Here is a 72,089-nt window from a genome sequence, read left to right as displayed (position 1 = left end):
CAAAACCATCTATAATGTGATCTGATGCCCTCTTCTGCAGATAAAGCATTCATGTACAATAAACAAATAAATAAATAAATAAATAAATAAATAAATAAATAAATCTTTTTAAAAAAAAAGAAACAAACAAAACATCTCTTAAATGGTCTTTGCTCCCTTATGATTTTTACCTTAAATAGAATGAACTAAATGAAATAAGCATAAGACAATACAAGAGGCAATGGTTGCAGCTGTACCCTCTGATGATAATGGCATCGTTGTGTTAAAAAGCTTAGTGAAAGCAGCTTATAACCGAAAGTTTCTTTTCACCTTATAGTTGCATGTTATTGTCTTCTCAGGGAAAACACAGTGGGAAGAGCTTTAAGGAGTTGGTCCTATCGTATCCATGATCTAGAAGATAGAGTCATGAGTGAGTGGCAGCATTTGCTTAGCTCACTTTCTCTGCTTTTATCAAGATCAGGTTTTCTGGTACTAGGGTTTTCTCAGGAAACCCTTTCTCTTTGCTCTGAACCCCGTTTCTTCTACTTGCAAATTTCAATTAAGAGAAATGTGCAATCTCAGCCCTATTCCCTCATCCTATGAGTTAATCACCCACATAAGCAATTTTTTAATGTCATGCATTCCCTAGGAAGTTTTGTTTCTGGACTAATTTATAAATTGTTATGATAAAACTTGGAACAGCTCTGTTCTTTGTACTGTACACTTGGCAGAGTAGACTTTAAAATGTCTACAGCTTTCTATGCTTTGCTTTTTTCCCAAATTATAATGAAAATGGCCCAAATCAACCATGCAATAACCTGAGAGCTCTACTTTTTAGATGTCACTTCCCCAAAAATTCCTTAAATATGGTCTTGTTATAGCTCTGGAGAACGTACCCAATGTAGCCTCCTTTTTCACACTGTATGAGGGTGACCTTGTCACAACTTCCAACTAACTACTCTTCCTCTTCACCTGGTATCACAGCATCAACACTCCTTTTACTACTCACTTCTCTACTCAAATTATTTTCACAATTTATTTCACCTCCAAGAATTCAAAGCCGTCAGTAACACTCGTTTTTAACTCTTTTGAATTTTCGATAGAATTATGCTTTATTTGGGTGTTAGAGATTGAGCCCAGGGTCTCATCCAAGGTAGGCAAGCACTCAATCACTGAACTGCATCCTCATCTTAAAATAACTTTTACTGCTTTCTGCATTTGAATAAAACTTGAAAAGGATTTGTTTATACCTATGACAGCTTCACAGCCACCTCTACATTCCCACGTACTTATTGTTTGCAACAACTCTACTTTATGGTATCAGTTTTCTCTTAGACTAAGACATTTTCTTTGGTTCACAGCACAATACAGTAGATGTGTTAAGTTACTAATTAGATATCTATTTGGCTCATCATTGTAGAATATAAGATCAAGGGATTATATCTGGTTATGGCTTTCTTTGTGTCAGGGCTTTGTGAGGCAACAGTAAGAGTTAGACAGGCCCAGCAAATTTGACTTTTATAGTTCACCTGCTTCTGAAGTAGCCCATTAACACTTTGATCTATTAATCACATACAGAGATTAGCCTTTTCATACGTTCACAATGCAAATTATCAATTTTTGTCAGAACCCACCTCATTATATCTAATGGGGAGATTAAATTTTAACTTTAATTTATAGAGAACTCATATTCAAATCACTGTAATCTGGAATACTTTTATAGCTGAAGATACTTCTATTATGTTTTTCTAGATCCAAAATATTTTCATACTTTTCCAATGGATAAGACAATTATTCCTACCAAAATGTGCAATGAAAAACCCTATAGTTGTAGTTACCATGATACAATTACATTTGCAAGTTGTAAAGAATACACAAAATTATCTTTTAAAACCAACTGGCCTGTCAAGTTTCCATGCTTCCTTGATTTTACTAGGGAGCAAACATAGAACCAAAAAGATTCTTGAATGCTTCAATGCCTAAGGGAGTACATCAGTCTCTCGGGAACTAGAAGGGACATTGTGCCCCAAAAGACATAGACTCTACCCTGAAAAACCTATGATGCATGCCTCTCAAGGTAGCTTGGCCAAGGCAACACCATGTGTCCCAGGAATCACACACACACACACACACACACACACACACACACACACACACACACACATATACACACACACATGTACACAGTAAAGTCAGGTGATTTTACAGGATAATATGTTAGTTGTGTTGCAGAATTTCTAGGTTGTTTACGTAGTAGATGGATTAGTTTATATTCTCACCAGCACTGTTTATAAGCATCCACTTATTCATATTTCTCACCAATATTTTGACTGTGGTGAAGTTATGTTTAAATGAGTCAGCCATTAACTTAATAGCCAATTTTTAAAAAAGTGTTCCTGCCACTGTGTTACTGTATCAAGGCACTGTATCATATGAAAGACAGTGTAAAAAAAAAAGTAGAGCTCCTCGGCTCATGTCAACCAAGAAGAACAAAGCAAGACAGTAAGGCACTAAGGATGAGATAACCAACAAACAGAAATCCTTGGAAGCCTACTATTTATATATAGGACCTACCTTGTGCCACCTCCCCAAGACCCAATCATTAGTGATTACATCCACCAGTTTTAGAGGTCAAGTCTTTGATTCATGAGCCTTTGGGGAAATGCTTTATATCCAAACCATAAGATTACTCATAATTTTTTTTCAGATTAACATTTCTTACTAATATCTTCAGCCTTCAGTCTAGCCAAAACTGACCCTCAATGCCTTTACACTAGATTTTTGATGCCTGGAATACACTGTTCACTGTTAAAGCTACATTTTATTTCTCTCCTTTTTTTTTTTTTTTTTTTTTTTTTTTTTTTTTTTTTTTTTTTTTTTTTGGTACTATTTAGAATTCTGTGACTCATTAAGTTTGTTCTTTCAAAAATTTCAACATAGGTATAATATTCTGATTTCTCTCTTCCACTACCCTCCCACCTTTTCTTTTCCCATTCCTATCCTCCTTTCTACTAGCTTATTTCAAAGATGTACCCCCACATACACATAATTTATTTTGTTACCCACTGAATTAAACCAGTGTCATATGTGTGGCCATAAGTTGGAGGTTATATGGATTCACTACTGGGTAAATAACTGGTCAATAGTTACACAGATTTCAGAATTCACTTGTAGCCAATAGTTCAGCAATGAAAGGTTGAACCATGAGCCCATTTACTGCCCATACTTGCCTGTTTTTAGACCCATTCTTGTTGAGAATATGTACTGGAATTAGAGCAGGTATGATTACAATTGCTGTATCTTTTCCAGAAAATGATATTTCACAGTTCTTTTTTCTACAGTTCACCTTTGGCAGTCTTTCCATCTCTTCTTCTATAGTATTCTCTGAACTGTATATGGTATTATGTAAATCTCTATTCACAGCTAAGAAGTCAACTGTCACTTATTGTCAGCACTTTTATCTGCCTTGAGTCTCTATATTGTTGAATATTCACTGAAAAATGGAGATTGTCTGGATCAGACTAAGAACAGCATTTGTCTATGAGTATATGCATAAAACTTAGAGGTTGGTTTTACACAATGTCAACTTAACAAGGTAGTTAAATACTAACTTTAACTCTATGGTTTGCAAGTTTAAACAACATACAGATATGGCTTCCTTCTGAAGAATAGGCCTCAAATTCAATAAGAAAGTAATTGAAAACTTCCATGACAGTTAGGTCACTATTGCACAAGTGTGCATACCTTACATGTCAGTCACATATTACAATTCATAGGGTCCACAGAGGGTCAAATACTTTGATATCATTTCTCTTCAAGTAAATATAGAATCTGATAGCACTACAAAAGCCAGCCAGTTGGAGGAAACTTCCAGCTTGGTTCCAGATTGGGTTCTTTATACCTTGAAATCAACATTTATAGTGTCTTCACCACTAGGATCTCGTGTAAGTTTAGTGGGCAACTAAGAAGGTGGGAGGAGCCTGCATTATTAGGGGTTTCTAGAGCTTCTACAGTCAACAACTCCTAATTAGTTATTCCATACATGGTATTGGGATATTTATTCAATATGGGTAGAAGCTCCTATGGCCTCTAGCAGCATCATTATAGTGCCTTGATATTTCCACATTTTTAAGTACATACTTTTTTTAATGTTTTAAAAATTATTTATTAGTTCATTCTTGTTACATCTCAATAGTTATCCCATCCCTTGTATCCTCCCATTCTTCCCTCCCTCCCATTTTCCCCTTATTCCCCTCCCCTATGACTGTTCCTGAGGGGGATTTCCTCCCTCTGTATATGCTCATAGGGTATCAAGTCTCTTCTTGGTATCCTGCTATCCTTCCTCTGAGTGCCACCAGGTCTCCCCTTCCAGGAGACATGGTCAAATATGAGGCACCAGAGTTCGTATGAAAGTCATACCCCACATACTTTTTAACTGTGTTATAAGATATTAGGTTTAATTGTATAGATTTTGAGTTATATTATATTACATACCCTATGATTTTACATAGATTTATTTTTATTTTGTTGATCTTATCTCTGTGTTCCATTGTGTCCACCATTCTCCCATTTCCATCCTTAACTCTGTATACTCCCAGTGCCCCCACTCTACTATCATATTAGCTTCTACCATGTTTACTCCCTTAAGAGTTCTACCAAATGATCACATGGTGTCTTTCCTTCTACATGTACTCCAGGTTGAAGAAATAAAATTTAAGGGTTGAAGCTACAATGTCTAAGAAATAGAATCAACTCGTATATCCATCAACTAATGAATGGTTAATGAAAATGTGCTGCATATACACAATGTAATTTCACTTTAAGGAAGTGAAATTGCTTTAAGGAAAATTAAAAATAATCTGTATAGATAAAGGGGTAAAAGTGAAAAATATACTGAACCACATAAAAACAAATATCATCATTGCTACTCTTGAAATTTTTCCTACTCCTTTATAGTAGGTCTCAATAATATTAATATGCTACATTAAAATTAAGGCCATTTTATAGAAATAAGAATGGCCAGATTGTTGTTAGGTAGAATATATTGAAGTATTGATTTTGAACATATTAAAAATGAGCATAGGCATGTTCTAATATTTCTCAAAACATCATTATAGTTTCTTGACTCTTTTATAAATAGAAAGTAAAAGGGAAACGATTTTTAAAGGCCTACTTTGTGAACCATGAGAGAGCTAGCCTTTAGAAAGATGACTAGACTTTGACAGAGGCAATTTTTTATTTTTACCTCTCTGCCTCGGGTAATGGCATGATGCATAATCACCTTGCAAAGAAGCAGTTTCCCAACTTGCTTCCCGGGAAAAGTCAGTAGGCTTGATTCTCTAATCAGCTCTGCTCCTAAGAGGTTGACTAACCCGAGGCAATGAAGCTAACCCAACCATCCCTAACTGAGCCCTTAGAGAAAATATAGCAGTGGAACTCTCTTAAATTTCCATTGAAGTTATAAAGATTGGTGACAAAACTGTAGGATATGCTTGGCTCAGACAATGATTCTTTACAAACATAAAGTATCCTTATTATGTTTCAGTATGACTTCAAACTGATGAGAGGCTCAACTACTTAGTAGCACATCATATGATAACAAGAAATTTACGTGGCCTCCTTGAGGGGGAATTCTGCCACAAGTGCACAATATAAATTTTTCTCTAACTTAGTAACTTAATAAAGTTTTGATATACTCTTATCACAGAGGTTCCATTATTTATTTTTGTATTTGTGTGAAAATATGAAGATTAATATGCTAAATTTCAGCCTGGTATTTTCACAAAGACACTTCTCTCTGAGTGCCATGGTGCTTTACATGAAAAAAGCTTTGTCATGTCTTACTAAGTAAGATAAGTGGATAGATTTCAGATACTGGTATTTTGCCACCTGAACACATCTATCAGACTGAAATTAAGGGGAACATTGAGAGTATCAAATCTATGATTATAATAAACACTGCTTGCATTAAGTCTCTAGCCTAGCAGATAATAATGCTCAAGGGCAAAGAAATGAAGCAATTTCTGAAATGAGCAAGCTCCATCTCACCTCAGCACTTTCAGATTTCTGCAAATTCACTTTAAGACGCTGCAACGAACTATTCCAATAAAAGGGCAAGATTTCAATCATGCTATCACTCTACAGTTTATTTACCTCACTTTATTTTTTTCATAGTGCTAGTTACACCTGACTCTGTGTGTGCATCCAGGTGTGTGCTTATCTGTACACGTAAGCATGCTGCGTAAACATGTGAAATTATTAAAAGGGATATCTTTAATTATCTTTATTGTTTTGTCACTACTGATTTATACAGAACCCTGAAAATGTTTAATGAATGTTTGTCAAACAGATGACTGATATTTGTTATCTATTACAGTAACAAAATATGAAAATATAGCTAACATATTTTATTGTGTAAATGCACTTGCTGCACAAACATCAGGACCTGAACTCAAAGCTCTAGCACCCATGTAAAAAGCCAGCCAATAGTTCAAAACCTTGTATCTCAACACTGAGCAGTGAAGGCATGGCAATCCAACAGGAAAGTGGCCATTGGCCAGTCAGATAAATGAAACAGCAACCACTTCAGCTGGAGACTGTCTCAAACAAATAACGTGAAGAGCAAGAGAAGAAGACACTCAACATATTTTTTTCTGACCAAACAGAATTATTATATGCAATACAAAAATAATACTATATTAAATACTATGTTTCAAGAACTATACGACATCCTGGTCCAGCAATATGAATGGAAGTACAATCAGTCTAAATAAGGAAAATTATTATACGAGCTTTTTCCTGTTGGTTATTTGCATCCCAAATGTATCATCCTATCTCTTCCCCTCTTGGTCCTACCCTCCTTTATTCTTCCACCATTCCCCCCACCCCTCAGAAAGGGGGAAGATCCCTACCAGTCCACCCCAGCACAGCAAATTGCATCAGGACTGCACTCATCCTCTTCCTCTGTAGCCTAGCAAGGCAACCCTATCAGGGAGAAAGACCAAAATGTATGTAAGAAAGTCCACTTCAGAGGAAGCCCCTGACCCCTTACTAAGGGACCCACATGAAGACCATGCTACCCATTTGGTACATAGGTGTAGGGGACCTAGGTCCAGTCCATGTGTGGCTCTTGTTGGTGCTGCAGTCTCTGAAAGCCCCACCCCCAGGCCGAGATTAGTTGAATTTGGTGGTCTTCTTGTGGAGCTCCTGTGCCCTTCTGGTCCTTCTATCATTTCCCCAACTCTTCCACAAGGCTCCCTGTGCCCGGTCCATAGTTTGGCTGCGAGACTCAGGATCTGTTTTGATCTGCTGCTGAGTGGATCTTCTCAGAAGACAGCTATTCTAGGGCTCTTGTCTGCAAATGTAGCAGAGTGTCCTTAATTGTGTCAATGGTTGGGTCTCGGGTTTGCCTAGACATTGGTTGGATATTCCCTCAAAGATTGTTCTAGTTTATCTCTACCCATCTTGTAGGCAGGGTAAATTTTGGGTCAAAGTTTTTGTGGGTGGGTTGATGCTCCCCTCCTTCCACTAGGTGGCCTATCTAGTTAGAGGGTGGCCTCTTCAGTTTCCATGACCCTCTTCTACTAAAGGTCTCAGCTAGAGTCACCCCCTTATCCTCCCGGGAGCCTACCCTTTTGTAGGTCTCTAGCTTGTCTCGGAGAGGCCTTTGCCTATGGCTTACTTTCTCTCTCCAAGCACTTGTACCTCCCGCCCAGGTTCTCCTGAAATCTGATATCCAACCTAATATCCCTCCACACTCCCTCTCCTATCCTGTTCTCCAGCTTCATCCACTTTGATTTTTTATTGTATTTCTCCTTCTCAGTAAAAGTCAAGCACCCTCCCTTTGGCCTTCCTTGTTACGGAGCTTATTTGGGTCTGTGAATTGTAGTATGGTTATCATGGTTAATATCTTCTTATAAGTGAGTACATAACATGTGTGTCTTTTTGTGTCTGGGTTACCTCACTAAGGATGATCCTTTCCAGTTCCATGCTTTTTCCTGAACATTGCACGATTCCCTTACTTTTAATAGCCAAGTACTATCCAATTGTGTAAATATACCAAATTTTGTTTGTCTGTTGTTTCATTGAGAGACATCTGGGTTGGTTCCAGTTTCTAGCTATTATGAATAAATATACTATAAACATAATTGATCAAATGCCCTTGTTGTATGATGGAGCATTTTCTTTATGTACAAGCATATCATTTTTGTCTTTGGAATATTTTTAATTGAAAAATAAAATCATTCATATTACATCTCAATTGCTTTCCCATCCCATGCATCCTCCCATTCCTCGCTCCCTTCCCACTTTCACCCCATTTCCCTTCCCTATGACTGTGACTGATGGGGGCTTCCTCCCCTTGAATATGATGCTAGGGTATCAAGTTTCTTCTTGGTAGTCTGCTATCCTTTCTCCGAGTGCCATCAGGCCTCCCCCTCAAGAGGATATGGCCAAAAAAAGGGGCACCAGAGTTCATGTGAAAGTCAGTCCCCAGTCTCCACTTAACTGTGGAGAATATTCTGTCCCTTGGCTAGGTCTCGGTAGGGGTTTGATGATGACCGCACATATTGTCCTTGGTTGGTGTCATAGATTGAGCAGAACCCCTGGGCCCAGATCAGCCCATCATAGTGTTCTTTTTGTTGGTTTCTAGGACCTTCTGGATCCATCTATTTCCCTATCTCCTATATTTCTCCCACCTTAGTATGTTTTCACCACTATCCCATTTTCCTGGTAAGTGAAGACTTTCATGAGACATACCCCTTAGCCTAGTGTCCAGATATAAGTGAGTATATATTATTTGAGTCTCTCTGCTTCTTGGTTAGCTCACTCATTATGATCATTTCTAGTTCAATCCATTTGTCCACAGATTTTGGAGATTCCTTGTTTTTAATAGCTGAGTAGTATTCCATAGGGTAAATGTACCACAGTTTCTTTATCCATTCTTCTACTGAGGGACATTTAGGCTGTTTCCATGTTCTGGCTATTATGAATAAGGCTGCTATGAATATGGTTAGAATTAAACAGAGAATTCTCAACAGAGGAATATCAAATGGCTGTCTTTGGAATTTTTATATTATATATATATATATATATATTTTATATTATATTATATATATAATGTATATACACATCTAATCCAACTCTCCTCCCTCACTCCCTTGGGTCACCTTGTCATGTTTCTTTTCCAACTATGTATCTTCTTTCTGCTTTCCTTCTTGTTTTCTTATTACCCACTGAGTCCAGAAGTGAGATATGTGTGTATGCATATATATTCATATACACATGTGTGTATGTGTGTTGTGTAGCCATCTACTGAAGTGTCATGAGCCAACTAGAGATCACACTATGAAGAAAATTAACTCTTCCTCTTAAAACAGTTTCAGGTGTTGATATTTTTTTCAAATATTTCAATAGGTGACATAATTTTAAGATAATATTTGAAGTGCCAGCTTTACAAATACTTTTGTACTCTAGCTGAATAAGGTAGGTTATCTGGAAAAATATTTAAAACACGGTTTGGTCATGATACTGAACCAGTATTAATTCATAATTTTTGATATATTTAACTGTCAATTTTGACATTCTGAGGTTATGCATTTATAGCATACTTATTTTTCCTGTGTAAATTATGCATCAAGATTTGTATTTACATTCATTTGCCTTTTGAAAATTAGCACGTGGCCATGGTTCTGTGAAGCTATTTTGAAAGATGTGATTGATTTACCTGTGAAACTAAGATGTAGGAAGCTGGAGCATTAGCATTTCTTGATTATGCAAGTGATCAAAAGCTCAAAGGGTACTGAGTATAAATGGTTTGTATTTTGTAAGTACACGAATATCAACAGCCATATACTCCTGATGGTTATATTTTTTTGACAGCCTTTCCCTTACTTTCCAGTATGCTTTCATCAAACGTGACTTGAGTTAAACTATACTAATTTGCTCCTGAGTTCTTAGAAGAGAAAAAGCAAAGCAATATGTAAACTTACCAGAATTGTAACATCTGAGTAATTCATCTAGTAAAACATTTTGGATGTCTTTGACCATTGTAAGAGTTTTAGTTGCTGGGAATACTTTTCTTTTCCCACTCTATATTTGCTTTGTTTTTAACAAACTAAACAAGAGAATTTCATAGGTGTGTAATCTCCGAAAGAAAATTCATTTATATAATACATAAATATATATGCTAAAATGTAAAGTGATTTCTTGAAAAAGTTGTTTTCAATATAAATGAAACGACAATAGCACTGAAGTCTAACAATAGACAGGGCACTTTGTGAGTTCTTTAATAGGAGAGCTGGTGAACATGCTGAGTTAACCAAAGTCAAGGACATATCTGTATCTACTTCCTTTTATGAATTAATCCTTAGATGGAGTGCAAAGTAGTGCATCTTAAAGTAAAGCAGTGCCATTGTTAGCAATGGTAGCTCCTCCCCTTCTGGAAAGGCAAGTGCCAAGCTGGCAGAGGAATAAAATATCACTGCACCATAGAGGGCTAGACCCAGATTGGCTCCTATTGCTTACCCTTGTATTGTGCTGTCTGTGAAAGGAATCAGGAGTATGTTTCTTCTTGATTTACAACTAGCTACATTATAAATATTTTCTTTCACCTTAGTTTTAGATATCAAATTATGAGCTTTCTCTTTCACATCTTCCTTAATGGCATGTGTCTTGGTATTGAGAAAATGAACACAAATAAGGCTGTTATTACATTTTAGCAACTTTCATACACATAGCTAATTTTATAATTATGACTAAAAATAGAAATGCTATATGGTCTTTAAATATCAGGTTGTCCTCAGAGCTAGTTTTGTCATATACTTCCCTCTAACCTATCTACATGTTTTTTTGAACAAATTTTTTTCAAATTTTATTCAACAAGTATGCTCGAGAGACTAGGTACAAAAGTAGGATTTACACATGTCTTCCCACAGTAATGTGAGAAGTCACCATTGGTTGTAACTGGTGTTAATCAGTATTAAACCATTTATACAAGTCTTTCCTGTTTTTAACTTTAAAATGAGATAGAAATAGATACATCAAGTTGAAATAAATATTCTAAAACGTTCAAGATTCAACTCTAAGGGTGTGTGATAATTAAAAACACAGATTATATTTTTGGTTATTAGCCTAGCCTTTCATGGCTGAGCCATCTCTCACCGAGGAAGAGATGGGAAATGATGCAGAGACCCACGATCAAACATTAGGGAGAACTTTGAGAATGCTGTGAAAGAGGAGGATGAGGAGGAGGAGGAGGAGGAGGAGGAGGAGGAGGAGGAATAAGAATTGAGAAAGCCAGAGAGGTCAAGGACACCATAAGAAAGCCTACATACTCAACTAACCTGGGCCCATAGGAAGTCCTAGAGATTGAAGTTCCAAACATAAAGCATGAATGGGAGAGACCTAGGCCCTCTGCATATGTGTAATAGTTCTGTAGCTGTGTCTTCAAGTCTGACTCTTAAAATATAGTCTCTGACTACATTACCTGCCTTTGGATCCTTTTCTCTTAACTAGGCTGCATTAGCTGCCTTCAGTAGAAGAAGACGTGCCAAATCTTACTGCAACTTGATATTCCAAGGTTGGATGATATCCATGAAAGACATTTTGTCTTATGAGAGGAAGTAGAGGATGGGTAGGTGGGAGGTAAAGGGAGGTGACAGGAAAAGCCTGGGAGGAAAGAAGGAAGGAAAAGCTAAATAAGGATGGAATGTAAAATAAATAAATGACAAAATCTAAAATAATATAGATTAATGGTATCCTCAAGGACTAGTTTCAAATAAAAATTGATGCCCACTCTGTGTGTCTGATTATCTATATACATAAAATGATATAGATGTAAATATAAATATACATATCTGTGACTGCAGACTCCCTCGGCATCACTATAAAGGGAAATTCCAGTATATATAAGGAATACAGAATTATTTATTAAGCTATTATAAATGTAATGTTTTGTGTGCTAAATTTAGTTAATTAAAATGAGAAGGTTATTTGGAATTTAACATTTTTTCCATTGAGAAAGGTCAAGGAACACTGATAGTCAAAACTAATACCAAACGTTTTGAAAAAGTGTACTGGTGCAAACAAATATTAAAAACCCAAATCACTTTGACATGAAGTACAAATAGTTAAATGAGACTCTTCAACATTAATTTCAAATCTCTGTTATTTAGCTTCTGAAAAAGAAAATACCCGGTCATTCTTGTGCTGACTTCTCTATCTGTATAGAATAGACATCATATTTCTTTAAAGTAGCCTGATGATGCTTTATGACAACATAAGCATCTCAGATTTCTAAAGGATACAGAGAAATCATGAGATTAAACACTAGTCCCCCTACAGATAGTGCTATGAAGTTGAAAGGGGACAATGGTGTAGGTTTTGAACTTTTTCCATCCTACTTTGTCTGGGGTTCTTTAATGCCTATACTCCCCTTCCAAACCACCTGCCCTACATAGGAGAGAAAAGAGGTTAATGGCAACAGGAGAAGTAGACTATTTTAGACTCAGTTCCTTCGAGTGATTCCACTGAAGTAGTATGCAGGAATCCACCAGACCTGTTAAACAGAAAAGCAGCCATTCAGCAAAGGAGACTGCAGCTGCAGAAGCTGGAACTTTGAAGAGTTCTCTGCAATGCTTTTCTCTTGCATCATCTCAAAGTGAAGTAATGAACAGCAACACAATAGGAAATGATGTCAAGACCAAAGAGGAAAAAAAAAGCCAAGCCTTTTGTTTGGGGCTGAGATATCTCAGAATCTGTGCTTGGATATTTATCAATTGGCAAAGACAATTGATAAGAAGCAGTTACTCTTCTAGTGAACTATCACCACCTGTTCTCTCTTGCGTCTGTTTCACATCCCACACTTGGGATCAAAAAAAAAAAAAACATGTTTACATCTATTACACAATGGTCATTCATGCAGGCTTTAAGAGCAGCGTGCTGCCCACCATAGTCACAATCTAGGAACCTTTCTCCCTTTTACATAGGTTTGCACCTGTAAGGATAAGCAGAAGTCAACAGAATAAGATAAAGGTCTAGGAGCAAACTTGAGGGTCAAAAAATGAAGTTTCTCTGTTACTGTAAAGTCTAGTCTTTCCTAAAAGATCTAATATACAAACAGGACAGAAAGGAAAATCTCCACCACTGAAGATATTTTGCTGCATGTGGGCAGACAAAATTGACCAAGTTTTGCAAGTAGCCATGAACATACCAAAGCTACTATTAATAAAATGGGTAGAAATCATTCATTTTCCCTTAGAGTTCTTTTAATGCCAGATTCTCATCAACCCCAGCCCTACTAACTGTTATGATGGTTGGCGCTCTGAGTGATTCTAAGTCCTGCAAATAATTATCAATGGTTTCAAATTCAAGCACCAAAAAGGAAAATAGATTTTTAAATTATAAAACAAGATGGAATTGTTCTACAGATGAAGTCAAATGATGGCCTTTGTAAACCCCACCCACTCCCCTGCCTGTCTCAAGTCCCCCAACACAGACCTCCTTGGCACATGCTGATTAGGTAAAAAAAAAAAAAAAAAAAAAAAAATGGCCTGCTACAAACTCAATTACTTTCACATCTAATTTTTTTAAACAAACAAGCTGAGTGCTTACACTATAGAGTCTACCTACTTTTTTTTTTTTTTTATTCCTTAAGTGCTCACCTCTCCACTGTTCACAATAGATATTCTATTGTGACCTTAAACCACTTCTGCCCTTCTGGAACTCTCTGCCATGCCCCTGAGCAATATCAAGTAGATATAAGGCTCTTCTTTTGTATTATATCTTCTTAGGGAATTCCTTAGCCTCCCTTTGAACTGCACTGGCTTTTGAATAAGGACCCTCTCACATATAAAATACAAGCCTTTAGAAAAGTCGGTCAGTAAATCTGCTATCTCAAGGTCATATAATTTCTCTGGTATGATATGGCTTCAATTCCTCAAGCATCCTATAAATATGCCACATGTACAGTAGTGAAAACAAGCTGGACTGCCTATATTAATACAAGATAAAGCTGACTTCAGAACAAAGTATATTATCAAGTATCAAAAGGATATTTCATTAAGGGAAAGTGTCAATTTTTTTAAATGTAGAAAAAAATTTATTAGGAGAATAAAGCTTAGGAAAGTTCTTGAGATAAAGAAGTTTTGATGAGAGTCTATAAAACACAATCAAGAGTCATTATAATTAGAATTTTTATAGATTCTAAATGATTTCTGTCAGGTAAGGAATTGTGCTATGGTTAAGTGTTACTGTAATCCCTCAAAGTATAAATTGCTTTTTTCCTCAGGAAAAAATATGTGAAGAGACTTTTGCAAGCAGAGAGCCTAGAACCACTGTTCAGATGTAGCCAATGGACAGATCATTCTCCACATGGAGAAGAAGAGGGGAGAGCAGGGCACTGCTTCTGACATGAACTCTGTTGCCCATGATTGGATCTCTGCCCCTTTGCAGAGAGGCCATGTGGGAACGCTGAAGAAGGGGGATGCAGGTTATCCAGGTGAGCCCTGATTGGCTACAGTCAGACAGTGGGGGAGGAGTACCCTACCTGTCAGAGGTCTAGGGAAGGGAACTAGGGCAGAAGAGGGAGGGAGGATAGGAACAGGAAGATAAGAGTGAGGAGATTACAATTGAGTTATATTTATGGAAATAAATTATAATAAAAAAGCAGTCAATCTTTAAAAATAAATTTTTGTTAGACTATAAAAGAAAATACTGTTTATAACCATAATTGGGGATGTCAACATTGTTCTTTCCATAACTGAATAAAAAAAATCAGAAAGCCAATAATATAAGAAAACCTGTCCATCTAAGGATCTATTTATGCAGAAGACATATATCTTGTGTGTTAGAAATATATTTAATTTTTTTCATATAATATATTATGATCAAATTCTTTTGACTCCTTAAATTCATCTCAGAGTCTTCCTCACATCTGTACTTACTCAACTACATTCCTATTCTCTCTCTCCCAAGAAAAGACGAAAATTAAAACAGACAAAAATCATACACAAAAATACATTGAGCTTGTTTTGTGTTGGCCAACTACTTTAGGACATGGAGCCTGCCCTTGAGTGTGGTGAATTTCCATTTGAGAAAAGAAATATTTATATTCCCAGTAGATATCAAATGCAAACATTTTCTTGTGTAGGGATTGAACTTTGCATCCATTTTCACTTCTGTCTTGTGATTTTGTTTGTTTGAACATATGCAGGGCTTATTCAGGCTGTCAGTGTCTCTGAGTTCATACACATGTTAGCCTGTTGTGTCTGGACGACACTGTTTGCTTAGATTCATCAACCACCTCTGGCTCTTACAGTCCATCTACCACCTCTTCTGTATAGATTGCTGAGCCGTGAGGGAAATTTAAAACGTGTTTAAAATTAAGTGTAAATGGAAACACCATAGTAGCATAATGAAGGGGAAGGCAGTTCTAAGAAGGCAGGTCCCAGCACTAAGTGCCTCATACATCAGATAGAACTGGAGAAATTTTCTACTAGTGAAGCACAAGTGAAAGCCCCAGAAAAATAAGATGAAATAATGCCTCAAAAAGGATAGAGAAAAAGAAATAATCAAACTTGGGGATGAAATCCATAAAAAGCAATAACTTAAAATAAACAGAAAAAAAATCAACAAGATTAATAAACCTTTTGCCAAGTTAACCAAAAGATGGAGAATTAAAATCCAAATAAATGCAATTAGAGATGAAAAAGGAAACATTATGACAGACAACAGGGAAGTCTGAAGAATAACAAATTCATAGTAAAAAATCTGAATTCTGCAAAACTAGAAAATCTAAATGATGGATGAATTTCTTGATGTACACAACCTACCAGATCAGGATAAAATACACAGCTTCACACTGAGTTTCCTCATTGAGGCCTGATATGAGAGTTCATGCCTAGACTTGTTGCATGTTGTTATGCCATATTCAGCTGATATCCCTGGGAGGCCTGCTCTTCCTCGAAGAGAAATGGAAGAGCAATGCATCTGGGAGACATGGTGAGTGAGAGGAGAACTGGCAGGAATAGAGGTGGGAAACGTTAGTTGGGATATATTCCATGAGAGAAGAATAAGTAAAAAGCAAAAAGAACACCAATAACCTTTAGTGAATTATAACCCATAAATAAAAACATTCTAACAACAACAACAACAACAACAAAAAAAAAAAAAAAAAAAAAAAAAAAAGCCCAAGACAAAACACATTCAGTGGAGAGGTTTACTAGAGCGTCAAAGAATAACTAATGCCAGTGCTTCTCAAGTTGTTCTACAAAATAGAAACCGAAAGAACATTTCTTATTCCCAGTTTTCTGAGATAGCACTAGATAGATTTCCAAAGTGGCTGTACTAGTTTGCATTCCGACCAGCAATGAAGGAGTGTTCCTCTCGCTCCACATCTTCGCCAGCATGTGGTGTCGCTTGAGTTTTTTATCTTAGCCCTAACAGGTATTCCACTATTTGGAATATAGCCAGAAGATGCTCCACACACAACAAGAAAATTTGCTCAACCATGTTCATAGCAGCCTTATTCATAATAGCCAGAACATGGAAACAGCCTAAGTGTCCGTCAGTAGAAGAATGGATAAAGAAACTGTGGTACATTTATACTATGGAATACTACTCAGCTATTAAAAACAAGGAATTCCCAAAATTTGTGGACAAATGGATTGAACTAGAAATGATCATAATGAGTGAGTTAACCCAGAAGCAGAAAGACCCAAATGGTATATACTCGCTTATATCTGCATACTAGCCCAAGGGGCATGTCCCCTGAAAATCTTCACTAACCAGGAAAGTAGGATATAGGGGAGGACATCCTATTGGGACTCTAAATGAGAGAAGCATGGAAAAATAGCAAAGTAGAAAGATCCAGAGGGTCCTAGAAACCTACAAGAAGAGAATTATGATAGGCAGATTTGGGCCCAGGGGTCCCGCTCAAACTATGGCACCAGCCAAGGACAATACAGGCGGTAAACTTCAAACCCCTACCCAGATCTAGACAATAGAAAGGACATTCTCCAAAGTTGAGTGGAGAGTGGGGTCTGACTTTCACACGTACTCTGGTGCCTCATATTTGACCACGTCCCCTGAATGGGGAGACCTGGTGGCACTCAAAGGAAGGATAGCAGGCTACCAAGAAGATACTTAATACCATATGAGCATATAAAGGGGGAGGAAGTCCCCCTCAGTCGCAGTCATCGAGGAGGGGAGTAAGGGGAAAATGGGAGGGAGGGAGGAATGGGAGGATACAAGGGAGGGAATAACCATTGAGTTGTAATATGAATAAATTAATAAAAATTTTTTAAAAAGGGTAAATGATCAGCACCAAGGACAGAGCTCACCATGGGCCTGGAAGTGTGAGTTAGAGTCCAGTTTAATTAAAATATTTCATAAGAAAAACAAAACAAAACAAACAAAAGAACATTTCTTAATTCTAATACTTTTTGTAAAGGCCTTAACACCTTGATACCAGAACCACACCAAAGAACAACGTAAAAGAAAATTATTGGCCCATATTTCTTATGAACAGAGAAGCAAACATTCTCAACAAAATACCTACAAATCAAATTCAAGAGCACTGCCAAGGCATTTTCTACTATTTACAATCTTGAACTCCAGATGTTAACTTCACGAACACATGTATAAAGTGCATAGGAAACATGACCAAGCTCCACAATGCTGTTGTCTTAACAAATGTGAACTAATAGAAATCAAACGGAAGGCATTCTCAAATGACAATGGATTAAACTAACATCAGGTCCAAAAAGTCATCTGGAGGGCCCCCTCAAGTATTTAATGATCAACAAACTTACATGTCTCACACAGGCCAAAGAGGAAATCTCATATGACACACTAACACTTTTAATTATACTGAACATGAAAGAAAAGACGAATCAAGATTGAGGAGGTGCAGAGAAAGCAGTGTCCAGATGGAAAATGATAAATGCTTGTAATAAAATGCTACAGTGACTTTCTCACGTACTCTGGTGCCTCACATTTGACCATGTCTCCTGGAGGGGGAGACCTGGTGGCACTCAGAGGAAGGACAGCAGATTACCAAGAAGAGACTTGATACCCTATGAGCATATACAGGGGGAGGTAATCCCCCTCAGGAACAGTCATAGGGGAGGGGAATAAGGGGAAAATGGGAGGGGGGAAGAATGGGAGGATACAAGGGATGGGATAACCATTGAGATGTAACAAGAATAAATTAATAAAAAAAGAAAGAAAAAAAATGCTACAGTTCTCATGGATAACCCATCTGCCTGTGTTGTTATTAATCTCTATGTCATCAGAACGGGGTGCAAAAGCTTTTCATATCTCTGGAAAATAAATACATCTCCTCACTACCTTTCTGATCACATTTCTTCAAACTTGGAAAGTTAAATAACTACTACCTCATCTTCTTTTTAGTTATGTTTTCACTGTGGCAGTGGCCCTCTGCTTTTCCAAGATAAATGAGTTTCTTTATTAATTTCCCTCAGGTTTACTATACTGAAAATGTCTCAGACCCAATATCAAAACCTACTTTCATTTTTAATGTATATTTTATGTATTATAATTTATTCATATTACATCATGTTTGTTATCTCCTTGCTCTTATCTTCCCATTCCTACCCTCCCTCCCTCTTCTGCCCTATTAGCCTCCCCTAGACCTATGATAGGGAGGGCCCTCCTTCCCAACTGTCTGGCCACAGCCTGGTATCAGCAGGATGGCTTACATCCTCTTCCTCTGTGTGCCTGCATGGCCATTTTGCCAAGAGGCAGTGATAAAATCATGGGCACCATGGTCCATGTGAGAGATTCAGCAGCAATCCTCTGATGAAATGGAGAATCAGCTGTCCATCTGCCACATCTGACCAGGTCTTGGTTCACTGCACATACTGTCTTTGTTTCACGCATCAGTTTGTACTATCCTTATGAGTCCAGATTCATAGGCCTGAATGGTCTCCCTGTGGGGCTCCTGCTCCCTCCTGGGCCTCCCACCCCCCATTCATCATTACAACTCTCAGCCTTCTGCCCAGAGTGCAGCTTGCAGTTCCTTTATCTGTCTCTGACACCCCACTGTGTGTAGTCTTTTAGAAAAGTTCTATTTTGAGACAATATCCATTTATATGTGAGTATATACCATGTGTGTCTTTCTGGGTCTGGGTTACTCACTCAGGATGATTATTTCTAGTTCCAACCATTTGCCTGAAAAATTCAAAATTTCCCTGTTTTTCATAGCTGAGTAGTATTCCATTGGGGAAATGTACCACAGTTTTGTTTTGTTTTTGTTTTTTGGTTTTTTGGTTTTTGTTTTGTTTTGTTTTGTTTTTTGGTCCATTTCTTGCTGGAGCAATTTCTAGGTTGTTTCCAGATTCTGGCTTTTATGAATAAGGCTTCCATGAACATAGTTGAACAAATGTCCTTGCTGTATCGGTGGAGCATTTTTTGGGTATATGCCAAGAAGTGCTATACTGGGTCTTTAGGTAGCATTATTCCTAATTTTCAAAGAAAGTGCCAAATTGATTTCCAAAGTGCTTGTATACATCTGCACTCTCACCAGCAAAGCAGGAGTTTTCCCCTTTCTCCATATCCTGGCCAGCATGTGCTATCACTTGAGCTTTTTATTTTTGCCATTCTGATAGGTGTAAGATAGAATCTCAGAGTCCTTTTCATTTTCATTTCCCTGATAACATAAGGTATTGAACATTTTTAGAAGTGTTTCTCAGCCATTCAATATTCCTCTGTTGAGAATTCTCTGTTTCTCTCTGAACCCTATTTTTTGTTGGATTAGTTGGTTTGTTGGTGTTTAATTTCTTGAGTTCTTTATATATTTTGGATGTCAGCCTTTTGTCAGATGTAAGGTTGGTGGACCGCAGGGTATCATTTTGTTCCCTTAACAGTGTCCTTTGTCTTACAGAAGCTTTTCCATTTCATAAGGTTCCATTCATTAATTGTTGATATTAGAGCCTTAGCTATTGGTGTTCTGTTCAGGAAGTTGTCTCCTGTACCAATGAATTCAAAGCTTTCCCCCACTTTTTCCTCTAATAGATTTAGTTTGTCTGGTTTATGTTGAGGTCTTCAATCCACTTACATTTTAATTTTGTTCTGGGTGATAAATATGGATCTATTTTCATTTTTCTCCATGCAGACATTCATTTAGACCAGCACTATTTGTTGAAGATGCTATCTTTTTTTTTTCCATTATATGGTTTTGGCTCTTCCTTGTAAAAAATCGTGTCCATAGGTGTGTAGATTTATTTCCATGTCTTATATTCGAGTCCATTGATTAGCCAGCCTATTTCTAGGCCAGCAAGTACCATGCTGTTATTATTACTGTTGCTCTAGAGTAGATCTTGAGATCAGGGATGGATCTCTCCAGAAGATCTTTTATTGTACAGGATTGTTTTAGATATTCTGGGTTTTTTTTTGTTTGTTTTTCCACATGACGTTGAGAATTTATCTTGCAAGATTTGAAAATAATTTTGTAGGAAATTTGATGGGAATTGCATTGAATCTGTGGATTGCTTTTGGTAAGATGGCCAATTTTATTATGTTGATTTTCTCAAACCATGAGCATGGAAGTCTCATATCTTCTTCAAATTCTTTCTTCAGAGACTTGAAATTTTTTTCACTCAAGTCTTTCAATCTTGGTTAGAGTTACACCAAATTACTTTATGTTTTTGGCTATTGTGAAGGATGCAGTTACTCTATTTTCTTTGTCAGCCTGTTCGTCATGTGTATACAGAAGGGCTTCTGAGTTCTTTTAATTGATTTTGTATCTAGCCACTTTTCTGAAGGTGTGTATTAGCTGTAGAAGTTCCTTGATATAAATTTGGGGTCATTTATGTATACTATTATATCATTCATGAACAGTGATAATTTGACTTCTTCCTTTCCAATTTAAATCCCCTTGAACTCCTTTAGTTGTCTTGTTGATTTAGCTAGAGCTTTATTTGCTGTGGATGGCTGCAAATGAGTATCAAATGGACCTCAAATACATTAGATGAACATGTGCTCCTCAGACTTTCATTAGTATATCAGTGACAATACTTTTCTGTACATGTTACATATCATCCCAAGCTGAGTCGAACCACGTTTCCATTTGCAGTTTATATCTTACAAGCTTGTTGAAATATTTATTCTCACTATGCACAATGAAAACTGAGTATGAAAGTGAGTACAGCATAGCAAGCTTTTTTTGTATACTATGAGCCTTATAGCAAATGAAACAAATTTTACATGACTACTCATGACTGTCATGTTAAAAGGAATAATATGATGCTTAGTAAATATTAATCTGGCATATCCACTTTTACAACATTTACTAGCTCCCTTTTTACAAGAAATCCATCAACAAATGGATTTTACTGTGCATTTTGAAAAGAAGTGATGTGAAAACAAGTAGTTCAAGTGATATTTTTTCTTCCTTTCAGTACTGATCATATATAGCTGCCTAATTATTTTCATGCGAGATAATGAATAGGCTCAGAAACTGATGACTTCACATGAAATTATAAACATATTGAAAGGAAATGAAAATAATTAGCAGCATTAAAGAATTATTAAAATATTCCTTGGAGACATAAAGTAGATGAAGTAATTACTTTCAATTCTGAGGCAATTTAGATGCATTTTATTTTTCTTCCTCATTACTGAACATTTACAACTATAATAATGGCTCTTATCAACCTAAGGATTCTACATATATTTCTACTACTCGCTCTCAACTACCTACACCCATAAATTAATCCCAAAGAAAGTTTGGATTGGGCTTCTTGTAATTATGAATGTTTTGCAAAACAAAATTTGACCTTTAACATGTGAGAGTAACTCAAAGCATTTCGTACCACAGCCCGGAGAAAAAACACTCTGTTACTTGACAGAAACCACATTTTGGACACAGGTATGCAAAAACAATGGAACATTATTAATCACATGAAGTCAAGTGCAGGAGATTTAGAAGACGCATTTGGTATTAGTTACATCATACAGAATATAGTAATAACCTTTGAAATTATAGATAGAAAATGAAAATTTCAAATTTCATACAGGCTAAGTAAAGGCAGATGCCCAAGTTCTGTAATTCATAAGAGTAGTAGGTATGAAGTGCACAGTACAGAGAAGACTCAATGGTGTCTGCCTGCTGCTATTTCCCAACACTAAAACCTGTCCATGCCTTGGTAAAATATGTCCTGCTTACATAGGGAAGAAATGAATAATTTTATTTATATAGTCACTAATATCTTCTTTTCTCTTTTTTGTTTAAATTTTGTTATTTTTGAATAATATGCATTAATGTATGGATTCATAAGATTTATTGTAATATTACATGTTCACCCTGTACAATACTCCAATCGGGGTAATTGGTAATTCTAACATTTTATTTTTTCTTTAAGGCTGGTTTCTTTGTCTTTATAATACAAGTAATAGAAAACATATTATTGTTAACCGTAGTCCCTTTCTTGTGCTATAGAGATTCATTACTTATTCTTTTTGTCTGACTAAGTTTACCCAACATATTTGGAAGGTCCTGCTATTCAGTTGCATTCTACTCCCATTATCATGTGATTTTTCAGACTTAATAGAATACTCTTCTATATTAAGATAGATTTCTATGAGCTTTTGTCTCATAAATGAAGTCCAAAAGAAATCCATTTGAATGTACAATGAAGTTAATAGTTTAGTCTCTTTGATGTATGTCAGAGTATCCTTTCAGTGATAGAGCACTTGCCTAGCATGGTTGGGGCTCTAAGTTCAATTCCTAATACCAAAAAGAAAGTTCTTTTCAGCCACATCCTTGCCAACTTTTTTTTTTTTAAATCTACTTGGTAATAGTCATTCTACTTCGAGCTACATGGTACCTTGGGTTTTTTTACTTATTTATTTAAATTCCATTAGTGGCAAATAATGTCTTTAGTTTTCATATATTTGTGATCAGTTGCATTTATTCTTTTGAGAAATGTGTAGAAAGATCTTTGTTATCTTACTTTTAAGGAATTTGTTTGATTTGTGTGTGTGTGTATGTGTGTATGTGTGTGTGCATGTGCATTTGTGTGTGCATGCATTCACACGCATGCATGGTTATGGATATTTGGGGCAAACAAGTGCAAAAACTCTTACACAGAAGGATGAAATTAATCAGTAAACGTTGCAAAACTTTAAAAGAATGGAGTACACATGTAAGGGAATGATTTAATGTTTGATTACAGAATCTATCTCAAAAATGAGAAATTTAAGTATGTGCAGAGTTCGTCGTGCTAATGGATTTAGTCTCTAGGGGTGAAAGGAAGTTAGATTCATGCCTGAGTTTGCTTTTAAGAAATAAGGTAGCCCTTTGGAAAGGGAATTATTTGAATTGGGTACATGTAAGGGTCAAAATGGATAATGGCAAATCCTAGGGATATATTCAACAGATGAGTATATAAAATAACTCTGAAGCACTTTGGACATAGGACTTGGAAGAATCAAGTTGGTACTGACCTGGAGGCCACCTGCTGGGGGAGCACGAACTCATAATATCCTAAGGTACTTTGCAAGCTACAAAGAAAGAAAGGTGATCCATATCCCTACAAATCTGTACAGCCTTTAAAGCACAACAATGACTAGCCTAGAAAGATATTCTCAAGGGTACAACAATGGCATTTTTATCTTGGGGGAAATCAAGAACTGCCTAAAAGGAGTTACAGCTCTCTCAGTGGAATAAACTTATGTCTAGTACTGTAAACCTAGGTAAGACCTGTGGTTGGAAACACCATAGAACCTAGAAAACCTACTACTCTGTTTTACTAAATTAATATAATTTCTAACCATATTCTAAATGCTTATTTTTCTACCCACACATAAATGTTACCCTATTTTTCAGCAGACTGAATCTTCTACAGAGATCCACAATGGATGAAAATCAGAGAGGAAGTTACCATGGGATACTCAAACCAAACTGATAGATCTGTTGTGCGACCCTCATTACTAAGTCTCAGGAGAACTGAGGAAAGGGAAATGGAATGATTATCAGGGCCAGAGGACAAGGACATAGCTGTTAGATAGTATCTTCTAGATATAACATGGAATACACACCCTTAAAGTATCACATATATGGATGCTTCATAATGAGCACTATTGCCAAACCAATGTGAATGGAGAAATTTCACAAGGCCCTACTAATAGATGAAAATCCACAACAGATCAATGGCTGCTGAAGAAAATTCTCTGAAGAAACTGGCATAGATATGTCATATATTGATAATGTACTTTAACATATACATATGGACACATACTTTTGGTATTTTATCAGTGTCTAAGCATGTCACTTGCATGACTCAGACTCACCTTGTTGTCTAGGCTTTTAATGAATTCATGATCCTCCTGTCTCAGATTTCTAGGTACTTCATAAGTATAATTCCTAGGTATTCTAGGCATCTGGTGCTAAACCCAGATTACTATATTTATTATACAATTTGTTTACACAGATTATTTGTACTTACTTAGAGTATAGTATAAAAGTAATCTTACACCTGTAGAAAGAAGAGGTCACAATCAAATATCTCCGTTTTTAATCCCAATTTTTATATGGCGGGGATCTACAGATACTTCCAGTTTTTGAATTACAGCATAAATAGTTGTAAACTACTGCTACATTTAGGTACTATAAAAAACAGAACTTATTTTACTAAGCAACTTTATTTAGTTTTAATTTATCTATTCATTTTTTTTCCTTATGCCTTCTCTTCTCTCCTTCCCACTGTTCAGGCACAACTCTTCTATTGTATCGTCAATGAGATTGGTTCTTTTCTTTTTACTTTTTTTTTTTTTGGTTCAATATATAACCAGTAAAAAGAGAATTTATCCTTTTATTGCAGAACTGTTCCATTCATATTACCACAGTAAAACAGATTTCACTATTTTTTTGTGGCTGAATAACAATTTTTTCACATTGTACATATACCATTTTACATTAATAACTCAGTAATTCCCGCTTTGGTTTATTTGGTATCTTTGCTATTTTATATTCATTGCAAGAAACATGGGAAGACAGGTACATTTAGTTTAATGATTCAGTTTTCTCTGGACGTAGACCAATAGTGAGATTTCTAGATAATATGATAGTTCACCTCTTTTTGGAAGGCATTTTATACTGTTTTTCATAATGATTGTTTTCATTAATGTTTTAGTATTTGTTGGGTGGCCTTTTCTCAGTATCATTACTGCATTTACTACATTTGTATTTTGTGCAATAGCAATGCTAACTGCAGTGAAACCCTGTCTCCTTGTGATTGTGTTTTCAGACACCGATGTGATGTTCATCTGTCTTCCTTTGACAAATGTCTCTTTGGACTGTTCAGACTGTCTTCTCTCTGTTCAGCTCGACTATTCTCCTTTTTCTGCTGCTCAGGCCTGTTTGTCCTTTTATACATTTGTGTGCTCAGGGTGATATTTCTTCACCGGAAATTGTTTGTTTTCCACTCTGCTGGTTTCCTCTTCCATCTTTGATGTTCTCTATGCTTCGCCAAAACTTAGCTTCAAATAATCCCACTTCAACATGTTCATATCCCAGGAAACCAACACCTGTAACTGTTTATATGCTCTTTGTTTCTCTAGTAGGTTTAGGTGCTGTATTTGTATCTTTCATTCATTTGTTTTTTGCCTTTGTGCATAACAAGTCAGGGTGATGTACCTTCACTGTTCTGTCTCATACTTTCAGTTTTCAGGAAGCTAAATATTAAACACACAATCTTTGTTCTTGACACATTTGTTAAAATCTTTGAAAAAGTGCTGGGCATGGTGGTGTATGCCTGTAGTCCCAGCACTTGGGAGGCAGAGGCAGGTGGATCGCTGTGAGTTTGAGGCCAGCCTGGTCTACAAAGCAACTCCAAGAAAGCAAAATTAACACAGAGAAACCCTGTATCAAAATACTACAAAATAAGATGAAGAAAAAGAAGAAGAAGAAGAAGAAGAAGAAGAAGAAGAAGAAGAAGAAGAAGAAGAAGAAGAAAATCTATAAATAATTTCATTAACTTCTGAGTCCTCTCATTTATTATCTACTGTTTTGAAAATTATTATATTGTACATGTGAAAGTAATGCATTTTATGTGTAAATTACATGATATAATTGAATTTTAATTACTAAAACCCAATAATAAATAAGCAAAATATAATCAAGATATACATTTAAAAATTAAAAATATTTGTTACTCACATACAAGAATGATTAGTTTTATGGTGCTTGGTTCAATTCCAGCACTTTGTGAAAACCAGACTATCACTATTGCTGAGCTAAAATCTCTAGATCTGAAATAAATACTTAATGTATAAAATCACATGAGAAATTACAAAATGTGCAAAAATTTTAAAATAAGCCAAGTAAACAATGAAGAGAATGTCTTGGTGGAAGGATAGAGATAAGATTTAACTTCAGCTCTTTCTGAAATTGTTTATGTTCACTCTCAACAGAAAAAAAAAAGGTGTGCTTAAGTGATCTAGCCATAAATAACACTTTATATTGTTGAAATGTAACAAGTTCAAGTTAGGAAATACTATAGTAAGATAGAGATAGTCACGTAATATGGTGACTCACATTTGACCATGTCCCCTGGAGGGGGAGACCTGGTGGCACTCAGAGGAAGGACAGCAGGTAGCCAAGAAGAGACTTGATACCTTATGAGCATATACAGAGGGAGGTAATCCCCCTCAGGAACAGTCATAGGGGAGGGGAATAATGGGAAAATGGGGAGGGGGGGAGGAATGGGAGGATACAAGGGATGGGATAAACATTGAGATGTAACAAGAATAAATTAATAAAAAAAAAGATAGAGATAAAATAGATGATCCTATATATTGCTTGCAGGAGCACAATCAGTATAATGCTTTTGTAGCAATTTAAAAGTATTAAGAAGTGAAAAAAATGCAGAACTGAGGTGCGAGCAGGAGCTTGCAGGAAGGAATAGAAGTGATCACCACTGTTCTCCAGTAAGACTCAGAGAACAGTCCATTAGTGGAGGTGGGAAGCCAGGCAAACATGCTAAAGTTTACTGTTGGGCAGAGACTTGGATGTTTTAAACAAAGTTTTCTATGTTTTCATCATAGCGAAAGAAACAGAGAGAAGAGAAAATCTAGTGAATGGAATGTAGTTGCTACTACTTGCAGAGAGATCAGGAGCTGAAAACAACTCTAAAAGATCGAATATTTCTGTCAATAAATGGGCCAACATCCTAATCATCCACGTTTTAAAAGTAGTAAAAGTAGGAAGCACATACCGGACTATTCAACAGGAATAACTTACGGAATCAGCCTACGTGTCCATGTGAAGACAAATAGATACAGAAAAACTATATGATATGATGTTATTTCCACTAGAAATTATGTATATTCCAGGAGAATAGAGCTGATGATTATCATTTCAAGGTAGTTTCAAAAAGATGTATATTAAATATTTTACCTCATATTTAGAACCTATGAAAACAAAAGCATGCAAGTACAAATAATACTATTAAAAAGAGGGATAGAGTGCAGGAGGAAGGGATGAGACGATAATACGGAAAAGAAATATAATAAAGGTGTCTGAAAGACTCAGTATAACTTAGGGGGCCTTTTACTCATCTACTCTTAACACCCAAATAACGAGATGGAGACCTATCATATTTATTAATAAGCTTTAGGATCTACAACTGGGCAGATATTAATCTATTTTAACCCTCTATGCTCATTTGTTTACTTTCCAGCCAGAAGACCTGAGTTATCTGCCACGTTGGTACTGCCTAGGATGCTTTGGCTCCATCAGGTCAGCCCTCAAGGCCAACTCCTTGCTTTATCTCTTCTTTCTTCTCTCCACTTGTGGTCTGTACACGAGACCCTTCAACTGGGAAAGGAAGTCCTGTCAGTTCTCTTTTGGATAGCTAAGGAATCTGAGCAACTTTGTTAACCAGTCAGAGATTTGGGGGGTGCATTTGTTACCCAACATTGATCAATGAACATGACAGTAACCATATCTGGACTGCAAGCAGAGCTCAGGGCACAGAAATCAGCAACTGAATACACAGTGTGCCAAATCAACACCCAGCAGGCAGCATGTAGGAAAATTTGACAATCACAATTCTTCTTTTGTAAAACGAATATATAGTAATGAGAAACTAACATGGGAGGTGTTCAAAAAAGAGTAATGGGAAAGGACTTGAGGGAGGAAAGAGAGAAAGTTTTATTATACCATTTTTAATTTAAAAAACGTTTACTTCCCTACACAAAGGACATTTTACTTGTTGGAATAAGGAACACTAATTGAAGAACTGTCTCCATCATATCTACAACATACATGTGGGTCATTTTCTTGATTGAAAATTGATATGTGAGGGTGCTGACTACTGTGGGAGGTGCAATCCTTGTGGAGATAGGTCTGAGATGTATAAGAAAAGTGTTGGAAAAGTGAAAAGAAGCAGTGGAGGGGGTACAGGGGGAAGAGAGTGGAAGGGTGATAACAGCTTGGAGGAGAGGATGAAGGGGGCTACTATAAGGATATAAAGTGATTATATAAACTAAATATAAATTTAAAGAAAGAAATAAGCCAATAAACAGTCTTGAACTTGGTTTCTGCCACAGGTTTCTGTTTAAATTACTTCTTTGGCTTCTGTAGATTATAAACTTTAACATGGAAGATTAAATAAACACTCCTCTCCCACAAAAAAGACCATGTTTACTATTAATACATACGTGGATGCCTTTCTTCTTGGTTATCCTTATTACAGTAATACATTGGTCTCTACCAAGAAGCATGCACATATACAAATCTTTATGTATGCTTGTTCTATTTGTCTATGAGATTTGAGACATATTTTATGTTTATCCTTTTAGTAATATGCATTTTTTAAAATTTTGACAATAAAACTACACTTTTCTATGGGTGGGGAAGAAAATAAATTTAAAATATCAATAGCTTTGGAACTAGAAACTGTACTTGTCCATGCTTCCTTAAAGGTTCACCCATATTGTTGTAAAATATTATGTTGAACATTATTGTTCTTAACATTAACTATGGTATGGTATAATTTAGAAAATTGAAATAAATAATAAAGAGCTAGTTAGATGAATTTTTGAACATTCAAAGAAATCAGAAAAACAATGTTAATCTAAGAAGATTATTAAAACATACATTGAAATAAGTAAAATAGTTACTCTAGATTGAGTTATTTTCCTTCTCTTATCTGATTGAAAATATATTTGAGAAGTGAGATGCTGATTCCTATGCATTTTATCTCAAAGTCACCTTATATTTAAAAGTTTAAAAAGTTAAAAGTACTAATTTAAAATTTTAAATTAAGTTAAAATTTCCAATGTGAGTATAGCTTTCTATTTGCATTGATACTTGTTTCCAGTGGATATAGCATATTGTAACTACCATCATAATTTAATATTTAGAATGTCTTTGCTTATCTTTTTAAATTAAGATGTACCATTTATAAACTCATTGTGTATTTCTCTGTGATTATATACATTAGTGTAGATTGCATGAGCATGCTTATCTCACAAAATATGTTGTAGTTGTTGCTAACTTCACAGCTTTTTAAGTATTAAGATATAGTTTCTTAAAGTATGACCTTTTATTATTAATGGCTCAGAAGTTAAAAGCACTGTCAGTTCTTTCAAAGATCCTGAGTTCAGTTTCCAGAAACCACATGTGGCTCACAACCATCTATAATGAGATCTAGTGCCCTCTTCTGGTGTGCAGGTTCACATGCAGGTAGAATACTCTATAAATAGTAAATAAATATTTTTAAAAATAAATTAAATAATAGAAACAAAATGCAAATGTTCCATACAAACCCCATAAATTTATAAAATTTATAAACATTAGGATGTAGGGACACATCTGCACTTCCATGTTTACTGTTTTTAAACCCTGCTGACAGATGATGTTCTTATTTGGACAAGACCTGAGTCATCAGATGAGGATACACATGGTCTCCTTTTCCTAGAACACGTGAAAGCCAGTGTGGTTTTCTCACAGCAAATTTCCAGCTAAAGTTTAGTCTTTCAGCATTTAGGGCTTAATATTAAGGGTATACATGCTGGTGAGCTCATTTGTAAGCATTAAATTTTAGTAATAGGGCTGGAGAGATGATTTAAGCAGCTATAATGCTTACTGTATACGCATGAAGACCTTAACTCAGTAGGAAAGCACATACATAAACCTCAAACTCACTGTTATACATACTGTAAGATGGAGACAGTGGATCCTGTGAAGCCATTGGCCATCTAATACAGACAAAATTATACAATCTGCAGGTGCAGTGAGAGACCCAGTGTCAAAGTGACCCAGTGAGGAGTTGATTAAGACACTCCAGTTTCAGGCCTGAAAAGATGGCTCAGAGGTTAAGTGCATTGGCTGCTCTTCCAGAGGTCCTGAGTTCAATTCCCAGCCACCACATAGTAAGCAACAAACATCTATAATGAAATCTTATGCCCTCTTCTGGCCCGCAGGTGCACATGCAAGCAGATGACTGTATACATGATAAACATTGGGCTGGAGAGATGGTTCAGTGGTTAAGAGCATTGTCTGTTCTTCCAGAAGTCTTAAAATCATTTCTCAGCAACCACCACATGGTGGCGCATAACCATCTATGATGCCCTCTTCTGGTGTTCAGGCATACATGCAAGCACAATGTTATTTAGGTAATAAACAAATACATCTCTTTAAATATTCTGCTTTCAATTTATTTATTTTTGGCTAAAAACTATGTTCAGAACTATATTACTATAGGGCTATCAGTTTTCATTTCTTTTTTAATGTTTCTGCTAATGACCATTATATTTTACTTTTACATATACATATATTACCACACACATATATAGTAAACTACATACAGCAAGAAGAACCATAAAACATTCAGGAATGTTATATTCATAGTGTTTTGGTTATTTGTATTTGACAACCTTGAAGAAAACACTTTGCTATCTTAGTGAATCTAAAATTCTGAATGTAAAAAATCTTAAAAAAAAAAAAAAAAAAAAAAAAAAAAAAAAGGACACTCCAGTTTTAACCTCTGACATCTTTACTCACCTACCCAGGCAAATGCATCCATGGACACACATACTGCATGTATACACCATGTAAACACCCACAAAACTTAGACAGCTATTGATAACAAAGAAGATTAGATTGTTTCTGTATTTTACAACTCAATATATTTTAAAAATACTACCAACATTATATTCATAATTTGTTCTTTCTGAATACTTAGAAATTAATTGCTCATAGTCTAAATGTAAGCAGATTAGCAAAAATAAACATTTTCAAATAATCTGTGAGTGTGGTGTTTAGTAACCAGCTGTTATTCACTTAAAGCGGTCAGAATCACCAGCTATTGCACACTCCTTTTATGGTGGAGTAGAATGGTCTCCAGCACAGCTGTCCCCAGCAATCCTCCCAGAAGCTTGTAAATTTCCATCATTGGCTTCTACAACACAATTAATTTGTGCATGTTTCCTTGCAGCAATTAACAGCCGGCACGAGTTTTAATGAAATAAACTTGTGATTCCCACAGGGACTATTTATAATGAACACTACAAAGCAACAAGAGCTTCAAACTATTTACATTAAGAATTGATTAATAACAAAGCCATTAAGCTCCATATTTGATTGCATATTGTGCCAATTTAAGTGATTCTGCTAATTAAGTAATCATAATCATTTGCATGTGCTATATCTAATTAACTTTTTATATCTCTTTAAGTTTTTCCTCCAGGACCAATCACATTCAAGTGGCATTAGCAAAAGGAATGTTTAAACCATTTCTTGGAATATTGTTTCCTGATAAAGTAGATTTCTATGAAAACCCTTGGAGAGTCTAATCAGAGAAAGTGCTTGTTCAGGACAATTACTTTGCTCTGCACTACATTTGCTCTTGAAGAAATGGATAACCATTAGGTTAGGGTTAACAGGTCTTGAAAATGTATCTATGTAAATGAAATTCAGAAACTTACTTTAAAACTTTTTAGAAATTTAAAACTGTAGTTTTAATGCCTGAAAAAATGTACTGATCTATTCTTAATTTATGTGATTTAGAATATTACAGAATTACCCAGGAAGATATTTAATGTTTTTGTTGTTGCTGCTGTTGTTGTTTTATCTGGGTGGTAAGCAAAAAGCTCATGAAAATGATGACACTTTCAGAAGAGCCCGACCTTCACAAATAAATCGTATAATCAATTCTTCTAAAACAAATTTAAAACTATTATTTTATTACGAAATAGTAGCTTATAAAACTAAGTTAATTATCAATAGCTTTCAAATGTTTCAATTTATTAAACCTTAAGCATATTAATTATATCATTACACAGAATAATAATGCACAAATTCTTCATTATAAACAAGAATGGCAGATTTGATTGTTGACATTATCCAGTTAATTATACATTAGAACTAATTTTGTTTCTGCTTGTCTGTTTTTCTAAATCTGAATTTCTGTTTGGAGTGAATTTCTTGAAATTTTATTAACTCAACTGAGAGTTGAGTTTCATTATGGTTAGTTCAATTTGTCATATTTAGTATTAACTATGTCTAAAGCTCAGTGTTGTAGATCTCCATAGAAACTTTCATTATAAATGCAGAGATTTAATAAAACAGCTTTATCATCATAGGCAGATGAGGAAATTAAGAGTAAAATATTAGGTAATTTTTCAATGTAAAAACAAACGAACAAAAATCTCAAACCAATACTTTGACCACGTATGCATCTCTGAAATCATCAGACTTTTTAACAATATCCCCAATAGATACTAGGGCTCAGGGAAGAAGCAGTAGAGCAGTAGATGATGTAAACAAATGTAAGAAGTTGAGGACTAGGGGATTGCTGTGAAACAGACTTCATGTGGCTCTTACACCCACCAACTCACAGTAGCTTGACTGACCTGCACAAGACTAGCCCAAGATCAAGTCAGCCTAAGTTCCAACGTTGATGGTGGGAGCTGCTATGTAGAAACCATCCCTTCCTGAGGAACTGCTGGCAGGTGATGACAGATGAGGGGAAAGGGGATTGTTACTTTTTGAGATAGTGGGTCCAGATATGTTTCCCATGCTCTATGGGATTGACCCATAGTCATGGAGGTGCTGCACTAATTAGATTTAGTGGGTTATCATAAGAAGAAAAGAGGAGAGGAGGAATGGTTTGGGTTATTGTGAGTGTTGGAGGACAAAATGGATAGATATGATTATTTTTCATTTTATTATATATAAAACTATCAATGAATAAACAAAAAATTAAAAGAAAGTTCTCGGAAGAGAGTAAATCAGTAGACACACATGCACATGCACCCACACAGAGAAATACACACACACACACACACACACATACACACATACACACACATACAAATACAAACAACAAAAAAATAACTTTATCAGCCATATCAAACACTATGTTTCTAAACAATCTAATGCCTCATTTCTTCAAAAGTCTGCAACTGTTATATTCTTATTTATTGACAATAGTGCATATTCTTTTGATTTCTTACTAAAATAGATTATTTTGTATATTTTTTGTGATTGATTAAAAGCAATCATAAAAGTACCATTAATCTCAGTTTTTACCAATAGAAAAATAGCAGAAGCAAACCTATATCAGCTCAGGGCCGAAGTTTCCATCCTTTGCTATTTTTTTTTTGTTTGTTTGTTTATTTTTTTGAGTTTCAAGAAGTGATATCTAAATACGTTTAGACCAGTACTCTAGAAAGTACTGGTCTGGATAGATATGGAATTCAACAGTTCTGATCTCAGCTTTTCAATCCCTAGTAAGATTTCAGAAGATGGCTGAAGCCATTTTGAACCATTCAAACCAGCCATTTTACTGTTGACTTTGAGAAAGTAACTGAATTTTAAACCAAAGGGGTTAATAAAACTGAGGTTGAAAATTTGTTAATTTGGTAGTGTTCTTTGTTTTTATCCATTCATACTCATTTTTATTAACAATTTATTTTATATTTAAATTACATGTATGGATGGATATATGGGTGTGGGGGTATGTGTTCATGAGTGTAGTCAGCAGTCATGAGTTAATCATAAGATAAGAGATTTATATACTGGAAGTAAACTAACGTGGAGAAACTTTATCTCCCTCAGGCCAGGTGGCTATTGCATCCCTTATTGTCTGCCTGTTATCTGTATCATTCCCAGTAATTGTTGAGCCCATTTGTGAAGAATGGAAGGTCAGGCCTGCTCCAAGCTAACAAGAAACCGAAACCTGTCATGGAATAGGCTAGATGTATTTAACCAGGCCTCCTCACCTTGACTCTTTTTCCTCAAGGGAATCTTGTAGCTATTTTTTTTTTTTACAATTTATATGTAATAATGTAAGCCTTTCTCAAGTCTGTTGATGTAAGTTTGGAAAAGTGTCTTTAAGCGACCAGAGTTCAGTCCCTAGCCCCTTTTGACAGATCTAACAATTACCTTGAACTGCAGCTCAGGAAGATCCAATACCCTTTTTTTGGCTTCCAATGGTAACTACTACACACTTTGGGCTATGTTTTCCTTATCTGTATTATTTTTACCTTTGTTGTGCCCAGATCCCTAGATCCACAACAACCACCACAAGTCTGACACCTTATGCAAAAGCATGGAGCCTTTATTTCTGCAGAAGTCCAGCATGCTGGACACAACTTAGACAAAATGGCAATCCTGTGGTGAGCTAGCAGGCTCTTTTTAAAGCTATTCAGAAGAATTCCAAGGGAGTAGTTGGTGACCTTTAATATAATTGGAGCCTTAGTTTGAGCGGGACCCCTGGGCCGAAATCTGCCTGGGGTCCCGCTCAAACTAAGGCACCAGCCAAGGACAATACAGGAGGTAAACTTTAAACCCCTTCCCAGATCTAGCCAATGGTCAGAATATTCAGCACAGTTGAGTGGAGAGTGTGATATGACTTTCTCACGTACTATGGTGCCTCACATTTGACCATGTCCCCTGGAGGGGGAGACCTGGTGGCACTCAGAGGAAGGACACAGGTAGCCAAGAAGAGACTTGATACCCTATGAGAATATATAGGGGGAGGTAATCCCCCTTAGGAACAGTCATAGGGGAGGGGAATAATGGGAAAATGGGGTGGGGGGGAGGAATGGGAGGATACAAGGGATGGGATAAACATGGAGATGTAACAAGAATAAATTAATTTAAAAAAATTAAATAAAAAGAAATATAATTGGAGCATTCAAATCCGAAAAAGCACAGCCAGTCTGTGCTAGCTAAGGTTTCTATAGGTGTGACGAGATACATGACCATGGCAACTCTTATTTAAAAAAAAACAACAACAAAAAAAAAACCATTTAATTTAGACTGGTTTGTAGCTTACCCGTTTAGTTCATTATCATCATGGTGGGAAGCATGACAGTGTATAAGCAGACTCCGTGCTGGAAAGGAACTGAGCGTTCTACACCTTAATCCACAGGTCGTTGGAAAAGAGATGGATTGACCTTCTGAGACCTCAAAGCCCACCTCCACTGTGACACACTTCCTCTAGCAAGGCCACACATCCTAATAGTTACACTTCCTATGGCCAAGCTTTCATGGCATGGGGCATTCCTATTTAAACTACCACATTCCACTCCATGTGCCCCATAGGCTTGTAGCCATAATGTAATTCAAGGTGCATTGTCCACCTTCAAAAGTTTCCATAGTTTAAAGGAGTCTCAACTTGTTTAGAAGTTCAAAGTCTCTTCTAAGACTCCTGCAGTCTTGCAACTGCAATCCCCTATAAATCAAAATAAAAAAAGCAGATCCTATACTTCCAACATAAAATGTACAGGATATACCTTATTTTTACAAAAGGGAGGAAAGGGAGTATATGAAGAAAATGTTGGACCAATTAAGACAGAAATCCAGCTGGGCAAATTCCAAACACTGAATCTGCATCTCTGATAACAAAACACTCTTCAGATCTCCAGTTTCTTTCAGCTTTGTTAACTGCAACACACTGCTTGCTTATAGGGTGGTTAAACTCACTGTTAGCATTTCTCTTCATTACATATCCCATGAATCTGGCATCTTCAACATCTTTGTATCTTCAGAGAAATCCTGGCTTAACTTTCAGACCTTCATAAAATGACTTCTCTTGGCCTTCATGGATGGGTAACGCTCTCAATCACCTGGCCTCAATGGCTTTTCTTAGTCTCTAAGGGAGATGCCAGAAACACTTCATTCTATCATTGCTTCTAAAGCAAGAACAACATGGCCAAACCTGCCATGTTCTGTTGTTTGCTGTGGCTGGCAAATGCCCCCTTCCTTGTATCTTCACCAGCTTTATATTTTTAATCAATTCCTTCACTGCCTAAGTTTAGCTATCCTGGAACTCTCTCTGTAAATCAGGCTGGCTTTGAACTCAGGCATCTTCCTGCTGCTGGCTCTGAAGTGCTGGGATTAAAGGTATGTACCAACGTACCAAAGGACTCTGAGCTTTTCTTTAATTCCTTTTCACAAGTTGGAAGCTTAACTGGGTGGGTCTTGCCATGAGGTCATCACGCCCTTTATTCCATTTAACTATCAGACTTAAAAGAAATGTTTATTTCCTTGAACACAGGACTTAGCTTTATTTCAGTTCTATAAAACACCTTTTCTCCTTGAATTATACACTTTGTATTTTTTTCTTGATCAGCTTGTTTTGGTTCATTATTGATCTTCATAAGAGTGAACACTAACAACCATGTGATAGGCTGTTTTGAGATCTCTTCTTCTAACAGAATTAATCCAAAACATTTCACTTTAGCCTCAGGCAGACCTTTCAGACAAAGATAATAAGCAGCCATATTCTTTGCCAAAGTATCACAACAACAGTCGATAAGCCTCATACTTTTCTCCTCTGAAACCTCTTGAGGCAGGCCCCCAGAATTCAAGTTAACATCACCACTACTGTCTTCCATGTTCCTACTAGGAAGGTCAATTAGGTCTCACTTAAAGTGTTCAACTGATTTTCTAATCAAAACTCCCAATGTCCACATTTCTCCACCGCATGATCAGGCCTACCACACACATACCCCACTCCTTAGTATCCATTTCTGTCTTATGGTTTTTAGTGATGTGAAGAGGCACCATGACAATGACAACGCTCATTAAGGAAAACGTCTAATTGAAACTGACTTACAGTTTTGGAAGTTCAGTCCATTATTGTAGTAGAAATCATGGCAGCATGCAGGCAAACGTGGTCCTGGAGAAGGAGCTGAGATTTCTACATTGTGATCTGTAGGTAGCAGGGAAAGAACTAGATTGAGCTTCGGAACCTACAAACTTGCTCCTGCAGTGACACACTTCCTCTAGCAATGCTACACCTCCTTCATCAAGGCCACACCTGAGAATAGTGTCACTCCTATGAACTAAGCATACATGTGGCCATCCTCTTGCACTAAACCCATACATATACACAATATTTAAAATAAAATAATTTAAAGGCAATTTTCTTTATTTTATTCTTGATCAAAAATTACATTCTTAGACATGTTAATAAAAAGTAAGTGTCCAGAAGCCCAATCTGCTATTCAAGTTTTTCTCATATTTCCATTTGATTTTAAACACAAAATTAACACCTTTACTTTTGATTCATCTTTAAGTAATAATCATGGTTAATGAGATACAAATCTGATTATCTTAAAGTAAAATTAATTCTGATTTTTTTGGTTTTACAAAATGCATTTTGAATATTGGAGTTGTTTCTTTATGTTAAAAGTATAGAAAATGTTGTCACTAATACGTTGTTGCTGCATTAACAGACATATGTTTATTTATAAAGCAAATGAGAAATTAGAAACTATTAAACTCATAAAAATTTACATATGTTCTAATATATTTACAGTGTTAGATGAAATGATCTCAAGTCAATGATAAAATAGAATTTAAACTGCAGAAATGTTTGTTATCAGTATGTTGTTTTTACCCAAAAATTTCTCTCTCTTTACAATTATTTTACATTTTTGCTTTGTAAAATTTATAGGACTGTAAATTTTGATTGCTCAACTTAAAATAAATACTCATATAAACTATTACTGAATTTTGAAACAAGTGGGGAAATGAATGTTTATAATGAGGCATGATGTTCTTGGGTATAAACAATATTTACACCATGACAGCAGTAAGCAGTAATCTCCCTTTAGTGAAGGCCCACAGCTACAGCAGGTGGGAATGTGAACAGTGGGGTAATTAACTTCAAAGTTTGTCTGATATTATGATAAATTTTGTTCCCACATGAACTCTGAAATGGAACGCTGACCTTAGGAAAAAGCGAAAGTATAATTCTATGGAGACCAAGAACGTGTGCTATTATTTACACTATTAGATTTATGACAACCTTCAAGTCTTTAGTATCAAAGTGTCCTTTTAGAAAATACTTGACTGTCAGTTTCAAAGAGAGTGGCTGAAACAGAAAAAAAGCCTGTGCTTCCTGTTTTTTAAGGAAAAAAATACATATTTGAAAGGTTGTATTATTGCTGCTCTTTGATGGTTGGTTTTTCTGTACAGCATACAGTAATTTAAATATTTTAATAATCATATATGTTATATTATAGGTGGCATTTATTTGTATTATAAAGATAATTATTGAGATTTGTGTATAATAAAGTTGAGAATATTTTTCCTGTAAATCTTACCTTGAATAATCACAAAGATTATTCTTGGTTACAGTTTTCACAAGTTGTATCTACTGTATCTATTGGTTGGTAATATTTCTACGCTTATTTCTTGATGAATGGTGTACAGAAGATTCTTTTCCTCTTTGTATCTATTTCTAGGTTTAATAATATTCTCAGAATATGAATTCTCATTGTGTTTTGAATCCTTAACCTTTGACTCTATCTTCAGTTCCTGAAGTTAAAGCTATACAGATTGAGGTTATCTGTGCTCTACCTATAATAATATATAAATTTGTTATATATATATATATACATATATATATAAAACACATTTATATATTATTATCTCTTCTCACTTCATTTCCCCTTAGCACCATGTGATGATGTCTCATAAATCAGGCACACTTAACTTATACTCTCCATTCCTTTTTGATAGTCAGACCCGTATTTACCTCTTATCAATTCCTTTTTATTACAAAGTTGTAAAGAAATCTCAAATTCAACATGTACAGTATAAGACACATTTGGCCATCCACATATTCCTTGACTTCCTGGTATATTTTCATCTGTTACAACTAACAATGAATTGCTGTATTTTCACCTCCAGGTATTACATACTTATCAATTCAGAATTAATTTATATCAACTTATATAATTGATATCAGATTTAGTTTCATATCAATTTTAGTGGAATTTTAATCCAACAACATGGCTGCTCTGATTATATCCAAAGACATTCTAAGGCTGAGTTATCTGGTTATAATGTAGACACTTCCTTAGTACACACTTTTATTCCTAAACAATGAAAGGGATGTTAGTTTGTAGAAGGATGCACCCACATTTCAAAGTGAAGTCTAATTGAGATATAAACAAATTTATGAATTGGAGAAAGATTGGACAGAATAGGATAAGTCCAACACTCATGCAAACAGAAAAGAAAGATAAGCTACTTAAAAGAAAGCAGCTGGGGGTGGGGAGGCAGTTTTACCAGGAGGTTTTTACAGAATCAGGTTGAAGAGAGATCAAGCTGGACACAGGTGAAGACAGACTGAGCCAGAGAAAACAAGGAGACAGATTAGAACAGATTGCTAGAGTTAAGGTGAGGCCAAGCAGAGCAGTTCAGTCAGAATTTGAAGAAAGTGGTTGGAATCATATAGCTTGGAGAGGAGTTTGAGCCAGAACAGCTGAGTTGAACCAGACAGCCAGAATTCAGAAGGAACTAGTAAGGGTGATCATAGTTATCAATAAGTCTCAGAGGCCAAAACCATTCTAGGGCTAGGAATAGTTAGATAAAAAACCTCTGGGCTCAGCCCAAGCCATGTACTAGTACAATTTGGGTACAGATCTCATCTCATATCCCTATTAGCAGAAATAAAAGTTACTTTTACAGCTTTATAAGATTACCCCATGATATTCTTAAATTATTTACCATATACTATCTGAACATTGCTTTATATATTTATGTAGTATAAAGTGTAGTGGCTATTTTCATTTTATCTATTACGAATGTTGTCTACAAAATCGAATGGACCTAGTTTTAAAATCATAATTCTGTCATGTATTTGCTTTCTGAAAATGCCTGAAACATTTCTCAATATTGTAGTGTTTTCATGCACTATGAAAGTAGTTTCTATCAAGAATGTCACTTTTAAGATTATGTAACACAGTCAACATGGAAGGCCCTATCTCATGGGTAGCAAGGGTTCACAACACATTATTGTTTCATGAATAGTGTAGTTTCTGGTGATCCTTTTTCTTGCGCTTCTCAGAAAATTAGCAGTATTTTTCTATCTTTCAAACATATGGCATGGGTTTACTAGGAGACACAGCATTTCTGTATATAGTGAGCACCATACTGGCTAGGTGTAAATTTTGGTATAAAGTCACTATTTAATATTTCTATCAATAAGAAAAAGCATTCTTTTCATAATATGAGAGATTTTTTATTTTAATATCAGCATTAGCAATATGAGAGTTCAAATTCTGAAAGATTTTTAAATGTATGACTAGAAATATAAATTTTATACAAATTCAAAGTATTAATACAATATTTTGAAAATCAAGAATTCTACATGAAGTTTACCTCCTGTATTGTCCTTGGCTGGTGCCTTAGTTTGAGCGGGACCCCTGGGCCCAAATCTGCCTATCATATTGTTCTACTTGTAGATTTCTAGGACAATACAGGAGGTAAACTTTAAACCCCTTCCCAGATCTAGCCAATGGTCAGCATATTCTCCACAGTTGAGTGGAGAGTGTGATATGACTTTCTCACATACTCTGGCGCCTCACATTTGACCATGTCCCCTGGAGGGGGAGACCTGGTGGCACTCAGAGGAAGGACAGCTGGTAGCCAAGAAGAGACTTGATACCCTATGAGAATATACAGGGGGAGGTAATCCCCCTCAGGAACAGTCATAGGGGAGGGGAATAATGGGAAAATGGCGGGGGGAGGAATGGGAGGATACAAGGGATGGGATAAACATTGAGATGTAACAAGAATAAATTAATAAAAAAAATGCTCCTGAAAAAAAAAAAAGAATTCTACATGAAGTTGAAGAATAATTTATTTTTGAGCTGGATATGACAAAATCTTTTTCAAGACCTCATATTTTTTATCCTAGACATGAGAATGAAATTACAAGTTTTGGAAACCACTCATACAAAATGAGTATATGACATCTTCAGAAATGGTTTAAAAATTCATAGGTTGATTGTTATTTAATGGGGTTTGCTGGACATTTTGTCCAGGAGACCAAGTTTTAAATTTTGTCCTTAGCTCAATCCATTTGTCCATAAATTTCGGGAATGCCTTGTTTTTAGTAGCTGAGTAGTATTCCATAGTGTATATGTACCACAGTTTCTTTATCCATTCTTCTACTGAGGGACACTTAGGCTGTTTCCATGTTCTGGCTATTATGAATAAGGCTGCTATGAACATGGTTGAGCATATGTCTTTGTTGTGTGCTGGAGCATCTTCTGGGTATATTCCAAGGAGTGGAATAGCTGGGTCTTAAGGAAGCCCTATTCCCAGCTTTCTGAGAAAGCGTCAGATAGATTTCCAAAGTGGCTATACTAGCAGGGGGAGGTAATCCCCCTCAGGAACAGTCATAGAGGAGGGGAATAAGGGGAAAATGGGAGGGAGGGAAGAATGGGAGGACACAAGGGATGGGATAACCATTGAGATGTAACAAGAATAAATTAATAATAAAAAATTTTACAAAAATTTGTCCTTAGTGATTATTTTATCACTTTTTAAAATTTTGTAGTTTTTTGTGTTTGAAACGGTAATTTACATTTCTTCCTTCATTTCCTCCCAAGTATACTCCCATAACACTGCTCCCCCCCCTTCTTCAAATTCAAGGCCTCCTTTTCCATTAGCTGTTCCTGTATAAGTATATCAATTCAAATATATGTACAAATAAAAACTGTTGAGTCTATATAATGATACTTGTATGTATATTTTCAGAGATGACCATTTGGCACTGAGCAACCACTTGATTTGGTCTTCCCTAGGTAAGACCACCTCTCCTGCGTCCAGTTTTGCACACTTGCCTATTGTCAGTGGGTTGTGATCCCTTTGAAAGTTAAATGACCTCTTCATATGGGTCACATGTCAGATGTCCTCTACACCAGATATGTACATTATGATTACAGAGTCACAGCATTAGAAGGGTTGAAAACCACTGCTAACAGTATATGTGTTGGGTTGAGGCCTCATGGTCATTTCTCTTACCAGGTTGGCATGTTCATTGTTGCCATCCTTGCTCACTTGGTATTTGGATGATCATTTTGGTAAGACTTTATATGTATACTCTTTCATGTTACTAGGAGAGACAGTCTCACAATAAACTTTCTGACCCTCTGCTCTCAAAATTGTCCCACATACTCTTCTGCAATTATCCATGATTCTTACATGCAGCAATGTTTTCAGTAACTTCTTTCTGCATGCAGACTTTAAGGGAGTAGTTTGAGCTAATAATACTCCTTAGATGAGAATGTGTAATGAATGTTTAACTATTTAATATTCTGCTATTATTTAGGACTGACTGGTACTGTGTGAAGCAATCCATATTAAATGACAAATATTTTTATAAAAACGGTATAGCTTTTACTTATTAATGTGATAGGAATTTAAAATTATCCCTGATCAGATGTTGAGTATGGTAGAATGATTTAACATCAAAGACTTAGAATATAGTGATTTCAGGTATCAGCTAACCTCAGGCTTTCTCTACTTCGTAACTCATTTAAATCAACAAGAGATACTTGGAGGGAGTAGGGTTAGAATATCATTCTGTGAACGTGGCATACCTTTTGCTGAAGGACATATTAGTTCTCTGTACACACTTCAGTGCTCCTCAGCCTTCTTAATGCTGTGGCACTTTAATACAGTTCCTAATGTTGGGGTGAGCTACAACCATAAATTTACTTTGTTGCTACTTCATAACCATAATTTTTCTACAGTTATGAATTTTAAAATGCAAATATCTGGTATGTAAGATATATGATATGCAACCTTAAAATGTATTGAGACCCACAGATTGAGAATCATTGATTTATGGAATCAGTAACTCAAAACTTATTATCATTGGAGCACTATGTTTTTTATTACAATCATATGAATGCATTAGAAATATAAATGTACTGATTTCTGATTGGACTTGAAAGAATTTGTGTCCAGAACTGTGGACCTCGTCAAAACCTAATGGCTTAAGAATCATAGGCACTAGATAAAAAGCAATTTTTATCTTGCTAAGTAGACATTTTTTTCAAACTGTCTCACAAGTATTCATGTGTATATATTAGTGTTGCCATCAGCTTTGATTAAGGAAGTGAATGGTGGTTAATGCAGAAACTCATGGCTGGTCAAGGATTTGAGAGCAAGGTCTATTCAGTGCTAACCTTTAGCAAAACACCATAATCACCCTCTTCACTGTTCAGAAACATTGTATCATACAAGAGGGTAAAGAAAGAATGCAAGAAAGTAACCATATGAAGAGAGTCATGAGAAACTTTCTTGCAGATATAAAGTGACCATGGCAACAAAGAGCTCACAACAGTGTGGTTTCTTATATAGGACCATAAATGATTGAGTCAGTAAATTGTCATATACAAGGAGGGTAATATGGGGCCCAGTTCTGCCCAGGAGAGCTCACACTAGTACATTGATGCTTACTTATTCTAGTGATAGTGACGGAGTTCACTGTTGAGTTTCTCATCCGCAGGTGTGTAGCTTTACTCTTATGATCACAAGAGTAATTCTGGTTAAGCTAATCCAGTACAATATCAAAACAAATGAACAAAACAAAGGACAATGTAGACCTGGTAGGAGGAAGGTTTAAGAGGCTGCTAGGGATGGAAGACTAAGAGTGAGTTGAGGTTTAAGTGTGATCAGAACATATTATATATACATTTTAATTATTGAATTATAATGTTTTAAATATGATTTTAAAATTATACGAAAACATATTGTATAACAATTTGTGAGTTGGTAGTTAGTAAGAATACTATACATTTATGTCACTGACTCTGAATTTTTCTAATGATGAGTCCCTTTAATACAGTTCCTCATGTTGTTGTGATCCTCGACCAGAAAATTATTTTCATTGCTACTTCACAACTGTAATTTTGCTACTGTTATGAATCATAATATAAGAATCTGATATTCAGGATATCACATGTGTAATCCTTGTATAAGGGTCATTTGTCTTACAAAGGAGTTAAATCCACAGGTTGAGAACCACTGTTTTTTATGTAACTATTTTTTATAAAGTGGACTATGCTACGTATCTCATAATAACCAATAGGTACTATTTATTTGAAATTCAGCACTGGTTTATGATATACTACAAGTATAAAAACGCATATCTATATGAAAATATAATATAAATAGTCATTAATTGCTTCATTTAGAGATTTAAGAGAAATGATAATTTTTTTGCTAAATGTATGGACTAAGTATATCATTTAAAGTAATTTTTCATGTATTTTTTAAAACTTTTACATATTCTTCCTTGAAAATTTAGAGGTTGGTAAAAACTATATTAAATTAATGTGGAACGATATTGAGATACAATAATAAATTCATGAAGATAGAGCCAAGTAAAATTTAAATAAAAGTCGCATAGAATAGAGAAAACAAGTTAATTTTTTTGGAATTTTGTATTTTTAAAGGCCATTCACTGGCTGTGTGGAGGCTACATTCAGAACAGATGTACAGGAACTATATTCAAGGACTTATCTGTGAGAAAATTAAAGTGATAGGCACATCTCACTGGCAATACTTTTAGAAATATTGTTATGCCTCCTAGCCTAAGAATTCTCCATAGTGTTGACATCCTGCTTAGGTTTATTACAACCACAAAAACTTTCAGGAAATCTGATCTTTTAAGAGAAATAAGCATCCCTGATGCCCAAGTTATTTTTATTCTAAAAATCATTGATAGTATACCTTTAAAAGATGACAGGAAATGATACATGGATGAGATAACATAAATTAGAAGCTATGTTAACTTATGTCCACACATTTTCTTTTGGCCGGCTTTCCCCTTCTGTTTATATATGTGTCATAATGCAAACTCATGATGTATTGAATGTTCCCACTTTATTTTTTAAAGCCACGCAATCTATTTTTACATGTAAACTTATGGCAAATACTACATATTGTGGCACACTTTATTTGTTATGGTTTATCTGATAAGGTTTAAATAGACACAAATAACATGACCCTAGATGCTTTGATAGACAACTAGAATGGTAACCACTCTACTCTTAAGAATCAATTATCTATGACATGTTCAGTGTTATGAACAGGCACAACAAAATGCAAGGTCCTTCTGCCTCTTCCTGAGACTCAGAATGCAGTCACGTGCTGCTAATAAAATGGAGTCTCCCATGGTAGTGCATGGCCTGAATATCTACTTTTTTATGCAAAATACAAAACGTACAAAGAGGAGCAGAGCCTAATTTCAACATAAGTCTAAACAAAAGCTATTTACTCCTCCTTTGAGCTATTTTCAGCACTACTCTTCTAGGTTGTTTTATAGCATCGTTATTATAAGTCTGTCATTATTATAACTCAGTAGTTGAACTTAGAAACATATTCCTTTATTAAACATAGCTCAATATAAAATGGTATATCACAGTATAAGTAAAAGTGCAGTGAATGTTTTGTGTTGTGTTTGTGCCTCTACGTACTTTTGTATGTCATTACATATGCATGTACATGTAAGTATGAGACCATATGGAGGCCAGTGGTTGATCTTAGGTGCCCCTGTTTCAGCCTTTTTAGCTGTGGGAATGTGCACATATTGTCCTTAGGTATCTATAAAATTACTGGAGATGTGAACTCAGGTCCTTATGCTTGGAGGACAAGCATTTTATTCACTGAGCCTTATTGCCAGCTCATAAAATAAAGCTCCTAAATCCCTTATACTTTGCTTTGATATAGACAAGAAGTCAAACATTTTGCAGAGGCCGCTTAAACTCATTACCACAGAGAACTCATCCACCTATTTCTTGCTGCATAAGCCATTTCCCTCAAACCACTGCAATCATTAAGATGCAGTTTTCCTGATGGCTTCAGGATCAGTTTATTTATTGGAATATAACAGATTCAGTGTTCAATGTAAGTGCAATTCTTAACATGTATGCCTATATATAGATAAGTAAATGGATGATAGATGGCATATAGAGAGATTGCTAGATAGGTAGACATACAGACAGAGGGATACTTGTTTGAAGCAACCTAATTTAAGTTTCAACCTAATTGAGTTTCAAAAAACAAATAATTCCTCTGTTTCTTAAAGTATTATTTTCATTTGTCATATAGATATTGCATAGGCATAATGTAGTCTTACTCAGTACTCAAGATGTTTTCTCTCATATATAGTCATGGCTGATGTGCTACTCTCATAGTAAAATAACTCTGTTAATTTGTTTTTAAATTAAATTTTGTCTTTTGGTATCATTGAACAGCAGTGATTTCCACAATAGCTGCTTTTCTCATTAGGGTAAGTAGAAGCATTTGTGAAACCATAACCTAAGCCTACAGTAATGAGATATTAAGCAAGAAATAACTGTAACACATTCCTTCATCTGTATCATCTGAATTTAAATTTCACTTAAGCCAGATCACTAAAGATTTTAAATTTATGTAAACTTACATTGTTTAGTGATATGGAAATTGGAGAAGCTCACCACCCCAGCTCTGAGTCCACAAACAAAAGGTAAAAGGAAAAACTTCCAGAGGGAAATATATTAAAACAATAGCTTAGATGGTGGATCCATGGGGTAGTAGATACTGCGGAAGGGACCCAGTGCAGGCTTTGCTATTATGGGGAAAAGGGGAACTGATATCTAGGAAGTCTATGGTCAAACTTCAATGCTCATAAAGTAGAAAACAACAGTGCGACTTCATCTGCAAACTCCAAAGTACCCTCCACTAACTGCAGTGGGAATGAAATGTTACAGCTGTCTTGATCAGGGCTCTATAGAATCCAATTAAGGAGAAAATGTTTCTTACTATTCAAATAAGTGATATCTATTTTTGGTCTTGGCTGGTGACCTAAAATTCCAAGTTACTAAATAGCTAGTCCTGTCAATCACTTGACCATAAATCATCCATCAGGAAGTTAACTCAACTAAACACATTCAAAAGGATGGGAAGTATAATTATTTCTAGAAATAAGATAATGAACATATTTTTAAATTAGAATCCCACTCCTTGGCATAGTCTCTTACAGAGTGGAGGTCATATAGACTACTAAGGTCTGCCTGATTTTCAAAATTATTGCAAAATCATTTGATCTTCTTTCAATTTATCTCATTTATTACTTAATGATACTTTCCAAGGACTGGGCATGCTTTCCTGGTCATTCTCACTCTCCTTCTGAAGCTTCTTACCTTATCATGGAACTGTTTTTCTGCTGGTGACTGCTTTAAAACATCATATTTTTTCTATTCCAAATCATCTTCGCACGGTACCAGCCAAATTTATAGCTTTTCTGTCTTGTTTTTTACTTTCATACTGTTATAAAATTGCCATTGAACTTTCTTCTGAATACACTCCAAAATTCTCTTATTAATGAGACTAAAGACTCTGAGAAAGAATACCAAAGTTTGCGGTAAGACAAATGTTTCATGAGAGTTTACAATAGTTCTGGTCTTGGACTCTAGAATCTCATCCTAATAATAACACTTAAGGGAGCTCATACGCTTGAGAGACAGGTTTACCCAGCCCATTTTTTACAAAGAAAGAAAAAGAAAAACCCTTGAAGCAGGAGGGGTCACAAGAGAAGAAACTGACCAAGTGGCAATGACAGTTTGTATTTCAATGATTACAGAGAAAAAACAATAGTTCCATACGAGGAAAAGTGTGACTGGTCTTTTTTAAAGGCACAGGATATGACTGATTTCTTCCTGGTTTTGGAACATCATAAACTATGAATTATCTAATGGTCATCAAACAAGGGAGCTTTGATATGTGGAGCATCTGCAACTGATGCTCTTATGTCCTGTTTTTTTTTTTTTTTTTCTTTTATACTGTTATAAAATTGTCATTGGCCTTTCTTCTGAATACACTGTAAAATTCAAGAAAGTTTGTCTACACAGCTGGGGGTTTTCTAGGGACTGGCCATAATTACATACATTTCCTCGATTTTTTGTTTGTTTGTTTGTTTTGGGTTTTTTTTTGTTTTTTGTTTTTTTGTTGTTGTTTTTTGTCTCAAACAAATTTGACCATTGATATGGAGGCATCCAGAGCCCTAGTGAGACATGACTGTACATCTGTAAATGACCTTACTGTCATTAGCATCATCTCTTAAGATCCCTAAGCCATTGAAGTTCACACAGGGAATGTGTGACAACCTAGTATATACAAAATACCATCGCTGGCAATGTAGATATTATGCTAGACAGTCACCCTTCACTAGAACAGACACTATGAAAAGCTTTACATCCCTGTGTACAGGAATTCTGCTCTGCAGGGAATACAGACACAGGCATGTATGTATTGCTCACTCCATTCTAACCTGTTTAAATTCAAGATCTGTGGCATGAATATCATTCTGCTCTAACCTGTTTGAATTCCTGAGAAAATGGTAGCTGCTATTTCACTAGCATAGTTTTGTTTAAAAGTTAACTTGGGAATCCAGAAAAGTTATTCTAATCCCAGCAAGAATTAATTATTTCAAATGGCATATGTATTTCAATTATATATATATATACATATTCCATTTTGGCCAATTCCATTTCATGCATCTGCTACCTCTATTTGTGCCTATTGTATACCTTATTATTTTTCTACCTTAAACTTATCTAATTTTTGATTCATCCCTACATGATCACTTCCTTTTCTCTATTATCTTCCATTTCATTTTTAAATTATAATTTTCTTTAGGAATCTTTACACTAGTGTTTTCACCATGGACACCAATATGCCTTTTAAAACTACAAATATGATTGCTATCCAATCCATATACCACTACTGCAAATGTAGCCAGAGCAACTGAAATTAACAGCCTAGAGACCCTGTTTAACCATATGCAATAGTGCTTACAATAAGAAAGTTATGGCATCAGCATATGCACCATTAACAGATGAGTAGAAAAAAATGCTGTGTTTCCACAGAAATCATTTTTGTTTGTCTATTGCAAAAAGGATTATCTGAAGGTCACTACATAAAATTAAATAACACATACACATAATGTAGAATAAGAAGAGAAAGCTACTAGAGTGGAAGAAGAGACAGGCCAATGAAACAGGAATGCATACAACATATATGACACATTGAAATAAAAATGTCACTCTAGAACTCTTATCTTTATGCAATGATCAGCTACTAATACAAATTTTAAACATGAATGAAGAAAGAGAAATTTGTTAAATTAATTTACAGAGTTACTATAATATTATTGAAGCATATAAAAGAGTAATTAAAACCCATGTTTCTATTAAAAATTTGTTATGAAAATCAGCACATATTCATGCAATAAAATACTTCAGATGTATAATGTATTGTTTACATTATTGGAAGCCATATTCTGAAAACCACTTGGGGAGAATGATCATTTTGTAATTATTTTACCCTTCTCTTTTCTTTTAATTGAAAATATATCATTTTCTCTTATAGTATATCTCCTTTATGATTTCTCCTCCTTCCACTACTCATAGTTCCTTTCCATTTCCCTACCCATTCAAATTCACACCTTTTTTGTTTCTCATTAAAAGAGAAACAGGCTTCTATAGAATAATAACATGATATGACATGACATGACATGATATGATAATGTAATTGGATAAAACAAAAACTAACATATCAGCCATAGAAGCAGGTAAGATGACTGCAGATCTTTTCCCCTCCCTCTACTCCTCCATTCAATCTCCAGTCTTATTTCACAGCTCTTCACCAGTGTCTTAGTTTGCTGTTGCTTACAATAGTTATAGATAAGGACTGAGTAGGTTTGGATGTTTTCTTTAGTGGGTTGCTTAAGAACCTAAATAAGACCACTAGTTGGTTCCTGAAGGGCATCTGATGTGATTACAATTTATGAAGTGAATATCAAACTTACTGGAATACAAGAAAATAAGATATCTTTACTATAAGCAAAATAAATACTTTATTTGAAATTCTCAGAAAATATCTGAGAAAGGATATTATGTCTTTTACAAGATCCATATACATTCAGGCTAAGACTGGGTCATTGCTATTTCATAATAAAACATATGTATGTGAAAGAAATATTAGCTGTATGTGAGATACCTTATAGTAAGTGTCTCTTAGGATGCTGGAGTTTAACTAGACTGCTGGGTGATGGTCTTCTTTAACTCCTTGAATCCCACATTTTCTTGACTTTTTATCCTGTCTTATTTTTTTCCCTAGCTTTTGTCATTGACTCAAAGTTTAAGCCAGTAATGAGTTCTCTAATTACCATGTTCTGTTTTTCATTTTAAAGTATAAAACTATAAAAATCTGAGGTGTCAATGGAATTTATAAAAGCTATAACATGGAGCAGAAGTTGCTGTAAAATATCTAATGAGCAAATAATAAAGGGTAAATTGGCAATGTGACAAAGGTTCTATCATGGATAAATGCTCATGCTTCTCTTGACTGAAGTGTGATGAGGACATTGCTCCTGAATTGCCCTGGTATGGAAAAGAGAGAGTTTCTATTCATATTTTTGTTTGAATGATACAGCCTAGTGTAATGGGTTCCCACAGGAAGAACATGCCCACAGTCTAAAGCTTTAATGGCTTCATTTGTTAAAGTACCAAATTCAAACTCCCCAGGAAAACTCTTAGTGCCCTTGATGATAATGCTAGATGTAGCATCAGAACTTATACATCTTCATTTCTAACTAAGTTATAAATAAATCAAGTGCATTGACTCTGAAAGTCAATTCATATACACATATTCATCCATTTATTCAACTGACAGCTATTAATATTCATTAATTTTCAAAGGCAATGGATATAAAGAATCTATTTTTATATATTTAAATTTAGTGATGACAGCAGCATTTCTCATTTGCAATATCATGTAGATGAAAAGCTTAACTTGCTAAAAAAAACAGACAAACCAAATTCCCAGAGGATGACTGATTGTTATAGCAAAGACCAACTTAATTTAATTTAATACTGAAGAACTATTGTAAAAGAAAAGTCTATAAAATGTCAATGTTTAATTTATAAAGATTCTAAATATTCCAAAATAGAATACATTTTAGCCAAACTATTTTGAATAGTAGCATACAGCTTTGTAGGTCAGAATTACTATATTTCAATGATAGCATTGAGAAACACATGAAAATCAGCATTTCTTAATTGTCCTGGATCAGAATAAATTTGCAACAAGATCCTAAGTAATTTACATGCACTTTAAAGATAGAGGGACAGGGTTATGGAAATCGCATAAGAGACTGGTCACAGACATATTTGTGAGGAAGGAACAATTGAGGACTTGCTTACCCTGTCTTGGCAGAGTCTGCCTCACAAATATGTCAGTCAGATATATTGGGCCAGAAGGGTGAAGAGGATGCTCCAATGTTATAGAGAATTTTGGGGGATAGTTTAGGTCGCAAACTGTCTCTGTCATCTTCTCATTTGGAAAGCTGTTAACTAACCTATATTCCTTGTATACTCAGGTAATCAATTTTATTCCTTTTTAAGTCTTTGATGGAAATAAAGACCAGATAGTTTAGTTTTACAATTAAACTTAGTTGTTTAGGAGTAAAGATGTTTTTATGTCTAGATACACGTTTTAAGTTGATAATGAGGAAATATGATAGGTATTGAATTACATTCAAAAATTTAGATGCACCAAGATAGGAAAGATGTTTTCTCCAAGGCTATTAAATACAAATAGCCAAAACACTAAGAATGTAACATTCATATAATTCCTGATTGTGTCAGTTTATGGTATACATGTTTAATATTATAAATGTATATGTAAAAAATAAAAAAATTATAAAAAGAAGAGACTGGTTACTTTTCGTAGGAACAGATGGACCACCCATAAAGATTAAGGAAAACACTGAAGGATACATTAGTGAGCTGAATTGTGTACCCCTGCTCAAAGACAGGATAGATATATTAAAGATTTATCTCCTAAAACCTGAAATATTTGGTGTATGTAGCATTTAAAGAAGTAATTAAATTAAATAAAATTTGTAGAGAGAGGTTGTATGTATAAAAGAAAAGAAATATTAAAATGTTTGCTACTTTTATGATAGTGGTTACAGTAACAGGCAGATCCTAAAGCATGGTAAGATCTGGCCATGCTAGTGGGAAGAAACCAGGGGAAAACATATCACAAACTTTTATTTGTGTTCCTCAATGATTTGGTTGTTTTTTTTTTTTCTGACTAAATCTGATTGTTATTTAAAAGATTAAGCATGTCCCTGTGATGGAATCTGTGTAAATCAGCTTCCTGAAAGTAAGAGGTGGGACTAACCAGGGTGAGCAGTGACAGGATGTGCAAAGCGCAGTTAGTGTGGGTGTGTTGAGGGCAACTACCCAGGTTATCAACATCTTAGTTTTTCCATGTTTGATGTCATAAGTAAGTCATGTCTTCGTCAATAGGGTCTTCCAACTACCTGGGAAAAAAAAGCCTGTGATTTCTGGGAGCATCTATAAGAATCCTTTGGTTAATGACCCAAGCAAATGTAGAACATCCCAGGCCCTACGTTTTAGCAGAACAAAAATTACAACATAATGAACCCAGAAAAACGTGATAAGCTGATGAACCCAGCTTATTTCTCTGGACAGAAATCCTACGCCCTCATTTCAAAAGCTGGTTTACTTGAGATGTCCTAAAGGCAAGGAAGAGTAATTATCACTTCATAGGGTAATGTACTTAGTCTTCCAGAAGTCCTTCCCTTTGTGAAGATACTTCCCCAGCTTCCACCACACAGCACTAAAGAGCCTGTCCACTTTTCTGATTCTTGCAGGAAAATATAAGTTTTTCTCTTCCCCTTTTCTATCTCCTTTCGTTTGAGGGCTGGCAAAAGTCTGGATATGTTTTTCCTGGTCACTGGGGCTTTGTCTTTCTTCAAAGCCTCCTGACGCACTTTCTGATTACCTCTACTACATTAGTGGCCCTTAAATCAAAAGACTGTCCTTTCTTTCTCCTGTGCATTACTCTTTTCTCCCAAACTTCAATGAAGTTGATCTTAAACTTCCTCTGGCTTCATGTTTACTTTGTTTTATTAATATGACTAAGAACTCAAAAGCGAAAACCCCAATTTCATTAGTAACAATGATGACTCATGCTAAAAGTACCTTTTAAAATCTAATATGTATCTTTTTGCATGACAATATATTAATACATTTTAAAACATAAGTCGAAAATTCAAAGCACATTCCTTAAATGAGTATAGCTAACTGGAGTAATTTCCCACTTCCATTTTCACTGACACAAGTAAGGCATGTATGGAAACTGGTAACGGACAGCACATTGTAAACATATATCTGGAAGTCAGTGGTAAAAACAGGCATTTGAAAAGAAGCTGTGTTACATCTCTGATAACTAAAGCACCACTGGATCTATACAGGAACTACATCACAGACTTTCTGTATCAAACTGCCAGCATTTTATGTTATATATTATACTGAAGGAGCCCAGGGCACACACCCAAATTATGCTACTTGAACAGAAGGACTAACTGGAGCTGCAAGTGATCAAGGATCAATACTTGTAGCAAAGGTTTTCTGACCTTGTCATAGTGCTCTATATGCAGATGATAAATTTCCTTTTGAGCAGGGTGTTCTCCCAATACCAGGCATAGGGTAAAGCAACTCTTGTCATCAAAAACTAAAAGACACCATGCTGAGCTTGTATCCATTGACTTTATAAAAATAGTCTTTAGCTCCCCACAGTTGTTATATATATATATATGGTACTTCCTCACAATTTATAATCCCTTGAAGCTAAAACCATCTTTCTTTGTTAAAACTGGTCTATAAATATCTGTCCTGGCATCATTTCATTGCTGTGATAAAATACTTGAAAAAAAAAACTTTTATGAGAGAAAGGGTTTATTTTAGCTCAAAACTCTGGTCATAGTCCCAGATATTAAAAAAAAAAAAAAAAAAAAGAATCAAGGTAGTAGGAAATTCCAGTACTAGTCACCTCACATCCACAGTGAGGAACAGAAAGAAATAATTGCAGGCATATGTAGTGCCCAGCAAGCTATCGCTAGTCTTACACAATGTAAGGCCCCAAACCAGGAAATGATGTCACCATGGCGACCTGAGCTTTCCTGTGTCTATTAGCTAAATCAGACAATTACCACAGATGTTCCGAAATGCAACCCAGTGTAGACAAAGCATCACTGAGACTCTTTCAGAGTGATTCAAAGTTGTGTCAAGGTGACAGTTAAAGCTAACCACTGAAGTCCTGGATTCAGGTAACTTGTAATTTTACTACTTTTCTATGAACTTTCATGAATATAAATAGTAATATGAGGTATTTGTCTTTTCACCTGCTAATTTGCCCTTTGTCAGTTTAATTTGCATATTCCTAAATAACACTTCTAGGATAATAGAGAAAAATAATTTTCTCGCTCAAATTTTATAGATGGGGATAATTCAAACTGATTGTGGAACTCCGATGAGATAAGTGTATTTAAAAATCTTCACAAAATGCATATATTAAGAATAAAAGAATGTCTGGAAGATTTTCTTAGCTAGAACAACATAATAAGCGCTTCTCTGTGACCTGATGCATATTAAAGAACTATTCTAAGTCTTGTCAAATTAGTACAATAACACCATCATGGCAACAGCAGATTTTTCTGACATTATAGAATAATGTAATTGAAAAGTACGGTGTTAGAAAAACTAGACTAAGACGAGATTTGAAGAATTAGTCCTAACTCCACCTAACTGCATCTGAGGTATCTCTTTGTCTTTCTGCTTAATGCTGTCTTTATCATGGAACAGGATGGGTTGAGTAATTTAAAAACCTTTGTGTTTGAACTAAGAAGTAGTAGCTATTAAATAATACTATTGTTACTCATAAAGGTCACTAAAGATAAAAACTTAGTCTCATATATTAATATTAAAATAAATACCTAATGTTGTTTTATAAAATTATTAAATATAATGTGATTTAAACCTATTTTTTTATTTAAAGCTATTTTGAAATGACATCTACTTAGTCTAAACCTGGTTTGAAATACCAAGGAGGAAAAAAAAATGTATCCACTTTTAATTATTGGAAGGTCTTTTACAGGCTGTAACACGAGTAAGAGAGGAATAAATTAGAGTCAGGAAGGTATCAAATTAACCACCTCCTGGGATTTGGTTCAAACAAGAATGGTGTGATGTGTGTGTGTGTGTGTGTGTGTGTGTGTGTGTGTGTGTGTGTGTGTGTGTTTATTCATTTGCTTCAAGAACTATTATCCAATGTATTGATCCAGGATAAAAATAGTATTATCTGAAAGACATTTTTTTTTCTATTCTATTTACTTACTTGCTATATTAGACACATTGCCATAAATAACTCATTTTCATTAAAGCATCTCTCCATCTTTTTCTCTACCCCCACCCTCCACTGTGTACACTTTAATATAGAAGAGAACTATATAGACAGCAAAATTTGGGCATGTTATCAATTATATACAGAAAAATCACAGGTATCCAGAATAAAACCGTTTATTGGTACACAGAAATAAAGAGTAGTGGTCAATAATGGGATTGTGCTCCTAGATAGAACTAAGCGTCACCAACTGCAATTATAGCTATGTCTGCACTGATTACAGAGTAGAATGAGGTTCACTGACTCCTTAAAACTACATAAGGCCACTCTCAATTATACTCATTCATAAAACCAAGAGCTGGTTTTCACCAAAATCAGGTCTATATTACCCGTTTCAGTGACGGAACAGCTCTTTGTTGTTAAATTTATATTCTTCTCACCCATTTCACAAGTGCTCTCAGATTCAGGGCATTCAAATAAATTTATATTCTCTGTGACAATGCCAGTGACCCCATAGGACTTTATCTGTATTTCTGAGAGGCTTTTTCAATCTCCACTAACTTTTATAATGCCTCCAGGGAGCCACTTTTATTGATGTGTGCGTGTACTGCAATACAAATGGGATTGATCTTTCCTAATCTTTTGAAAGTCGAAGTGAGCAAATACACATGATGACAAAATTGTAGGCATGGATGCATCTTACAGAAACACAGTTTTAGAAATAAATGATACATGGGATTATATTTTCATTCGTCATCATTTCTAAGTTGAGCTGTTTCCTTGAAATTTTCATTTGTGGAAGAATAGATATTTTGCAATTACTTTTACTTATCTCTTATAGAAACAGTGTGTTGCCCAGAGAAACTGAAATATACATGGATACATATGCCTAAATTATTGTGGGCTTCTTTGGGGACATATAAAGTTTTAAAACTCTACATATGATTCTTGCCCTGACAAAAGTTCCCAAAAAGTAACAGTCCCGTTGTACTCCAGATTCCTACATTTTAAAAGGTTTTTTATTTTACTACATATATTTAGGGATTTCTAGTAGTGGTAGCATCATTTGAATTAACAGAATAGGAAGCCTCTGATGATATACCTTGATGCCTTTAAAGAAAACTTTAAAATTTTAAATTATTCATTAAGTCTGACTACAATTTTTTCAATGGTTGGCACTCAGGATATTCCCACAATTACACTCACTTTAACAAACTGAACTGTCTACAACTCATGGCTTCAAATTACCTGTCCAGAAGTCAGATAATGGAGTCTCTGTCATTGTCAGTCTGGAATTCCTACATGTACATAAGAGTTTAGAACCCAGTAAGCACACAAGAAAGATAAAATAAGTGAGCAATAAAAGTCAAGGTTCAGTATTCCTGGAGGGGTTTCACAGTCTTTTGGAACATGGAGCTATTTAGAGGCAAAGAGAAGTTAGGAAATACAGGTACAGGCTGTAACCCCACTGACTAACAATAGCTCTACTCTATAAATAATGAAAACAAACCACTGGTGAACAACTGTATACTTCCTGACCATGTGCATAAATGTTAGTGGGAGGACTGGCTTCCATCACTGTCAGAGACTTATCCTAGTCAAAGGGAATAGAGAGAACTACTGCTTGTATCAAAAATAAATTCTTGCTGAAAAAAGGTCACTTAGAATTTAGCTTTGTACAAATTGATACAACTTTTTAATTTCATCATTCAATCTTGAAAATATATAAATCTATGCTATTTAAATGTATTATCAGTAAATACATTTGTATCAGTAAGGAATGAAACAAGTTCTTCATGGTCCAAGTGTACTATAGAAACCCTATCATAAAATTAAGTTGTCTGTTAAACAGGTGTATTAATCTTCTATTATGAGTAGATACATTTATATAATTTTATTTGCACTAATGAAAGTAGATAAAATAATGAAATACCCTGATGTGATTACTTTTAACTATATTATACCTTCTGTGTGTGTTATTTGTGTGTTCCTGTGTGGCGCTCTCTCTCTCTCTCTCTCTCTCTCTCTCTCTCTCTCTCTCTCTCTCTCTCTCTCTCTCTCTCTCTCTGTGTGTGTGTGTGTGTGTGTTTGTGTGTGTGTGTGTGTGTGTGTGTGTGTGTACATTACTATGTAGAGATCAGTAGTCAATATCAGGTGTCACTGTTATGGAAAAATCCATTTTTGTCTTTATTTACTTGTTTGTTTGAAGCAGAATTTCTTTTTGGAATACAACTTATCAAATAACTCTAGCACTGTATTACAAAGTCATGCCACCATGGCTAGCATTTTACATGTGTTTGGGAGGTTCAAACTCAGCGCCTTGGGTTTACATGACATTCTAGTTTCATCTCTATTCTGTAGTAACATACACAAAGGTTGTTTAGTGTAGAATGGGTTTATTTTAGTTGAAAACTTCCATGTTACATTCCATTATTTTGAAAAGGTCAAGGTAGGGGGAACTTCAAATATCTAGTCATACCTAAAATGAAGTGAACAGAGAAATGCATGACTGCTTATGTCTCAGATATATTTCTTTATTTTTATGTAACTAAGAGTCCCAAATCAGGAAATTATGTCGTTCATAATGTGGGTTTTCCCATATCAATTAATAATTAGTAAAATATCCTGCAGACATGCTTACATTCTCACCTGATCTAGACAGTTATTCACTAAAGATATTCTTCTTCTGTGATGCTAATTTGGGTTAAAATGATAAAAGTCACTAGCATCTAATGCAATCACTGTTACTCCCACCAAATGTGGGTAAAGACCTCCAACCACAATCTATGGAAATTTCAGAGCAAGATTTATTCTGTGCACAGCAAAGCCAGACTTGTTGCTGTCTCCTCCTAAGATGGGGCTCAAGGGAATGGCCCCAAGCCAGTTTCCCATACTCTCCCTATATGAAAAAACTATAGGTGGAGACATTTTGCAAGTAAATATGGTTACAGAACTGAGACCAGGTGTTTGCAAAGCAGTTAAGGAAATTTTCTGGAACATCTAGTAAAGACCAACTCCTGGTTAGGTGAGGGATGAGGAGGGGTGGCCCAACTCTGAGAAACAGAAAAGTAGGCTTTACAATAAACACAAACTTATTGAGCTAGAGTCTCAAAATAGATCCCATCTTAAAATGGAGTCAGGCTGGTTTCACACACTTGATATGCTAAGTTCTTTCCCTAGGCCTAATGCATTTATAGTTTTTATTTCTTATATTATCTGTCAGAAAATAGCAACTCTTTGATCCCTGTAAGAACTAGAACGTATATGCTAGTTATTGTTTTAAACAACATGTGATCTGGGATTTGATTGTAAACGCATTCAGCTAAATACTGGAGATCAATATTAGACCTTATATTGGCATCTTAAACCAAGTATATGTCATAACCCATCTGACCATCTCCTAGGGTGTTTACTGTAATAAACACTACACCTAGTCATCATTTCCAATCAGCTTGCTCATTTCCTATTATATCTCAGAAAATTCTTGAAGACTAGAAGGCTATGCAGCTCCCAATATATGATTCTGCCAGAGGATTAATTAGAATGAATACATTTGGAAAATGACAGAAGCAAGACAAAGATTTTGACTTACTTCTTTTTACTTGAAAGTGGGAGATATGGTTTTTTGTTTGTTTGTTTGTTTTGTTTTGTTTGTTTGTTTGTTTTTTTTGAAAGATGCCTTTCTTCTACAAGAAGTAAATGAAGTTTTATTAGCAGAAATGTGGTGGCTAGACTGGGAAAAACCTAAAACAATAAATTTTGGTAGAATAATGGTTTCATTTTTTTATCCTCTCCATTTATTTTTAGTAACTTTTAAACTTTTAATACGGGAAGTTAGGCATTATTATTGTCTTTGTAGGGCTGGAAGATATCTCAGCAACTAAGAGCACTGATATTCTTCCAGAGGGCCCCGGCTGGATTCCCTGCACCGATATGCTGTATCAGAATGGTCTGAACTCTAGTTTCAGAGGGTCTGATGTCTTCTTCTTACTCCTGAGGATACTGTGCATAAGTGGCACATATACATCTAGACAAAAAAACTTATAAATATAACAATAAAATGAAAAGTTAAAATTGCTTTTAGGTTTCCATTTTCCTGTGATGTCTCTGTATATATAAAAGGAAAATTTTTCTGTCAATATTATATTGTTTTAGTTATCAGGATGGATAGAAACTCCAAGATGATAAAGTGTATTGCATTCTTATATAACCCATTTTTCTTCACATACATTATTATTTAATATTAAATCACCATTATTGTCTACACTGAATAATGTACATGATTAGTTTTATTCCTGCTTTTCACTTTTGTAAAATCCAAATATGTATTATTTACTGTTCAAGTCTGTCATAGATATTTTATCTTTCTAAATTATTCATTAATCATCTGCTGTTTCTGTTGAAATTATTTAATGATATGGCATATTTATTGAGTCAAGTTCATTTTCTTCTTAGCAAGCCAACAGGAATTTACTTGTTCAGAACCCTGCTTATCTCTGCAAGCTCCCCTTCAGGTAATTGTATATATTAACAAGTATGATAGCTTTCTCTACAAAAGCAATTTGTACAGTCTGTAAATGATTTAAAGAGTGGACAAGAAAGTTTTATATCACGTACTTTTAAAATTACTTATTTGACCACGTCTCCTGGATGGGGAGACCTGGTGGCACTCAGAGGAAAGATAGCAGGCTACCAAGAAGAGACATAATACCCTATGAGCATATACAGGGGGAAGAGGTCCTCCTCAGTCACAGTCATAGGGGAAGGGAGGAAAGGGAAAATGGGAGGGAGGGAGGAATGGGAGGATACAAGGGATGGGATAACAATTGAGATGTAATATGAATAAATTAATAAAATATATTAAAAAATAAATAAAATTATTTATTTTCATTTTATGTCCATGAGTATATGCGTCCGCATATATGTATGCCTATATATATTCATTTTATGTATATGTATATATATATGTTTTGTGTGTAAGTATGTGAAATACACACACATACACACACACCAGATATGTGCTTGTGGCCTGAAAAGGTCAAAAGAGGTCATCAGAATCTATTGCACTGGAATCACAGTTACTTGTTTTCAATATAAGGAATGGTCCTGCTCCACTGATAAGGTGAGGGATGGATTTTATCCTCTTATTGGTCTCCTCTGCCAACTGTTCACTTTGCTGCAGTTTCATTTAAGCCAGTTGTTATCACAAAGAATTACCAGATAGACCCTGGGCTGCCACCAGGCATGTCTTTATATGGATTGGATTGTACCGCTATCTATCTTGATTTGTATAACTATACATGCCAATACAAAATACTCCCTTCCCCATGAATGTGGAAAAGGCACTTATAAGATCTGAGAAATTAAAATAATTTGCACCTTTAGGAAACTTGCAATGTTACAAGATTGCCAAGGCTTTTTACAAAGATAATTGTTCAACGAAAAGAGTCTCCATGTAGAGCTCAGTGTAGGTGAGGCAGGGTGCTCCAAAGATGTACCTTTTATTGGCTTTCGCTTAGGTGGTGATGTCACTGTCTTTGAGCTATCTGCTTTATCATTAACCCCAATGAATTTATTGGCTCAACAACGTAGATTTAAAGGAAATACCTTTTTGCTCTGTTGGATTTCATAGCCATGTCTTATGAATGGACAATTGTTTTCATATTCAGAGACAAAGTCACATATCATTTCATGATGCTAAACTTCTTCACTAAGTTTACAAATGAGATTTTAAAATAATGAAACTTTCATACAACTTACAGATCAAATACTATTATTTGTACAAATATTTAAATGTTTTAAAAAATGATATGCTCATAAAATAGAAATCTAACTTTATAACTAATCCTACAAAGGTGTTTAACTGCCTCCTGAAATAGAGAATTATAAGACATTATATGCCTTTGACGTCATAATATTTTGAAAATAACATTCCTTCCATTGTTTGCTCACTACAGAACATCCAGTCGCTTCACTGCATGACAGAAAAATAGTAAAGAAAAAAAAAAAAAAAAAAAAAAGGCCTAAGATTTCTTCTGTTTTTACAGATTCTTTATTTTTGTTTTTATTGGTTCCTACTTATTTTATATATGTTGGGTTTCATAAACAATTTCTTAGTAAACCATGCATTTTGAACATGTTCACCCTATATCCTTGCCTTCCCCCTTACTTAACCCTATCTTAATTTTCTCCTTCAGGTTAGCTTTGAAATTGTTGTTCACCTTTCTGTCTATATCATACAAATTCTCTTATTTCATTTTTATTTTTATTGAAACTAGATTCTTCTCTTATCCAATACATTCAACCACAGTATTTCCTCCTCCCACTCTTCCTAGCTCCCACACCTCCCGTTTCCCCCAGGACTACTCTTCTCCATTTCCTTTTAAGAAAACAGGAGCCGTCTAAACGATGACAGCCTTATACGACAGAACAGGGCACGACAAGACAAGGAGAAAGTTCCCATATTAAGGCTGGACAAGGCAATCCATTAGGAGGCAAAGAGTCACAAGAGCAGGCAAAAAAGTCAGATATACAGTCACTCTCACTGAGGGACTGTATGTATATGTCATGGCTGTTAGGACAATAAAAATTTCTTTAAAAATAACTTAGACAATGGAATTTGAATCAGAGTTTTGGGTGTACCAGATTATGATTGATAGGAGCCTACAGCTAGGCAGAACTTCATGGATGATTTTGTAGAAGCATAAAATTGTTCACATAAAGATTAAGATACATATATTTCATCATCTCCTTTGACAGTGGTTCCCTAGTTGACATTAGGATCTTTCACAAGGCCTCTCTTTTCAAGGGTTTCCAAATGACACCAACTTATAGCCTAAAGTTTAGCACATAGCCCCTTGGTAAGCAGACATTTAGTTTTCAAACCACAGTAGATAGTTCTCCAGTTTCAAAGTATCATTTATGGCTGTGGTAATAAACATAAGTAGATATGTAGAAGACAGAATGATGAAACAAATGCAGGCATAATCATATATGTTAATAATTTCAACAAAGAAAAATGAAAGAAAGATTCCTTGGCTATCGGTAACAATGGTAAATTGTGTTTGCTTGCCTGAGATAAATAAGTCAGTTCACAATTCAGATAGTATTTATGTCTAAGTTAGGATTTCTATTGTTGCAATAAACATAACTAAAGGAAACTTGGGAGGGAAAGGATTTATTCTAGTTTACATAATCTGATCACAGTCTCTTATGAAGCAAAGACTGAGCAGTAACTCCATGGAAAAGCTTTTGACCCAAGAACTGAAGTAGAGAACTTGAAAGCGACTTTCTTATTGGTGTGATCTCCATGACTCTTTCAGCCTGTTTTCACAAATTATCCAGGACCCAGTGATGGAATCCCACTGAGTTGAGCTACCCCACAGCACACATTAAAAGTCTTACAAATTTTATTAGAAGCCAATCTGATGTAGATGGTTTCTCAGTTAAGATTGCCCTTCCTGAGATACATTGGGTTTGTGGCAACCTGACAGAAACCAACCAGCAAAATTACCAAAGTCAGTGCAAATATATAAGGTAGTGAAGAAAATAATAAATTATTGCTTTTACTAAAGAGATTCAGACATATATTTAAAATTAAAGTATACTGGAATTTTGCCAGTCAGCCATTATATCTTATCACCATTTGGAATCTATCCTAAAAGCTAATGCTATAATATCCTCTAAGATGCAGAATAATACTGTAAATCTAGAATGTTGAAATGAAGCATAGATATTTCAAGCACAGCTTAGCAACTCTAATTTTCCTTTGATTAGCAAATGAGTAAACTTTTATTTAGCTTTTATCCATAACGATAAACTAGACTTGGCAATCCATGAAGACATAGAGGAGAGTGTGGAAAATATGGAAATCAACATCAGTAAGAGCGTAAAGATTATGGGATGTTGCCAGCAAGTGGGATGTTAGAGATCTTGAGCTTTAGAAGGAATGTTTTATTGGTTAAGATGCACCAAAATTGAAAGTTTCAATGTTGTTCACACTCAACAACAGCAATCTTCTTGAAGGAATTGTTCTTCCTTAGCCCAATGCCCTCCATAGCTTCCATGACACCTTTACCATCTTCTTCCGCCCCAGAGACCACAATTGTTATCCAGCCACTCGGTTTTAACCATAAACCTGAAAAACTAGGAACTGTTTGTGTTTGGTCCACTATGTACAATTTGGATTAAAAGCCAGGACCTGTATGCTTCAGGATTAGTTTTCACCATCAGATTTCTTCTTGTAGATAGACATGCCATCGATGTCATTATGACATGTGAAATCACTATTCTCCTGTAATTATTCTGTGAAGTCTGAAACACATAACTTAAGACCTTTATTTCCAGCACTAAGCATGTAAGTTTTTTTTTTCTTTTCTTTTTTCTGCTGTTCTTTGAATCTATGTCTGGAAATAGCTCAAAAGATACAAGATAGGATATTTAGCCATCAATTGTTAAGTCAAAAAATGTGCCAGGCAGTGGTGGTGCATGCCTTTAATCCCAGCACTCGGAGGCAGAGGCAGGTGGATTGTTGTGAGTTCAAGGCCAGCCTGGCCTACAAAGAGAATCCAAGACAGCCAAGGCTACACAAGGAAAGCTTGTCTTGAAAAACTAAAAAAAATAGAAAGAAAAATGTGGAAGAATTGGCCATGACTGACAGACCGTGGAGGTGCCGGTGGATAATGCCTCCAGCAGAGCTGAGAAAACCTTTGTTTTCGCCATTTCCTCACTGTGATTTTATTATTATATCTCTACAAAAATGTCACTCAACATTTTTGGACTAGGTCTCATTTAAATATAGTATAAAACTATTGAAAGGTCACCATAAGAATACATATTTAAAACTAGGCACTGTGATGCACCCCTGTAATCTAAGAGCTCAGGGAGGCAGAGGCAGGCCGATTTCCATAAGTTTGAGACCAACTTAGTCTACAAAGTGAGTCAAAGACAGCCAAAACTGCACATCAAAAAAAACCTGTCTTGAAAAACAAAAACAAAGGGCTGGAGAGATGGCTCAGCAGTTAAAAGCACTGACTGCTCTTCCAGAGGTCCCGAGTTCAATTCCCAGCAACCATATGGTGGCTCACAACCATCTGTAATGTAACCTGATGCCCTCTTCTGGCCTGCAGCTGTACATGTAGACTACGGTATAAATAATAAATAAATCTTTAAAATATAAATAAATAAAATTCATATTTGAAACAATATTATATTCAAGTGTTATTTTCTTTGTCTAACAAAACAAAAATATTTAATGTTTTTCTAGATATATTACAAGAATTATATGACAGCCACATAGAGCTATAATATATAATGACAATGTATTCTGATGGACCTAAGTATTGGCTCTTGACAAATCCCCTTTAAATTTTCTAGATTTTCATTGAGAACAGACTCTTATTTCCTGTTGGTTCCCATTAACTTTTACAAAGGCAGAGGTAATTCTGTTGTAGTTATATCTATAACAATGATGGCTTCCCAGGCAGAAAAGAAAATAACATTTGCAGGAAGAAATAGTTGTGTTAATTTATGCAGAGTAATATAATAGAAAGATCTTAATTGAAAGAAAGAATCGGTTTAGATAAACATGACTGCTCCAGTGACTGGCCTCCCCACTCACACCTATATGAACAACACAAAGAACTTAAAAATCACTGAAACAGTGGACCTGGAGTTGGTAGGGACATGGTGGGAGAAATTTATGGGATTTAAGATGGAAATGAGGAGTAGATGTAAAGTTATTTCATTGTGTGTAGTGTATAAAACTCAAAAATGAAGGAAAAGTAAAAAGAATGATCAGAACTTTTAGGGACAAGCAACCTAAATCATGTGGAAGATATTACACAAATGGTTTCCAAATTATATTTTATGCAAAATGTTATTATTCTATGTAATAATATCTGTGTAATTTGACTATTGAGAATAGTGATTATTAGGCTTTAAATGGCAGATTTATATAATAACAAGGGGAATTTTAAGTGTGTGACAAAGTAAGTGTGAAGAATTCTAAATTTTAATTTGTAAAGGAGTTTGTTATTGGATAAAAATTTGTGAAAACAGTGTTGTCGAGAAATATGTATTGTTGTGAAATAAATCTATTAGAGTGCAAGTAAAATTCAATCTTGAAAAGCACTATTAAGAGCAATGTAGTACTCAGAGGCAAATCAGTTAGCCAAGTAATAATGGCAATCTCCATGGTATTTATTCCATGCAGAGATTTATATTCAGACAAAATATGCTTGCCAATTTTACATATGCAAAATATAAATATTCATAAAATGCCATATCAGCCACTGAAAAGATAAAATCTTTTTTAAAAGTACTGCGATTAGAATTTGTTAGTAACAGTGTTTACTAAATTATTTTTTTCAATCTTTTGAGATTGAGGCTATCATAAAGTGATTTCTAGGAAACTATATGTAGTACTAACTTTTACATAATTAAAAAGTGAAACAGATATGGTGGTGTCGGTCTGTAATCCTAGTATTCAAGAGGCTGAGACACAACAATTGCAAAATCTAGGACGTCCTGGCTATATTGCATTGCTAGTTTACATCCTGTTCTCTCTCATATTCTCCTCAAAAATACAGTAATGAAAAAAAGACAATATAATCAACTTGTAAACTTAAAGAAATGATGTTTAGGTGTTATGTAAAAGAACTGAAAATATTTGAAAACAATACTCAACTTTTGATTGTGCATACTAATTATGAGAATACTACAGAAACTTAGAAGTATTTTTCTACAGAAGAAACAAAAGATAATGTTCATTGATCATTTTGAAAAAGTGAGAATGAACTAAAAAGTAGCAGTTTAATGTATTTTGTAAGGTTTTTCAACTATGCATACTATGTCATTTATGTATTAAAAATATGCAGACTGTCAAAGGGAATGGGCCAGCTATGTTTTGCTTATGTACAAGTAATGACAGAAAAGATAACTAAGTGTCAAAGGAATTATATTCCATGCAGAAATTAGAACAAACTTTTAAGGTACCTAAATGAAGTAACCATTTCTACTTGTAAATGTTGAGAAGTTCTAGGTTTAATTAGAGTCCTGTGTGGAACAATCGAAATGCTGAACTAATTGGGATTGGAAGCTTCCCTTGAAGCTGTCCTGGGAGCTGTCTTGTTCTAAAGAGGAACAGCAATTTATGCATTTGGTTCGGGAACATGAAGGGTTTAGGATATCAGTGTCAAGCATGCAGAGAGGAATGAATCCTGTCAGTTTTAATCCAGTGTCAATGTCCAGTTCTTTTGTTCTGAAAAATAATTTCTCACAAGCACTATACAGTCCTAAACTTATAAATGTATGAAGTGTGTGTGATATACACAACAATTAAGATTGGTTTTCTGCACTTTGTATGAGCAGAAAGAAGACATCTGTAAATGTTCATCCATGCCATACAAAGAATGGCATCTAATAATCATAGAGATTCATATCCAACAAGAAGCATTGTTTATGCATAGACATTCACATCTCAGCCAGTCTCAGAGCTATTGCCATGTAGTGGGAGTAGCAATATAAGTTACCTGCATTTCTGCAGTTTGAATTTTCTTTTCTTTTCTTTTTAAAATTTTATTAATTAATTCAGATTACAACTCAATTATTATCCCATCACTTGTATCTTCCCATTCCTTTTTCCCTCCTGCTTTCACCCTATTACCCTCCCCTAGTCTAAGACTGAGGGGGACCTCCTCCCCCCTATATGGTCATAGGCTATCAAGTCTCATCTTGTTAGCCTGCTTATTCTTTCTTTGAGGGTCATCAGGCCTTCCCACCAAGGGGAGGTAGTCAAAGATGGAGCACCAGAGTTCATGTCAGAGTCAGTCCCCTCTCTCCACCTAACTGTGGAGAATGTCCTCTCCATTGGGTAGATCAGAGTAGGGGTTCGATGTTTACTACTTGTATTGTCCTTGGTTAGTGCAATAGTTTGAGCAGACACTCCTGGGCCCCAATCCACCCATCACGATGTTCTTCTTGTAGGTTTCTAGGACCCTCTGGGTCCTTCTATTTCCCCATCTCAAATATTCCTCTTAACTAAAGTCTCAGTAGAATACCCTCACATCTATCTCAATCTCCTGGTAAGTGAAGACTTTCATGGGACATGCCTTTTGGGCTAGTGCCCAATGATAAGTGAGAATATACCATGTGAGTCTTTCTGCTTCTGGGTTAACTCACTCATTATGATAATTTCTAGTCCCATCCATTTGTCCACAGATTTCAGGACTTCCTTGTTTTAAATAGCTGGGTAGTATTCCATACTGTAAATGTACCACAGTATCTTTATTCATTTTCATCTGAGGGACATTTAGGCTGTTTGCAAGTTCTGGCTATTATGAATAAGGCTGCTATGAACATGGTAGGCATATGTCCTTTTTGTGTGTTGGAGCATCCACACACATATGGTCACTTGATTTTTCACAAAGAACCTAAATCTATTCAATTGAAAAAGCATGGCATATTCAGCAAATGGTGCTGGTCTAACTGAATGTCTGCATGTAGAAAAGTGCAATTGGACCCATATTTACCATCATGCACAAAACTCACATCCAAGTGGATTAAAGACCTCAACATAAAACCAGAGAGACTAAATCAGTTAGAAGAAAAAGTGGGGAAGAGCCTGGAACACATTGGCACAGGAGACAACTTCCTGAACAGAATATCAATAGCCCAGGCTTTAATGTCAACAATTAATAAATGGACCTCCTGAGGCTGAGAAGCTTCTGTAAGGCAGCAGACACTATCAACAAACAGAGTGACAGCCTACAGACTGGGAAAAGATCCTCACCAACCCTACATCTGACAAAGCTCTAATATCCAAAATATATAAAGAACTCAAGAAATTAAGACCATAAAACCAAATAACCCAATTGAGAAATGGGGCTCAGAACTAAACAGAGAATTGTCAACAGAGGAATATCAAATGGCTGAGAAACACTTAAAGAAATGCTCAATGTCTTTAGTCATCAGAGAAATGCAAATCAAAATGATTCTGAGATTCCATCTTACACCTATTAGAATGGGTAAGATCAAAAATTCAAGTGACACCACAGGCTGCTGAGAATGTGGAGAAAGAGGAACACTCCTTCATTGCTAGTGGGAATGCAAACTTGTACAACCACTTTGGAAATCTATCTGGCGCTTTCTCATAAACCTGGGAATAGGGCTTCCTCAAGACCCAGCTTTCCCACTCCTTGGAATATACCCAGAAGATGCAGTTTGAATTCTTAACATCCTGATTTAGTCCCCTCCCTCCCCCTTCTTATCCCCCTTCTCTCTCATCCTCCCTCCCTCCCTCCTATAGTCCTGGGAAAGGGGAGCCCTCCACCCCTAACATCTGACTTTAGCCTATCAAGTCTCAACTGTACTACCGGTATCTTCTTACTCTGTCGTTGTCAAAGTTATGGGGACAGAATCCATGTCATAAGTAGTACCTATTTCCCATATTGTGGGAATAACAAGGAGACTGTGATGCCTATCTACTACATTTGAGCAGAGGGTCTAGGTCCACATCATACCTAGATGGTTGGTGTACTAGTCTCTGTTGTAGTGTAGTTATCCTGTATTATGTGGTTAGTGTATCACAAATGCTATTCCTAACTTGTTTAATCATATTCCCCAATTTTATTTGGGCCCCTATAAACGAATTATTCATTCCACTTCAGCCACAAAAAAAAAAAAAAAAAAAAAAAAAAAAAAAAAAAAAAAAAAAAAAAAAAACCTTAAGAGAATGATATCCCATTTTTCTTAAAGGGGGTTGGGTATGATTTTGATTGCTTTCTTGGGCAATAGATGTTTATTTTTATTGAGAGATGGTTATAAGTTTCTTTTAAAAGAAAAAAGTTTGGGCTCACGGATGTTTCTCTTTTCCTTTATATTTTCTTATGAACTGAGTGTATTTGTTACTGGCAACTAAAGTAACTATGTTTCATATTTATTTCTTCTAGTGGCTAAGATAGAAATAATTACACATTGAACTGTCTATAAAGCTACAAACTAACAGTGTTGGCATTGTAATATTAACTGTTACAAGTAATTTTGTTTATCTGTTCATTTATTTATTTTATTGTTTGGCTTTGTTTGTTTGTTTACTAGCATTTTGAGACCTACTTTCATTCTGTATTCTAGACTGTTCTCAAACTCAATGACCTCCCTGTAATGGCCTCGTAAATGCTAGAATTATATAAAAGAGCTCCAAAACTCTGCTTTCTTATCTGATTTTAGAATAGTACTGTTAATGATTAATAATATCTTGAATTGTTTGCTTCTTATATGATTATCATTTACTGAAAGATCAAATAATGTATTCATATTTGATATTTATTGCTTTTTTAAATTTAATTTAATTTAATTTTATTTTAATTTTTTATTATTAATTTATTCTTGTTACATCTCAATGGTTATTCCATCCCTTGTGTCCTCCCATTCTTCCCCCCAATTATATTAGTTATTATTCATTAAACAAGACCATCCATAATAAATTTTCAGTCAATATTGAAAACTCAAACTGAAATGACAAGGGTAAACATCATTCAACAAAATACAGTGTGTTTAAACATTTATATAGGAAGGAAATACTATTCTTTAAAAATTCCCTTTATAATGAATAGTAAAGTAGTGAGTCACCTACTAACATAGCTAACTCTAAACTTGTACTTATTTGCAAAGTAAATATAAAAATATAAGATGCCAGTTCAACATCATTTTTTTAAATCCCTTATTGTTTTAGAATGAAAAACTTAAAACAAGCTTGTGGGCAATGAAAATTAACTTTTGCATGCCATAAATGAGCTTTATTCACTAATTTGTGATTAGAAGTCTTTTGGGTATGAATTTTCACAGATTTAGAAATATTTCTCTAAGCATAATAATACATATTAGAGATTTCAGGCAAATTATTTTTATGTTACACATACTTTAGGCACATAGTCTCATATGCATATAATAATCTCATATAATTATATTACATTTTATATATATTTACTATGCTATAATGGTGGTAATTTCTTGCATGGAAATGTATGAATTTTCTACTTATAGTGTCATTCATAGCACTTTGTAAATTGATTATCAAACTATGATGTTTAGAAATGTATTCATAGTGAATAAATGCAGCTATATGCTATGTATATTTATTTTCATTAGACTATATGAAAATGAATAGCATGATCTCTGCAATGATGAAAATGTAAACAAAGTAGTGTCTGAAACTCTGTTGGTATGGAAACCCCACAGCTGCACAAAGTCCTCCCTTCTGTCTGTGCTTGGCTGACACAAGGCTTGCTGCTTGGTTTCTTTATGGAGTAATTGAAGGAGAAGCAAGCCAAACTCACAAAGTAAGCTAAGTTTTGAAATAGAAAGGAATTTAGCATGTATTATCACTGCAGGACAGCAACAAAAGAGTCATAACTGTAAGAAAGAAGTATTTGAGCACTTGAACAGACACATCATGAAAATCTGAGTCACAGAGGGAAGCTAACTGCAAAATAAAAACTAAAGGAAAATCTTAAATAAGAAAGATTTGTTCTTGGAGTCAGTGTCCAAGAGAAGACTATAGGAAACACAGTGGAGATGATTAAAATACTGGGCTCTGAGTCCAACTCCAGGGCAGAATCCTGACTCCTGGGTATGTAATTACTTATTCTACCATCTCTCAAGGGATTGAGGGGAGCATTTGATGATGTATTATATGCACATGTGCTGACAGATTGGGTATGCTGAAGTATTAGATGGTACTTTTATTATTAGTTACTTCATGTGGTTTTAATAAGAAATCTCCTGGTTCTGGGAAGGAGGTATGATTTAACAGTCATGAGTTTTTCTCAGTTAAACTCACTGACCTAATCAGATGTCTGCTTAGTTCCTTTCACTTAGTGTTCCTCAAGAAAAGGAGGAAGAGCTGTGAATTCGAAAGCTAAGCAAATTATTACTCTCCTAACTGTCTGAATGGAGAAAGTAGAACTGTAAGTTTATTTTCTGCACTACCTTCAATCTCCCTAACCCACACCCCAAATTACCCAAGTCTCTGATTCTTGTAGGCAACCACTTTGGGAAACTTCAAATTAAACAATCTTTTTCTTTTCAAACCTTACAGCCAGATTCCTGTGATAAGTCATATTTAAATTGTGTTACATAATTGAAAAATGTCATTGCTCGATGAGAAAATACTGTAGCAAATATAGTACTTAAGCAAAATATGCTTTCTAGTAATCATTTTAACATTTTTTTTACATTTTAAAAAATTAAGAACATTGTGATGGGCAGATCTGGGCCCAGGGATCCTGCTCAAACTATGGTACCAGCCAAGGACAATACGTGCAGTAAACTTTGAACCCCTACTCAGATCTAGCCAATTGACAGGGCATTCTCCACAATTGAGTGGAGAGTAAGGTCTGACTTTCACACAAACTCGGGTGCTCCATATTTGACCACATTCCCTGGATGGGGAGGCCTGGTAGCACTCAGAGGAAGAAAAGCAGGCTACCAAGAAGAGGCTTGATACCCTATGAGCATATACAGGGGGAGGAGGCCCCCGCAGTCACAGTCACAGAGGAGGGGA

Source organism: Acomys russatus, chromosome 23, assembly GCF_903995435.1.
Source record: "Acomys russatus chromosome 23, mAcoRus1.1, whole genome shotgun sequence".
NCBI lineage: Eukaryota > Metazoa > Chordata > Mammalia > Rodentia > Muridae > Acomys > Acomys russatus.
Note: the sequence above shows the minus strand (reverse complement) of the source record.